The following is a 64478-nucleotide window of genomic DNA, read 5'->3' as shown; positions in this document are numbered from 1 at the left end:
TCATAATCTTTATGGACAGGATTTCTAGGCGCAGGCCGGAGGGGATCCGGTTTGGGAACCACAGGATTTCGTCTCTGCTTTTTGCAGATGACGTTGTCCTGTTGGCTTCATCGGACCGGGACCTTCAGCATGTGCTGGGGCGGTTTGAAGCCGAGTGTGACGCGGCAGGGATGAGAATCAGCACCTCCAAAACCGAGGCCATGGTTCTCCCCCGGGAAAGGGTGGCGTGCCTTCTCCGGGTCCTGCCTCAGGTGGAGGAGTTCAAGTATCTCGGGGTCTTGTTCACGAGTGAGGGAACGATGGAGCGGGAGATTGACAGACGGATCGGTGCAGCGTCTGCAGTTATGCGGTCGATGTACCGGGCCGTCGTGGTGAAGAAGGAGCTGAGTCGAAAGGCGAAGCTCTCGATTTACCGGTCAATCTACGCCCCTACCCTCACCTATGGTCATGAACTTTGGGTAGTGACCGAAAAGACGAGATCGCGGATACAAGCGGCCGAGATGAGTTTCTTTTGCAGGGTGGCTGGACGCTCCCTTAGAGATAGGGTGAGGAGTTCGGTCACCCGGGAGGAGCTCGGAGTCGAGCCGCTGCTCCTTCACATTGAGAGGAGTCAGCTGAGGTGGCTTGGGCATCTGTACCGGATCCTCCTGGACGCCTCCCTAGGGAGGTGTTCCAGTTATGTCCCTCCTCTTTAGGGAGGTGTTCCAGACATGGAGGAGACCCCGGGGAAGACCCAGGACACGCTGGAGAGACTATGTCTCTCGGCTGGCCTGGGAACGCCTCGGACTCCCCTCGGAAGAGCTGGAGGAAGTGTCTGGGGTGAAGGAAGTCTGGGCATCTCTGTTAAGACTGCTGCCCCCGCGACCTGGGAACGGATAAGCAGCGGAAAATGGATGGATGGATGGATGGATGGATGGATGGATGGATGGATGGATGGATGGATGGATGGATGGATTTTTCATCATCTTCATCAGAGCAACAGCTTGGGGGAAGAAACTGTCTCTGTGTCTGGAGGTTTTGGCGTAGTCTACAGTACATGTACATGCCAGACAGGGAATTTGCTTTTGTTTTTTTTGCTCACTGAACCGTCCTTTGCAGGGTCACGGGGGTCTGCTGGAGCCTATCCCAGCTAATTACAGGTGAGAGGCAGGTGTACAAACTGGACAGGTCACCAGTCTATTGCAGGGCCACATAGATGCACAGACAACCAGACATACTCACACTCACACCTACAGGCAATTTAGAATCATCAGTTAACCTACTACGCATGTTTCTGGACTGTGGGAGGAAGCCGGAGTACCCGGAGGGAACCCACGCAAGCACGGGGAGAACATGCAAACTCCACACAGAAAGACTCCCCCCTGGCCAGGGAGTCAAACCGGGAACCTTCTTGCTGTGAGGCAACAGTGCTAACCACCAAGCCTCCGATAGTTACAAATGGCAATGGACAAACGGCTCTAATTAACATATATACAATTCAAAAGTGAAAGGTGCAGCAGTGTGAGGTAGACATGATTGAAAGGTGCATCCTTACAGCATATGATTGTGGTTATTATTATTATTATTGCACAGTGGTTGATTACACTGAGACTATGAGTGATGAGAGTTCATCAGAGCAACAGCTTGAGGGAAGAAACTGTCTCTGAGTCTGGAGGTCTGACTGGTCATATAAGCTATTGGTAATCACTTCAAGAGAGAGATAAATTGCAGAATTTCTGTGATACAGTTTGGTCATGTCACGTTGCTCTTAATTATTGAGAAAGTTGCAATGTTGGTAGCGAACAAGCACCAACCATCTAACTTCCCGGTTGAGTCTCAACTAAGAATCGTTGCAGTTCCTCGACTGGCCACTAGAGGCTGCCCCCAAAAGTGAGTCCATCTCCCCTCACTGCCATGGTAAAATGACCAACTTTGCAGCGGCATATTAAACACATTAACAGCCTATTTGATTCCAGAAGAGTTTGCATAAGGCATTACATTTAATTATAATAGGATCGATTGGTTGGTTTCTGAAAACCAGTTTTGAAACCAGTGTTTCTTTTTATGCAGGCAAGTTGAGAAGCAGACGGGAACATGCCCACCATGTCTATCAAAGTTAGCTTTGCTCCCAGCCGGATTATCTGCAGGGTTTCCGTCAGACATTTACAGCTTAATATATCGTTTAACATGTCGATACAAAGGCGAAATCAAAAACGCCATTAGCCGCCGCTGGGTTAATACAAATGGCTCTTTTCTTCACTGTGCGGTAGCATGTTGATTACAGATGAGGACGTTATCAGTTAGCCATTGGCTGAGCCAACTGTCAATCAGTCATATTAGAATTACATGTAATGCTTTATATAAACATTTTTTTAACCAGGCTGTAAATGAGATTAATTCTGCTGCAAAGTTGTTCATTTTGATATGGGAGTCAACGGAAACAGACTTGCTTTTGGAACCAGCCCCTAGCGTTTAGTCGAGGAACTGCAACTATTCTTAGTTTCCCGTTGACTTTAATGCAGAAGTTAGATTGATGTCTGAAAAGCAGCAGCTGGACGTCACCAGGTGCCAACATTCCAGCTTCCAGGCTGAAGCCCCCAAATGGTCATTTGAGGAACTGCAATTAAAGTCACTTCTGGGTTACGTGATCAGACTAACAAATCAGATGCAGCCTAATAACCAACAAGTAATAGAAAAACTCGGTTAGATTACATTTGTACTTTTCTAAGTTGCATCTTCTATTAAGGGCTAAGAGAAAACCTGTGAACAGCCACTTTTATGTCTGTGTTGGATAATGATGAGGTCATTTGTTTTATCACCAATTCTTAATCTTTTACTCACCTCCTCTTGTATGCTCATGCTGGATGGTCGGTCTCGTCCATTCATAGAATGGTTTATTCATACTTACAAGACTAATCTTGGACTTCTCTCGTCATATTAAGCTCCCTCATTACTCGGTGCAGCGCAGTAATCTAATGAGCCTCGTTTTGAGCTCCCGCTCCCAGGACATGGGCGGATTTGGGGAAAACGGCACAAAATTATCTTAAGGACTGCTTGAAATTGGAGTTTATATTAAATGAGCTTAAATTAATTTTACGTAATTTTAATACTTTTTAGAATTGATTCACATTTTGATTTATTCTTGTACTTTCATGCATCATGTTTGTTCAGTTAAGATTGTATTTCAGACGAGTGCAATCACTTTGGCCAGAATGGTCTTCTTAAGAGATTTGTTCTCTTAATGAAACTTTCCTGGTTAATGGTATCGTTAACGCCCCGGTTAACAATAATATGCTAGATGTGACACTGTGCCTGAAGTACTGACTTTGCCATCGAAAAATACAATAAAAATGGATCAAATAAAGGTTTCAATAAAAGTCAGTTATATTATCAAATGACATCAGACATGTTTCTTCCCCTTTTTCTTGGGAATATATATATCTCATTAACCTGTGGCTGTATTTCAAGACACACCTTCAAGCACAAAGACCTGATGACAGCGGTGAGAACCAAGAGAGGAAAGAACTCTAGAAAAGAATCCTGAACCCTTATGTTGGGTCCTCCTCCTGTACAGTTTTTATTTCCTGTAGTAAAGCTGAGTTGCTTGGTCATTACATTTAGAGGTAAAAAAAGAAAAAAAGGAAGCTTTCAGGCCTCCCGACAGCATCCCAACTGGGAAGCACGAGGGTGGAAGCATCATGTTCTGCTGCTTCAGTGCAGGGGGACTGGTTCACTTCACAAGATAAATGGCATCACGAGGACAGATTACACACAGAAAAGCAACATCTCAAGACGACCAACATAAAAGTTACAGCTCGAGTGTCGACGGAGTTCCTTTTTAAAGCAGCTTTTGATGAAAAAACTCTTCATTATAAATGTTCATATATTTAAATAAACCGTTTTCCAATATTTTCTTAGTAAATCAGAAAAAAGAAAAACTAAAATGGACCATCTTGAACAACACTCGTACACCTACAGTTGTGATACTTTAATGATGCTTAATTAAATAGTTAAGGGCAGTTCTTATATTAGAAAACGGATGTAAATGTAATGTGAGAACGCATTGAGCAAACACGACATGGTGGCACAGAGCTGACTGTAGAATCATCCCATTTATTTTATGTTTTTACAGACATGTACATCCCTTCTCAGATGGCTGGCTAAAGATGAAATGGAATGTTACAGTAAGACTTGTTTTCTTGCATAAAATCCTCACTGTTGAAAATGTTGGAAAATTTTAAATGTTCATCTTGAAGATCAATAGAGCCTCCGTCTTTTTTTCTTCCTTAATTAAAGAATCAATACTATCACCACACACTGTACATTGATGCAGCCTCTTCAAGAGAATAAAACATAATAATAAAAAAAAAAAAAAAGAAGAAAACAGAGGCAACACTGCAATTTTTCTTTCACGTCTGTAGTTGTCGGGGAACCGCAGCCGGTGTGTATGACGATGAAGAGGACTAATGTTTCAGAAGCTCACATGAGAAGCACACAATGCTGCGTAGAAAGTTTGGGGTCACTGATGTGGTCCGAGGCGGCCTCGTTGTGGTTTGCTTCTCGTCACCTTCGATGGAGCTCACGTCCAAGCACTTGTGAAGCGACCGCAGCAAGAATACGGATTCTTTCTTCATTATAAAAACAAGGAGCTGCGAGTGAGGCCGGTCAGGACTCTCCATTCTGGACTTGGGAGACAGGTGGCTGCATAAAGTCTTTAAATGGCCCCAGGGCCTCCTTCAGCGCGGAGCTCACGTCGGGCGAGGAGCATGTAATGCACTCCACCAGCGTTGGGTACAGGGCAATCACCTGCGCCCACGTGTTAGCATCCACTGCAGGGGGGAAACACAACGATATCAACACGAGAGAGAAGCAGAGGTGGGAGGGAGGAGAGGGGAACGGGAGGGACAACCATATGAAGGGCAACCAGAGAAACATTTCCACTGACAAAGAGACGGGAGCAAAGCCCTCCAAACATCTGCAACAACATGATTTCACAATGCCACACTGCAAGTATAATTATGTTTAACTATTATAAGTTACCTTGTAAAATAAATTAAATAACTGTACTCTGAAATGATAATAGAAATAAGTAGATGATGTCACAGAGGCTCGAGGCCTCAAGACCTCAACCCGAAATGCCACTTTTTACGGTATTATAATTACAGCACGTAAAATGCCTTTTCTTTATTTAAAAAAATAAATAAATACCAGACTGAATCATTTCGGCAGCGTTACACAACAGCAGAAGTGATCAGCACAAACTTAACTGACCTACAGCACAAAAGCATCACCTTTGCTGTTCTCCCGTCTGGGAACCCACGTTAACATCAGTGTTTCCACTTGTCCGCTTGTATTTTCCTACTAGTTTCTAATGAAGCATCATCAGATTCAGCCTCTAATGAAGCATCATCAGATTCAGCCTCCTACAGCCAGGACTCTGAGCTCGGATGTTTGAGGTGATTGAACAGCGATTGGTTGCAGATGCAAGCCTTTCTAAAGGTTTGACTCTCTAAAAGTCCTTTCGTTCTCTTGCACAAGTGCCTCTTATAAAGTGAACTGTATGTTTATGATGACTAAGTTAAATTTAAGTTTATAGGTCAGTTGGAAGTTGGAGGCTTAAATAGTTAATTGTGTCTAAGTTGCTGTTACTGCGTTTACGCCGAGGCTTTGATCTTGCACATTATAGAAAGGCCCACTGTGAAATGATGATGATCTCTGCTGCCTCTTCCTGCAGACATGTGCTTCATGTTCCTTCAAAGCTGATAGCAGGCCTGTAGGCGGCCATTTCTTTAGCGAACTCTGTCGTAACTCGTATCTGGAACGTTCAGTGTTGAAGAAGACAAAGAGCGATGTGTGGTGCTCGTGTAGACGAGAGGTCACGTCTCAAGTCACGTCCCCTCCGGCAGTTGTGCATGTCCTACATGGTCGGTTGCTTTCTTCCTCAGAGTATGTTTCATACCCTAAAAAAAAAATCCCATTTTACAGTTTTGTGGGAGTTCACCTCCATCAGCCACCAGCTGACTGAATGCTTGCGTCATCCGGAGTGGAAGTGTTACTTAATGCTGCAAATCTTTGCATTAAAAAAAAAAAAAAAACAACGTTTTTTTTAAGCAATGATATTAATATCCTGGTATAGCTTGAAAGCAGTCGGTGCCTAATATAGTAGCTATAACGTTAACACCCCCCACCCCCAGTTGTCACAGTTGTTCGTCTTTCTGGGATTCTCTGAATCACTTACGCAGTTTCGTACTAACCGTTTTCTGGCTGCGTCTTCTTAAGCGAATCCATCAAAGTGCTGATAGCTTTTAAGACAAAGATGATCTCCGTCACTTGCTGCCTAAAATGAAAAATGCCACAGGACAGCATTAGCTACTAAACCTCTGAAGGAAAGGGATAAAATGAGGGGTGGGGCACTGAACACCCTTTCAGATCTCAGGTAAATGTTGGTGGAAGACACAGGGACAAAAAGATGATCACAGCTCAGCGTGCATGTAACTTGAAACAGAGAAAACACAAGTTCAAATGATTACTGCATAGATGAAATCAAGCTTTAAGTTCATTTGCTGTTTTCTGTACTAATGGCACAATGTCATTATGAACAACGTTGCATTAAAACACTAGACGCACTATTTGAGTGGAACTGAGGTCATCTTGCTTCTCCAGCTTCCCCCCAGGAGGCCCGATCTGTTCAAAAACACGTCTTTGGCTGAAACAACGAACAGAGGGTTGTACCTTGGCAAGGGGCAGCGGCCGCTCAACCTCTCGTCCTCTACGTAGCGTCTGAGGACATCCTGGGACCTCTTGAGGAGCACAGAGAGCGCCATTCGGGAGATGTAGCCCTCCTGCGGGGTGGACACCTTGTTGCTGAAAGAAAACTGCAGCAACGTCTCGAAACACACCTTGGAAAACTCCTCCCGCATCCGCACATCTATCTCGGCCTCTGTTGAGAGGAAGCCAGGGAAAACATGAGGTAATGTTGCAGCCAGACTCAAATACAATAAAAGGGCTGTTGTTTACGCCGCGGCAGTTATTTGTTACCTGTGAACGAGGGAGACTGGGAGTGAATGGACCCTTTGTTAAGCATGGCCATGATCTGGCCAACAAAGTCTTTGGGGATGAAATTGGCAAACGGTAAAATCTCTGTGCTGATCAGCTGGACCACCTTAAACAAAGACACGCCACAGATGTGGGAAAACTCATTAAATCTGTTCAATTATGTCCCTGAATGCTCTAAAAAGAGATATTTACCTCGACATCTATAGCTTCATTCTTCTGAAATTCCTGGATGGACAGGTTATCTGGGGGAGTGCTATAAAAGGAAAACAATAAGGATGCTGCAATACGTTGCGAAACTTGCAAAATCACATCCAAGGCGCGGAGACACTGAACCTTTTGGTGAAGAGAAAGTCTTCAAAGGCATTGGCCAGCTCTGGCCACATGGTGTCAAACTTTCCAGATGAGGCATGTTGGCGTGCGACAGGCAGTCCGATGGACAGCACCTTCAGCAGAGACGACACCGCCAGCTTCCACGTGCTCTCTGACGGACAGGCATACTTCAAACCTAACGGCATTCTTAAAGTCTTCAAAGGAAGGAGAGGGAACAGAAATAAGGTTAAATCCTAACATCCTAACTCTTCTTGAGATGTTTGAATTTTTTTTTTTTAAGAGCGTTGATTGTAGGGATGGGTATTGGGAAGGACCTCAAGATACGATACGCATCACGATACTTGAGCCACGATACGATACACATTGCGATATCCCGATTATGCGATATCCCGATTATAATATTCTACATAGTTCACCGAAAAATTTAAAAATGCATTACACATCTTAAAATCCAAGTTGTATATATGTACATCAGATGATAGTGATGGATCTTAAAATCCAAGTTGCACGTTCATCAGATTATAGTGACAATTCATGGGACAAACTGAGTCAAAACAATGTTTTATTATAACTATACAAGCTAAAGTTACAACATATTTGTATATGTTTTTCATATTATTTACATCATATGAAATTAACATTAAATTTAGTATGAGGTTGCTTTAATTATGTGGCAAATGATAATAAACACAAGAAAGATGGGTACTAAAACCAAGGACAGGCACAGTGATCAGTCAGTATAGATATAAATCCATAAATAAATAAACCTCTGTCCATTATTTTTCATTTTTTAAGGACAGGCAATTGTGTTATATAAAAAATAAATTATAAAATGAAATAAAACGTGAAATAAAACCTGAGCTCAGTGCAGGGCCCTCCCAGGGTTGGTAGAGAGTGGCAATGCCCAGGACTGTCACTTATGTAGGAGCACTGAGTGATATAATGGGAAAAAATCGGGGATAAAAAATATTAAAAAAAAGAAAAAAAAAAAAAAAAAATCGATATTCAAATTTTGAAAATCGATATTGAATCGGCTGGAAAAGTATCGCGATATATTGCCATATCGATATTTTTGCCCACCCCTAGTTGATTGCTAGTCTGACTTGTGACCCTGGCGGCATTGTGGGATCTTTTTTTGTTGCTTAACGCCAACGAGACGTTGATCTGTACGAGGCTGCTTTCAGAAAATGTCGGGTGCTAATATAATTCTGAATTTGCAGCATGTAGGATGTGAATTTTGAGGTCAAACCCATCTCGTCAGAGAAAAGTCAAGTGAAACATGCGTGAAGGCCCGTAAACATCGCCACGGATTGGTCTGCAGACCAGACTTTAAACAGTTTACCCAGACAGCTTTCTAGGATGTCCCAACGACCTCTCGGCGCTAACTGAGCGGGTCATTTTAGTTCTGGCACCTGCTGATAATACTCATCAATTCATTGTCAGTTCTGCTGGCCTGTACGCACGTAGTAAGCAAATGTGTTGTTCCAAATAGTAAGAAAATAAATCCTGGTGATCTTTCACTGTGGATCAGTCTCGCATATATGCCAGTCAAAAATGTGGACACAGATCCTCCTTCATTTTAAATGAATCAAAATCAAAATGAAACGAATATCTGTATTTTGACTTGCGCTGTGTATGGAGTCCTTTCATACATTGTTAATGTAAAAATATTGATTATGTGGCCTTAAAATGCAGACAAAGCAGTTGGTGTTGGAACTTCCAACCCTTCACTGCAACAGAAGAGCAGCTATCAAGGAAGATAGAGAGCAGCGAGAAATAAACGATAATTACATGGCAACACACAGATTTTCACATCCTGCCTACAAAGAAAATAAGTCAAAGGGGAGAACAAATTACTGCCTTTTTCCGCTCGTATGCTGTCATTGGTCGACTTCTACGCACAAACTATCAAAAAGGCCTGAAAACACCAAGGATTCAGGGCAAATGGCAGCACAAAAACAATGCTGCGCGCTTCTGCTGGGTCTCCAGACATGACTGAGACCAGGCTGGTGAACCGGTACGTCTCCACTCTAAGCTGATATAGTTGCTTTATCAAATCATGTCTTAAAATCTTATCTTTTTTTTCCTTTTTAGCTGAGCCTTTTCCCTTAAAAGCAGGATTTTTGCAACTGTTTTCATAGTACTTTGAATGCCGTTTTGCTCTAGGAGGATTTTTACTGGCAATTTGGGCACTTTATAACATTTATTTTGAAGAGTATCCATGACGACAGGAGGCTGTTTAGATGTGAAAGGAGCTTACCGAGCCTTCCAAAGATTAGCGGATGATCAGAAAAAAAAAACAACCTAAAACGCAGAAGAGTTGAAGAGGAGAGGTCAAAAATGGCCGACCATTTTCCCTCCTCGATCATAAAGGAGAGTGTGAGATCCCTGGCAGGTGGGATGGATGAGCTTAAAGCGCCGATAGAAGACACACAGGAGAATATCATGGCTTTAGAAACATAGAAGCAGGAGCAGGAGCAGGTTCTGGACTCCAGCATCTCCCTACGTGGATTTTGGAGGATGCAGGTTCTTGCATCGCTTGTGAACAAAATAAATGCTGTAATCCTGGACATGTTACTGTGAAGAAGCACCTCTGCATTCCAGATGTTCAGCTGTTCATGTTCTCCACCGAGAGACTTCAGCTGTGTTACTTACCAACGCTACGAGTGAGAGCATCAGTGCAGTTGTTGCTAGGCGACAAACGACACTAACGCATTCATGATCTCTGGAGACTTCAACCAGGCCTATTATCTGGCCATTTCTGACCTTCTGTTTGTTTTAATGTAACCTTGTACTTTCATATATATTTTTCAAGTAATTTACCTTGAAAACCCTTCAAGAAAAAAAAAAAAAAAAAAAAAAGTGTGTGGTTGAGTTTTAAAAACTCAACACTTCACTTTCCTTTACAACTACAACAACTTACATTTATATAGCGCCTTTCATGGAAGCCAAGGTTGCTTTACAATGGTTCCATTGTTCGTTCACTGCATTCATACGTGGTGATGGTCGACTACATGTGTAGCCACAGCTGCCCTGGGGCCGGCTGACGGCAACGTGGCTGCCAATCTGCGACCACCACCGGAACATTCATACAAGTCTTTACAAGGCCACATGTTGACGGTAGCGAATGAACTTTACTATCATGAGCATTGTATATGGAGGATTTTTTGTGCCAAAATTAAATAAATAAATACATCATTAATTAATTAAAATGGGAATTAAATATATGATTAATTAATTAAATGTGTCATTAATTAATTTAAATTAGAATGAAATATGTCATTAATTAATTAAAATACAATTCATTTTAAGTAAAAATATATATTTATTATTTCAGCATTTAATTAATTAATGACACATTTAATTAATGATTTCGTGTTACGTGTGAATCATGAAATGTAAAACTGCATTTAATTAATTAATGACACATTTAATTAATGATTTTGTGTTGCTGAATCATGAAATGTAAATGTAAAACTGTCAGTTTTACACACTATTTATTTATTTAATTTTGGCACAAAAAATCCTCCATAATTGTAACCGTCAAATAAATAAATAAATAAAACATTCACATCCAGGTAAAAAAAAAAAAAAAAATACCTTTATGATATTCTGCAGAACCTTTTCGTTGATGACAGCTTTGTGACACGCCGTTTTGTGGTACAGGTCAACCACCACCTCCAGGGAGCGCTCAGCAAAGGGCACATAATTTAAGGCAACCCATTCGGCCTGTACGGAAAAGAGAAACGTGCAAAACGGACGTCAGTCAAACAGGTTTGAAGAGTGTTTTCGCAACATTCGGCAGAGCCACACTGAAAGCGGGTCTTAAAGGCACACTTTGTAAAAGCAATGAAGTACCGACAAATTTTAAACTTTCAATTAGACTATGAGTTTGCTTGGAGGCGTGTGAGGCTTATGAGGATGTTAGAGCCAAACTAATTACTTTGATGAAGTGTGTCTTTAAAAATGATAAACAGAGCCACACCTGTGCATGTCAACATCACCGACATCAAAAAGTCAACTGAAAATGAGCTCCACAGGGACTGTGCACACAAAGGCATAACCACCAGTTAGTGGCAGGCAGGGGGGGAGGGGGGGGGGGGGCATGGAGCAAGTGAGAGACGCCAAAGCCCACCATGCGAACCGATGTTTTGAACTTTGCCACAGAGGGTAGATCACCACCATTCAGCACAGCTTAGCACAGCTACGTATGGGGCTTAAGGAGATGATGACACTCACCGGTGCAAACAGCTGGATCTAACATGGATATCCAGAAAAACGTTCAAAAAACAGAACCAGAAGAGAATTCAATTACACTGCTGCTTTGAAGCTGCGTCGAATCTGAAGTGGTTCGATGGATAAATCAACTTTAAACACAAACAACATTTTTAAATGTCGATATAACTCAACTGTGTTTTCTTCCGTCATGATTATATGGAGCCAAATCAAGGCCAAAGGTTTTGCTAATTTGAAAATAAAATTTTAACCTGAAAATTCTTTTTTACAGTTTAAATTTATTTTTTTTCAGTTTCAGAACTTTTTATTTCAGTTTCAAATCTTTTTTTCAGTTTCAGACTTTTGGCCCCGATCTGGGGTAGGGGGCGTGGCATCAACTGAGAGGGGCGTGGCATCATGAGTGACAGCATAACAGAGAAGGCGGGGGACGTTCCTCAGTCATGTTGCCTTCAGGAAACGTAGGTTGCATAAGTTATCAGTAGTGGAAGTGGGAAATGTCAAACTTTAAAGTGTGGCTGTTGAACTATACAGTCTGGCATAGCTTTTATACTGCGATTGTTGCCAAGTACGGTTCAAATTTTATTTTCAAATTAGCAAAACTTTTGGCCTTGATTTGGCTCCATATGATTACACCTTCCAAGAACAATAACGACGGACACCATGAATCTCCTTCATTAGTGCAGGTTAATTTGATATTTCTGCAGTTAGTATGAGCCATCATTTTTACTCGAAAAGGAAGAAGAAAAAAACATAACAAATTGTCAGGTTTCTGGTCATTTTCCACGGTTTCATAGAGGAGCAGCGGGATTTTCAATTATCCAAAAATCCATTCCACTTTTGACAAGTTTATGCGAGACAATAACTTTTTTTCATTTGCTCTGTAGATGAGGAAAAGGTGTTAACATTACAGTTTTCTAAAATAGTCTTTTCAAAAGAAAAGACCTCTTGTGGATTGGTAAAAACTTTGTAGAAATTCCCATATGGAATATTTTCAGAGGTAATGGAAACGCAGCGGAAGAAGTGGAAGACATTCAAAACAAAGACCACTCATGATGGAACCGTGTTTTCATGTCTAAACAGACTCAGATAAACAAAAATGTCCGGAGTAGGGCCCAGTCTGTAACCGCAGCGTACGACTGGCGGTCAGGATTGATGACAGGAAGTGCGGAGGGCTAATCTGTCTCTAGCTTGTCAAGATCACGTCAAGAAAACTGTCTGCATTCCTTGTGAGAAGCACCTGGATCACTTGTTGACAACCCACTTGCATGTTTACTGATGAGGAAAAAACAGAAGATACTGACATCAGAACACGTTAAGAAATGTAGCTTGTTGTGTAAATGTAGTTAACTTGTTTAGAACGAAGTCAAGTTCAGATTACGGGGTCCTGTTCAGTCGTCTTGTTTCATGGACAATACACAAGGTGGGCGTCATTGTGAGTTTTGAAGTCGTAGCTGCGTTCCCACGACAGGAGGTGACACACTTTATCAAGCAGGGACGGCTGTCACACAACCGTGATGCAGACGAGTCACTGACTTGTCTTTATTGTTACAGTAACAATCAACACTCCTTCAAATGGCTCTGCACAACGCTTCACGTGCGTCTGTTTTAAGTCTCTCTCTTCTGGTTTTTTCCTCTTAAACTGGCTTTTGTAGCCTGACGGATTCCAGAGTAAATGAATATATAATGTGTTGCAACTGTAGAACAGTGAAACATTCCGCTGGCATGTTGTCAGTGAAATGGTGAGGGTGGGAGGAAACGTGAAGGGCAACGTTTTGGGCTTCTAACAGAGGATCGGATTCACTTTCTGTCAAGGAATCAACTGAACATGTGAACAGTTTCATCCCATCCTACTTTCTCCTTTAGGAAGAAAAAAACTAACCAGACAAGAAGTGACGCTGTCATTTCCTACCTGGTTGTATTTGGCATTGGCCACGTGTTTGGTTTCCATCCTGCCGTACTGAGGCGGCTTACAGGAAAACTCCACGAACAGCAGCAGCTGCTCAAAGATGGCCGGGTACATGACCTGCAGGTTCTCCGGGCCCACACAGATGGCCTGCAGCAGGGAGGAGACGAGGAACAAACACTGCATCACCACAGGACTGCATACCGCCCAATCCAACCAACACAGTTTACTTGGACCAAAGTATTACCAAAGAAGAAAACAGACATTTTATCGATACTCACAGTTCAAACAGTTCAAGATGGTGTAGTTAAATAATCAACCTCAAACAGTCTGAGGCCCTGGGAGGTTCTAGGCTATACGAGGGCTGGGCGATATGGACCAAAAGTCATATCTCGATATTTTCTAGCTAAATGGCGATACTCCATATATATCGATATTTTTTCTGTGACATATTTGGGGTTTCCCCCAAAGCATTATAGCATAGCATCTCTGTTAGCTTCATTTTTTTCTGAGGCAAACCCTTAAAAAAACAGTCAGTTTTAATACAAAGCCTCGTGCCAAATGTCACACAGGTACATTTATTAACAGAGGTCTGCACAATATCAAAATGTATAAAACAAATGAAACAAAAATAAACTGCCTGCATATATAGAATAAAAATGCTTCTTGAATAAAATAAAACAAATATCCCTTTCCTGCATAACAATTAAATTAAAATACACTGTGCAATTAATACAATGTAGACAGTAACAGGCAGACTTTTCCACTGAGGTTGACAGTTGTGCAAATAACAAAACATTTGTGCAAATCTCAAATAAAACATTCAAGTCAATTTGTCACAAAATAAGCTAAAAAAAAAGCTTAAAGCTTAAGCTTAAAAAAATATATATATTTTTTTAATAATCGATGTAAACGATATTGTCTCGTACCATATCGCGTTTGAAAATATATCGATATATATTAAAATCTCGATATATCGCCCAGCCCTAGGCTACCGTTAAACGCTATGTCTCTACATGTCACTACAACCACTAGCATCCTGCTCATCACACGTTAAAGCCGCTTTCAAATCAGTATTTTGTTTAATTTCCCACCTTCTGCAAAACATCCAGAGCGGTGAGCACAGCCTCCTGCAGGCCGGTGAGCACCGCCTCCGTGTAGGAGGGAAGGATGAAAGGTGAGGCGTCGCTGCTGATAGGCACCGACACCGCCCCGTACAGGATGACCCCCAGCTTTTTCAGATCCTCCATGCTGAAGTTGGCTTTGATGTGCTGGTAGAGTGCCGGGAAAATCTGGATCAGCGCTGTGAGGAAGGGCTGGCTCGGGATGAAGGACAGCTTCTCGGCGGGGCCGCTAGGCGGTTTGGTGCTTTCCGTTCCCGTTCGGTACCACGTGTTCCACGCCGACCACCACAACGCCGAGTCCTCCAGGGCCGACTCCTCCCCTGGCGGCGGCGCCTGCAGCTCAGCTCCGTTGTACCTCGTCAGCCGCTCGACTAGGGAATCGGAGCGCACCAGGGGTCTCCCGGGACCAGAGGCGGAGAGGGGGTCGATGAGGACCGGGGGGACCCCCATGGCAGCAAGGGTGTCCCCTGCTTTGTCTGAGTCTTTAACAGGCGTGACAATCTGGAGGATTTCTTGGAAGCTCTTGAGGGCAGCCAGGGAGACCTCGTTGTTTTTACTGAGAGCAGCTGACTGGATGTGGTTCAGCAGCACCTCCCAGGCCTCGAAGAAATCCCCTGCAGAGACAGCAAAACCATCTCCGATTACCGCCATTCTCCAAATAAGTGCAAACTAGCATTTTGATATGGTTGGAATGTAACTTCATTTCTATATATACACTTCCATTTTTGCATTTCAGCCCTACAGCACATTGTTAAAATGAGGACAGTAAAGTTTTGAGGACAGGTCAGGAGTCCATGGAGGCCGGTCTGCTACCCGCAGCCTCTTGTTCTTCAGCCACAATTCTGTCATGTGTGCAGAATGTGTAAGGAAGTAAGTAAGTCAATTTTATTTATATAGCACCTTTCACAGACAATGGAATATCACAAGGCTGCTTCACAAAAATAAAACTTCAATAATAACACAAATAAAACACTACAATAAAAGTAGAAATACGATAAAAACAAGACAATAAAGATAAAAGCTCCTAGAATAAAACTACATAAAATCATCATGATGGTCATAAAACAACCCTCTCACTACTGATGTTTAAAAGCTTGGAAAAACAGGTGGGTTTTAAGTTTGCCGTTTGCTGTTAAAAGCGTTGATGGAGTCCAGAGAAGGTAGGGACGGCGGGAGATTGTTCTAGAGCCTCGGTGCGACAGCCTGGAAGGAGCGATCTCCTCACATCTTAAAGCAACACAATGTAACTTTCAGCTTTTGTTGAGTTTGGCGGCTCCTTTGTACAAAAGCGGTAGTGCTTTACCAGAAGTGTGGCAGGGTTCCTACCATCCACCTCAAAGTTACATAGTGCCAGTGAAGGCGATACAGACCCCTCAGACCATGACAGAGGTGTCATTAAACCTGTTGGAAGTTGATGTACCATCACAATGACTCTGTAAATATTATATTAAGGTGGAAAAGTTACATTGTGCTGCTTTAAAGCAGGTACGAGGGACCATGGCTTTGGTTACATGATCTCAGCCTCCAAGATGGAGTGGAGGGGCATAGTAGGTACTTGATATAGGAGGGGGCCGGACCACGCAGAGCTCTAAAAGTCAGGACCAGGATTTTAAAGTTAAAACGAAAAGGGACGGTTAGCCAGTGAAGTCCAAACGAGATGAACCAAAAGCATGAATAATTAGCTCCAATGTGGATTCATGTCGTCTTATTGTCCCTGACAAAGATGTGGTTTTGCAAGCCGCTTGCGTTGCTCGGAGATATCCACGTGCTCGTCTGCGTTGACGGTGAAGCGCAAGACTGTCGCCACGGGCTCCGATACCGGTCCATGCCATCCTTTTCATCTTTGGTTCAGAGCACACAGGTCTTTGTTCTTCCAAAAAGAGATGTGAAATAATAGATTTGAGTTTCCATTGTGAAAACTCTTCTTTTTAGCACAGTAAGGCTTTAAGTGGCATTTATGAACGTACTGTAGATCTGCACCCGAGTGCAGAAAGGTTTCCCGAAATAACCTTTCCCATGCTGCAAAGCAAATACTGATGAATAACTCATGAAATGCTTGTGATGCATCTTTGCTTCCCAAAGACGCAGCTTTTCACCTGTGGAAATAACGCCATTTGCTCTAAATTGCTCTCGTCTCAACCTTTTTGACATCCCCTGTTCAGAGTAGCAGCTGGTCTTCTTTCACCTCTTCACCAGCATTAAAGTTATCCAACTATTTTTTAGAATGTGTTGTGAGCCTAAAATAAAAAAAAATGGATGTATATCAATCAAAGAAAAAAGCTGAAATCTATTAGATATTAGTATATATTCAAGGAAATAAAAGTCAAAGTAAAAGCAGGAAGCACTGTTTTGTTTTGTATTGTTCATAACCTTTTCTGGTTTAGTCGTCTTGTGCCTTTACCTAATTGCTGGAGGAGATATCTCCTTGTGTTGAAAATCCGTGCCACCCCCGCTAAAGTCATCACCCACGTCTCCGCCCACTGCTTCTCCGCCGTGTCGCGTGAATGGTGGATGAGAATGTTCCCCCCACCAGATTCAATCTTCTCCTTATCTGCTGTCGTGGACGATGTCCTCACACAGTCTAACAGCTGGAACAACACCTACGTGACACAAGGAGACTCGACTCAGGCAATCATGGTGTGTTGCAGTAAAATCTTGTCAGAAATTGGTAGGTAAACCGAAGGATGAGGATAAATTCGAGCACGGCACCTTCCAGACTACGATGTGCCAGGTTGGCTGCTGCAGCAGGGTCCCGTGGGCAGCGATGGTGGAGAACAGCGTCTGCCCGGCACTTTTACGCACAGCGGGCCGCGGGTCGACGCACAGCTCGCCCAGCTTGGCGTACAGGCACAGCCAGAGGCAGTCGAAGGGAGGGGCGGGGTGGAACGGCCTGTTCAGCGTCTCTCCTTTCTCGTGAGCCTGCTTCAGCAGAGCCTCCTCCTCCCGCCCCAACTCCTGCGTGATGGTGTCGCCTCTCTGGAAGAAGTAGTCTGAAATGTTCCACTGCGGGGGAAAATTAATATGGAAGAGGAGAGTGGAGAAATAACTTGTTGAGATCCTGGTTCTATCGATCGATATGAAAGTAACCACAAGAGAGAGAGAGAGAAAACAAAACACACACACACCCCCCAAGAGAAATACTTAAATCAGAGAACCACACATCAATATCAGGCTTTGCATGTTTTGAGTATTGAAAAAAGATCTATCAAGTGTCAGAAGAAGATGAATAAAGAAATAGATGTACAATATACTGTAGGATATATACATATACATTATATATATATATATATATATATATATATATATATATATATATATATATATATATATATATATATATATATACACACACACACACACACACACACACTTTATGTACATATACATATATACATACATACACACACGCAGATATATGTATATAATAAGAGGTGCTCAATATGCGTTTGTGTGTGAATGACTGATGAGACTGTAAATGGCTTTGTAGAACCTGAACAAGGCTAAAAGTGCAGATCATTTACAATGATCAGCAAAGAAAAGGAGTAATCATTTGTGAGATCTTTCAAAATCTAGCTTGACTTCCGAAGCTGTTCTTTCATAATATTTATACATCATTCACCACTAGCAGGATTCCTGCCCGTGTGACCAGAAGCCGGCGTGTCGTCTCACCAGCAAGCCGATGGACGTGAGGCTGATGTTGAGCTCTTGGTTCTGAAGGCCGAAGCTGCCGGCTACATCCACTACAATCTGGAGGCACGTGCAAGGCATTGTGGGTAGGAAGTCCGTCACCACCAACTGCAGGCACTGAAAGGCTGTTCTGATCAATGACTCTCTGAAGGGAAACAGGACAAACGCCACCGTTGGGTACAGCTTCTTTAACTGTTAGTAGACGTAAAATACGTCTATGATGATTTACATGAGGGAATATTTCCAGGCTAGTAAAGTCCTCCTGCCATCCTACCCTTGATCGTTGCGAATGGCTCCAATAACACCCAAAACCAGGGGCCAGCCGGGCCCCAGGCCGTCGCCCTGGCTCTGCAGGATCTGCAAAACACACTCCAGCTGTTTCTGCCGAATGTCGCCGTGCAGCACGTTGGACAGCTCCTTCAGGGGGTTCAGCAACAGAAGCTGCAGCCGCTGTGACGTTAAAAGAGGAAGCAGCCGACAAGTCGGTTTTTGCTTTGCAAATGATACGACTTAAAAAACACATTGAATGCATTTATTATATCTAGAATTATTGAGCAAGATGAACCTTGCTTAGTTTTTTCAATCTTTCTGACAAGATTACAGCTGGTTGCAAAACAAAAATAAAGCTGGAAAAAGGGCAGAGAAACATGTTGGATGCAGAAGATGAAGTGGTTACATTTGAAAATTTAAAAAGAATTCGATATATATTTATTATGAATATGTTGTAGGTATTCCAGGTATTTTATTTTTAATGGCTAAACTATGAGAGAATTCTTCTTATTTTCTAAATTCAAATGGAAGCAGAATAAAAAAAAAAGAAGAGCATCAAGTGGAGAGAAAGTGAAACACAGTATTGAGCAGCATTTCTGCAAAACAAAATCTCACCCAGAAAAGGCAACAAGAAAGGTGTTAGAATAACATCGGACATTTGTGTAAGACATTATCGTTCATGTCCCTGGTCTGTCCTGCCAACTTCACACTTTCTCTGCCCTCTTTCAGATAAGTTCTCTGCGCTTCCCTCCATCGGCGTGAGCGAAGGTCACAGTGAATGTGTCATTTCTGTTTTTCACATTTTAAGCATCGCTTATGAGTAAACGTGAGTGGTGAAAAGATTTCCCCAAGGTCAACATTACATACTCTACAGCCAGTTTTAAGAACCGATATGAGGAGAATAAACCGGCCCCACTACGATGTTCAGGACACAGAAAACCCCTCGGACTGGTGAGTTCTTTAGGATAATACTTGCCTGGTTCTGGGCCAGAGGAGGGTCATGCTTGTAGGCGAGCCCAGCTTTGATGAGCGCCGTCAAAGCCTCAGCCCCCCACTCTCTCATCCGGGAGTTTGGGTGCTGGCAGACCTGAAGGACACATCGATGCAGACACATACGTGCAATGACAGATCTGATGCAGATGCAATGTTTCCCAGCAGTGATCCCAGTGCAAGGGAGACGTTAAAATCAGAACTGGGATTCCCCGTGATAGATGGTGTGATCATCCAAGTAAAGATACACATGGAGAAGCCAGGCGAAGCAAAAAAAAAAAAAACAAAAGAAACTTGACTACAGTGATTTAAAATGAGCATTTCAGCTAAAACAAATTAAAAAAAAGATACTGCAGCTGCACTTCAGAACCCAGATGACCCATGTGTATCCTTTAGTTACCAGTTAAAGCTTCACATTTTAATCACAAACTGCATTTATTTACAAGAAACAGTAGAGGTGATGCCAATTACACATTTTCTTTAAAAATGCAGCACAGAGTTTGAACAAGCCCATAAAGGAAGATATTCAGCTTGTTAACAAAGCATACATTGCACATATAATTATAGATTCCGCTTCTGTGACAAATCAGGGCTTCAATGCAGGCGATACTGAAGATTAAAATAATGATAGCAGCGCAAACACACCGGACACAGTGACATCGCAACCTCTCAAGTCCAACATGTCGGACTGAGAGGAGAAAGAGATGGGAAAGTGAGTGCTTATGGTGGAATCTGTGCTTACCTTCTGCAAAACAAACGGGTATGCAAAAGAGAGGGGAGATACATAGAGAAAATGTGAAGTGAAACTATTATATATTCTATGAGAGACATTAAAAAGGAGAATCTTTTCATGAAGATTTTCTATACGTCTCATGGATGTTAGAATGAGTTCCAATAAGCAGTGGAGAGTATCTGACCCCTAACAAAACCGCGTTATAGGAGGTTGGTATTGGCTGAGGATATTGTTTAAAACTTGCTGTAGCTGGTTAAACAGCTCAAGCTCCTAAACCAGTTAGAGGGCTTTTGGACCAAATCGGTTCGGTGCTACACTGGCCCAGATGTAAGAACGGCTACACCATGCGCGAGGAGCGTGATTACTGTAACCAACGACGACCATTCAGCCCCCATATTTAACTAACCTCTTTGAGTTTAGTGTAGTTACAACAACAAAGGGTCGGGCCAAGAAATTCTAATTGAAATAGCGGTGGAGGAAATGAACTGCGTCCCTGCTCTCTGGTCGTCAGCCGAGGTGCTGAAGTCTGAAGGTGCTAGTACGATGTCGATGGTGGTCGGTTGCATGGAGCTGATTTCGAACTCAGGACATGCATCTACAAACACTGAAATCCGTTTACTAATTTTAATTGTTGTTTTTTTGATGGATTTTGCTCTCATTTGCTTTAGTGACGTAAAAAAGTGACGCAGGGTCCTGGCTCTCTGGTGCTCTCTGGAAAAGCGAGCCCGTTCTTTGTAGAACCTGGTTGGATAGACTGTATAAACAATGGTTGAAGCATTCGATCAGATGACCCATTGGTTTCTGAAGCCCGTTTTTCTTTGTACGGGGCGCGCAGCCATGTTGCTCAGCAAGCCGATGGAAACACACCGTATGTCAATCAAAGTTAGCTTCGCTCCCAACTCCTTCAGCCGAACCCTGTTGAATTATCTGCAGAGCCGCCGTCAGACATTTAAAATTGAATAAATCGTTAAACATGTCAAATCGACGGCATAATCAAAAATGACAGTTGCGTTTAGCCGACGCTGCGTTAGTACAAACGGCTGGTTGCTTCACTAGGCGTGGTAGCATGACGGTTACGGATGTCATGAATGTGAAATCAAACGATTGAGACCAAATATATTCATTTCGGCTCTGAAGTTGGACATCATAATGGAGATTGACTGGCTTTCAGTCAGTCAAGGAACTGCAACCAATGTTAGTTCTGCATGAGACCCTGCGCCTGGTTGGAGTGGCTGTAGCACCGGCACGAGCAGCGGTTTGGTCAAAAAGCCCCATTATTGTCCTCTTATGTGCAGTCATCATGGCCTTGGCATCATTCGGATGTTAACTGCATTGTATCAGTGTTTCAGCTTTGAGCAGAACTGTTGCTGCGTGCCCTGCAGGTCTGTCAGGGTAAGCAGGGAACAGAATTGGGTCTAAATGAGCAGCAACTACACGTTATGCTGCTGCGTTTGCCACTGGCCCAGTTTTACTTACTACTACTGAAAATCTTTAAACACTGCAAAGGAACTTCAATCTTTTCCCTTTTAACTGCAGCACTAAATGTACTTTCCCATTAAAGAGTAACCAGAAATATAAATGACAGATTTAAAGTAGCAGTACTTATATTATAGTACAAAATTGTCAACATAAATTTGGCATTAACTAGATAATTATTTTGAACATTTATATTTTTCCCCCCACTGCTTTTTAATTAAAAAGTTGATGCCGTTTATTGTGAATTAGCAGCAAGCAGGCGTGATTGTAGAAGTTACCTCCAACAGGTGGCCTGTCAGGGGCCTCCACAGGATCTCAATGCGGTCCATGTTGACGAGGCCGGTTTCCAGCAGCTTAGCGACCGCGAACAGAGACGGTTCCTGAATGATGACCAGAAAAACACAGTCTGTGGGTAAATAAATACTGCAACAACTTTTACCAAAATGCTAATTTATTTAACACTGAACCAAAAAAAAAAGGCATCATCATCAATATCAGTTAAATGCAGAGACTCTTTACCTTGTTATTTCCATAAGCCATCTCCATGGCTTCCAGGGAGAGGGAGCAGAGTGCATTGATCAGATGATGTAGGGACACGTCATCCAGATACCTAAATCACAAAAACTATTTAAGTCCCTTTGACTGATATTATTGTTTTCAAACTCAAGTGTAACCCAAAATGCTTCCAAGAACAAAAGCCAAAAAAAACATTTAAGTTGAATTAGAATCAATTTAAACCCGGTCAGCCATGCTGATGCTTTTTCCAGGAGGCCGTAAACACAGACACAGAAGGAAGTGCCTCTGGACATCGTTGGACAGTCATACAGGCCATCACAGAAATGAGGCATGTGACAAAGGCAGAGCAACCCAGACTAGTATATCTCCATGATGGCGTGCAGTGGAGTAGGAACGCTGGTGATTGGTTTGGTATATTCTGCACTGGTAGAAATGACCAGTAACAAGAATGCAATGATCAGATAAATCAATTGAATGTAAGATATTTGCTTTACACAGGGGACAAGGCCTAAAAAATAAGGTCTGCTCAAACTGTCAGCTCCTTTAAATCAACGCTAAAAACATCACTGTTTACTGAAGCGTACTCTTAAATCAAATACTTACCTGCTGTACTCTACTGCCCTTACTTTTTAACAACTTGTGCTTTTTATTATTTTACCTCTTTTCTTATCATTTTATTTGTTTTTTACTGTTTAATTGTGTCTTGCTGCTTTTAATGTTGATGTAAAGCACTTTGAATTACCTTGTGTTGAATTGTGCTATACAAATAAACCTGCCTTGCCTAAAACCATTTTAGAACGGGGAAACAAGTAGAACATCTGAAGAGGAACATTTTGGGTTCATGTGGTCTTCTTAAGGTTCATTAATATCAGACTTTTAATACAGTGTGTTAATTTTAAATCAAGAAAGACTCTTACTGGGAGCTCTCAAATAACCTGGACAGGATGTTGGAGATGACAGGAAGGTCGGTCATCACGGCTGTGGTCAGGACCTGTTGATGTTCATGGCACACACACACATACACACACACACACACACACACACACACACACAAACACACACACACACACACACACACACACACACACTCAAGGCTTTGAAGAACAAACGACAACAAAGCATGCCGAACCGAAAAAAGCCAAACAAAACTCACCGTGCTCGGTCCCTCCACCGCTCGACCAGGTTTCAGGGCCCCGCCCAGCCCTGGTTTAAGTCCCAGGATCCAAACTAAATGCTGGGGGGGAATAAAAAAATAAAAATAAAAACAAAAATATGCAACGATACCAACTGGCACGCAGCAAAAAATGACACCAACACAATGTTTTTAATCCAGCTTGGATATGCAAATGATTTACAAGTAATGAGACTTGAAAAATCTAAACTGGCAATTGAATGTTTCTTAAACTGCACAAATACACACAAAGAAATAAAATAACTGCATAACATGATTCAAAACAAACTCATCCAATTACATAAAATTCTTGGCAAGTCCCACATGGCCATCAGGCACACAAACAAGCCTTTTATTTATATGTAAATGCAGGAAATGAGAATGTTCCTCTACAGACTGTGTAACGCTGTGCTCGTCGGTGACTACAGATAAATGTGTGTTACTTGGCTGTTGTCGTACCTGGAGTGTAGCCAGTACCAGCTGCCAGGAGGTGCCCAGCACGGCCCCGTGGCAGTGGGCCAGGTTCAGCAGTGTCCGCATGCACTGGATGTTCTTTGCAGTCAGCTGACAAAAAGGACAGACACGTATTTAGACTACGTTTTAGAGTATGGATTGCTCGGAATTACGCAGACTTTTAATAATTATGATTAAAGCTGTTAAAAGAACCCTGATAAAGAACCGAGCTGGTTTCAGTTAAACAAAAATGATGTAACAAAAACGGGATACATGACCACGACGTAAAAACTGGGTCCAGATAAATGTATTATTACTACTATGGGGAATACTCCGACAGCAGGGTAATTATTACATGCACAGGGTCAACATCACTGTGCTTAGGTTATTTCTGCCTGTGCGGGGAATTCAGATGCAGGAGCTTGATTACACTTCTTTTTTTTTTATTGTTAGGAGCTGGATTTAGTAGCTTTGTCCTGATCGTGTCGATCGTGTCTACAGCCTTAACAAGGAAGGGGGTCAATCCCTGGCTTTGACTTTCCTCTTGCAGCTTCTGTAGACTTCCTGGAAGACTTCTTTATAAATCGGTCGTCTCTGCTTCTGAGCATATTCTGAAAACGTGCATGCGTCCTTACCACCACGGTGCCCTGGGGCTGGGCAGTGAGCGGCTGCCCCACGGCCACCACCTGCTGATGAGATTCACTGGAGGGGCTGATGATCTGCACACTCTGGCCCTGGATGGAGTAGGCTGATGAGAGCACACACACAAACACACACTCGTTAAAAGTCTTTGGATGAAGCTCGGTAATACCCACAAACAAGCTTATGACATGCAAGAAAAGCTTTCTTAATTAATTTCAAGGCAAACATCCATCCCAAATTTAGACCCAATTTGGCAGCTTTACAACAAGATGATATGCAAATCATCAAAGTCTGAGCAGCTGCTTTCAGCAGCAGACTGTGTGTGTGTGTGTGTGTGTGTGTGTGTGTGTGTGTGTGTGTGTGTGTGTGTGTGTGTGTGTGTGTGTGTGTGTGTGTGTGTCTTCTTGGTGATTCTAATTAAAGGCCACAGTGAAAATCTAAGGATTAATGTATGGAGTAATGATTGAACAGGCTTGAAATAACTCAAATACCTTGATTAAAGGGAGAAAAATAAAATCTCCAACATCTTTGCTTCATTTAAACGCATGTGTTTACGCTACATGACATGAGTGGCAGCATCGATGTGGTGAGACGGAAAACCCCGTGGAGAAAATATGGAAAAAAAAAGTTTGTTCATTTTATCCTCATTGTTACAGCACAATGGAGATAATTCAGCATCCAGTTTTCACCTTTTTTCCTATTGCTATTGGCAGCATATCCGTCCGTACACTCACTGAATTTCAAAAAAGGATTGTTCCAATAACATGAATTTGCAGCTATTTGTTCTTTGTTTGTTTCAGTTTTTTTTTTTTTTATTTTACATCCCCAAAATCAAATTCCCCACCAAAAATACAGAGAAATGTTGTATTTTTCACAAATTAATTCAGTTAATTCTGCACAAATCGAAGCATGGATATTTCATGAGGCTTAGTTTTATGTTTTTTTCATCTCTGGAGTTCATTTATGCGAATAAATGGATGTTGCAATTTATTTTTGTGCACAAACTGAATCGAATTGACAAATGCAGATTCGGATTGTGAACCGATACATGACATGTGATAAATTTAATAAAATACTTTAGAGTTAATTTAATCAGTTGGTGTCAAAAAGAACCTCATGTCTTTCTTCATAAGATACTTAAAAATCAACAAAATACTGTACATCTCAGCATTTTCCTGCAGAGCAGAGTCTCTCCCTTTGGTTTATAAGAAAACGTTTGTGTCATTTTGATGACTACAAAAGTGGTTGTCAACGTTCCTGGTGCATTTTTAATAGTTGGGGGTATTCATTGGGTATTTTCTCCTGCATGTGGGTAAGACACAGAGCATGAAACCTGAGCAACAGCCTGCTCGTCGTTTTCTTTGCAGAGCCGTACCTTTGCTGGAGAGGTTGGCGGCGTTGCTGCTGAGAATAGTCAGGGCGTAATGTGGCGGCAGGGAGGCCTTGCAGATGGCTGTGATGAAGGCGTCACGAGGCGTCACCAGGCCGAGGCGGCCGCACAGCGAGGACATGGTCAGCTCTGCTTTCAGGATGTTCTCCGTAGCCGTCTCATCAGTGCTGAAGACGCAAGACGAGAGGAAAAAGAATACAAACCCTCAAAATTCAAATATAGAATATTGTGCTTCTAATTAGTTATTAGTCATTCTTGCTAAAGAAAAAGTTTAAAAAAAAAAACCCACCAAACTATTAACAAGTGGAAACAGAAACAAGTGTCAAACATTCAGACTGGCGCAGAACCAAAGTTGGCCAACTGCCGTTTCATGAATCTTTAGTTTTCCAAACTGCAACCAAGTGATTGGGTCAAATATTTCATCTAAAATAATTTGCTGGGAAATATTTTAGAGCATTGCGTTCCTGTTTGAAACAAGTGACATCAACATGTGACTTGACTGGCAGTTACACAGTGAAATGTGTAGTAGAGATTATCCATGAATTGATCCATCAACTATAGTTGATCTATGTCCAGATCCATGTGGAGGTCATGAGGACGGCAGGCGGAGCAGACGGGTCCAGACCTCCCTCTTCCAGGTCTTCTGAGGAAATGGGTAAACCATCTTAAATATATAATCTAGGGCTGGGCGATATATCGAGATTTTAATATATATCGATATATTTTCAAACGCGATATGGTACGAGACAATATCGTTTATATCGATTTAAAAAAAAAAAAAAAGTTTTTTTTTTTTTTGTTAAATTTTGATATACCGGTAGCTTATTTTGTGACATTTTGACTTGAATATTTTATTTGAGATTTGCACAAATGCTTTGTTATTTGCACAACTATCAACCTCAGTTGAAAAGTCTGCCTGTTATTGTCTACACTGTATTAATTGTACAGTGTATTTTAATCTAATTGTTATGCAGGAAAGGGATATATGTTTTATTTTATTCAAGAAGCATTTTTATTCTATATATGCAGGCAGTTTATTTTCATTTCATTTGTTTTATACATGTTGATATTGTGCAGACCTCTGTTAATAAAGGAACCTGTGTGACATTTGGCACGAGGCTTTGTATTAAAACTGACAGTTTTAATAAGGGGTGGCCTCAGAAAAAAATGAAGCTAACAGAGATGCTATGCTATAATGCTTTGGGGGAAACCCCAATTATGGCACGGAAAAAATATCGAGATATATATCGAGTATCGCCATTCAGCTAGAAAATATTGAGATATGACTTTTGGTCCATATCGCCCAGCCCTAATATAATCTCTCCAGGATGTCTCAGTTCTGCTCTGGGAACTTCGTCTGGGTGGACATGCCCAGGACACCTTCTCCTTGAACTGCCACCCTGTTGTGGTGGAGGTGTTTGCAAACCCGATTGATCCTAGGACCTAAGAACTCCAGGCCAATTTAACATTACAGGCTACTTGTAGGAAATGGCTCAGATGAAGAGCTGTTCAGCAGGACACATATGGTTTCGAAACCAACAAAGAGTCCAGTATCTTGAGGGAAGCCGGGTCTGGGGAAGGGGCTTGTGGGCGAGTGCTAGGCAGGCCTATCGTCTGTACCTACGGGTTCTCCCACCAGTGGGCCCAACAGCTGCAGGAGGGGTTGTATGTGTTGTGTGATAAGAGCCTGAAACTTGTTGTCCTTACATTTGCTTGGCTAGATTATTTATTTTGTTTTCACCTTGCATCCAGCAGCAGAGACAGGGCAGCCAGCAGACCACACCAGCAGGCGTTGACCATCTCCTCCCACACCAGGTGGGCGTCTGAGACAGAGAAACTATTACTGAGCTAGTGTACATTTGATTGCTTTAAAAAAAAAAAATAAATAAGCAAAAGACAGCCACATATTTTCTTACACACAGTCCATTGGTAAAAGACATGCAGTTATATTAACGGCCACTAGAGGTCGTACAAGTGGAACCACCCTGAATCAGAGCAGTGTACAGTTGGATAACTTAGATTTCACTGGATTATCAGATCAAGATTTGCTTTTTCCGGTGTTCTCACCGGGCTGCGGCTTCCACTCCTGGTCGGGGTGAGTCTCCCTGAACTCGGCAGCAGCCTCCTCCTCCAAGGCCAGCTCTCTTTCAATCATGGTGGTGATGCCCCTCACCAGGTCCAGCAGGGCACTGAAGGCCACCGACATGGCGTAGCCCTCTGGGATGGAGGGGGGCTCAACTTTATCCAGCATCTCTAAACTGGGGCGGGAAGAGGCACAGAAAACCAAGATGAAGCAAATGATCGTAAATATGTGAGCTGGAAACTCGAGCTCCACGCTGACATATGAACACTGCTTAACCCAAAAACATCTTCAGGCATTGAAAGAAGAAACTCAGCTTTAACACCCAATATTATACTTTCTGTTGCATTTAGTGTTTAACTACAATCAAGAAACCTCATTACATTACTTTTTAAGAGAATAATAACTCTTAATCAGGGGAAGGCCTGGGGCTGATGGAATGCTGTGTATTTCAAACTTGGCTTTGTTTTCTGCCTTCGGTCGGTCTTATGATCTCATGTGATTTTAGAGGAAATTCATGATTGCTGCTTGCTATTTCAACTTAGTTATAATAAGCACAAATATATTTAAAGCTCCAGCTGTGTCAGAAATGTAGCTTTTGTTTGCACATGAGAAAATACAGTGTGTGCAGTTATGACTCTTACTAGGTAGCTTTGGCGCTGCCCTGGACGCTGACGGTCATGAGTGGGATCCAGGTGCCGCGGTATTCAAACGCAGCCTGGGTGGTCAAGGTGCCGCCGGCCCCCCCGGTACCCGGGGCCCCCTGCGCTGTACCTTGAGCCCCTGAGCCTGACCCACCTGAGACGAAATGTGGGGAGGTAAAAGCCAAAACAGGTTAGATTTCACTTTGAAGCAGGTCAATTGTGATTTTTCAACCATTGCATTTATCTACTTTATGGATCTGTGGAACATTTAACATGCCTTGGAAACTGAATGAGCACATGATTCGTGATAAGGCGCACAACTAACCAGCGGGAGCGCTGACGGCTACAGCGTTGCCTGCACTGGGGACAATGAAGAGGGACTGAATGAAGGATCCCAGGGCGTTGACGATGTCTCTGAAGACCTTAGTGGAGTGCTGCTTCATGTCATACGACTGGCAGAATGACCTGAAAAAGGAAAGAAACTTTCCATAAGCAGGAGACAGACTAATGAAAGCCAAAACAGTTCAGGGCTTTAAAGTGGACACGGCGGTAAATATCACTGCAAATGTGTCTAAAGCATCTTCAAACTAAGGTGTGCTGTCATTCTGGGCCCAACAACCACCTGGTTCAGTTTCATACATCTTTATATGATGACTGTGAAAAAAAGCCCTTTGACCTGCTTACAAAACAACATTACATATACCGGTACATAATTAATGTATGCATCTTCAAATATCATCTGAATGTTATGAACTCAAATCTCATGAAAAACTAAAATGTGCAAACTGAAATGAACTAATCAAACTACAACCAGTAACCATCAATAACTGTAAAATGTTTTTTTTTAAATGAATACAGGAAATATAACACTCATATGAACTTGTATGGAGGTGGAGAATCCCTTACCGTAGTAAATGAGGCTGCACGCACAGCCTATGGACTGATTCTACAGCCACGGCTCTGAGCCACTGCGGCTTCTCGCCGTCCAGAAACTTCACCAGCAGAGACAAGAAGATCTCACACTCAGTCACCTGGAAAACAAAGACCCGTATAAAACTGGGAAAGACCTTCGACTTGGGTGGGCAGAGAATAGGGCACAATACGGGCAACCCGAGCACCGCAAATTATCATGGGGAGGGGGAGCAGGACGTTCAGCAGGCCTGGGCATTTCTGGTCTCACCAAAAAACTGAATACAAGTTTTCCCATGAACCAGGCTTTCAGAAAGTCAAGAAGACATTTGCAGAAAAAAACAAGAGTTTGATTTTGTTGCGGCTGCAGAGCAGTGGTCTGAATACATACGATAATCACGTTGGTCCCTGGATGTTTTTAACTTGTAAGCTGACCATTGATAAGCCGTCACCAAATTCACAAACAGATCAATCTGTATTGGACTGAGATGTTTGGCGAAAAGCACATCCATACCGTGGAGATCCATAATCTTCCTGCTGACTTGACTCGTGATGCTCATGCCGTTGCGCCTCTTATGGCTCTGGAGCCGCAACAAAATACACAAACTTTAGTTTTTTCTTCAAAAAAGCACACAATCCCTTTCACTGTGAAATGCCCTCTAGCTCGCTCCTTGATTTTTTGATGATGATTAAACTTTTTTTTTTTTTTTTTAGGTGAGACGGGAAGAGCCCAGCCCTGTAGGCCGCCTGTGCCGCTTCCTCACGTGCTGCTTTGTGATTCTCAGGTTGACCGCAATCCCAAATCCCCTCTAGCTTTGAAACTATTGGTGGCTCAGAGAAGATCTAGCTGCTTCTTGATGATCCTAGGCAACGTAACAGATATCACTACTGTGGACATACAGAAGCCACTAAATTAAAACAGCTGCGATGCTGATTTAATAAAATTCAGCAAAGCTCATTAAAGATCTTCATCCAGAACCAAGATGGCACTGCTTTTATGCTAATCGGACCAGATCAATTCATTGGCTCTGAATCCCTTAGACATAAATATTCCATCAGGCAACAGTTTTGCTCAGTTAACCATTACTGCAACTTGGCCCCTCACCAGTAAGCCGTAGAAATGCTTAATGAGGACCGACACCACTCGCAGCAACCTCATGCAGATGGGAAAGTACGGTTTCTCTACAGGTGCTGGGGAGGCAGCGCTGGTACTGCCCTGTCGGAACTTGATGTTGGGCGAGAAAAGCTTGATGACCAGTGGACAGACCCTTTCCTTCAACAGGAAACTGAACTCCTGGTGCTGGATGGGAAAACGAAGAGAGAGCCAAGAGACACTATTGTAAAAGAACATTTGTTTCACAGCACTGAGCTGTAAATTAATCCACTTTCAACATGGAGACCAACACCGCCGGGAGGTGCTCACCTGGAGGAATACGCCAGGGAAATCATTCAGGACAGACTCGAGCAGCTCCAGGCCGAACGTCCGCGTCATCTCCGTCATCCCCACCAGCCAGTAGGGGGCGTCTGCGTTCACCAACTGGCACAGGTCCTGCAAGACGAAGGCGAGCAGCACTCAACACAATAGCAGTTTTGTGCCCTAACAAACACGGCAGTGACGGAAGCAGTGGCTTTAGTGAACTCTGCTGGGAGAATAAAGACGACCACAGAAACGTCCAGCGTGGGTGAGACAACAGCAGGGCACTTGGGGACAACAGACAATTGAATCTCCTATTGGAACATTTTAAGTTACAAAATTGAAGTTGATATAAGTCAATTTGACTGTTTTCTCCCCTTTCTTTAAACCACAGATAACGAGATCATGAGCAATGCTGCAAAAGCAATTTAATCCAGGCCGAGGTACAAGCACTGTGTAGAAGGCTTCTGCCCCCGGGTGGACGTACCTGGAACAGCATGTATGCATCCTTGGCGCTGGGCCTCAGAGTACTAACAGACCGTCGGTTGGTGTTTCCCTGAACAGGGGGCTGCTCCACGATGCCTTGGGGTTAAATTAAATGTTTATGTAACGAACCAAGACCAAGACAACTGAAAATGCATGAAACTGTTATGTTCTTTAAATGCTCTCAATCTCATTAGCACCAAACGGAATTGTCTTCATTTAATTTCCAACATCGTCTAACCTTTGAAACGCTCATCCTCCGCCACCATCCTCTCGAACACCACAGTGACGACTTGTCTGACGGTGGCGGCTGCTGTGTTGTTGGTGATGTTGTCCTTGGTAAAATGTAGGCGGAAACACAACACAATGGCCTGCACAGCATCGGAGCAGATAATGATTAGGCATGTATACATACATGTAGCTATCATATCAAATAAAACTTAATGTACACATTACATCTGGAGCAGAATTAAGATGTTGCAGGGATAAAAAAAAAAAAACTACAAGGATATGACAAGGATGTAAAGCTGGAAATAATTCTATGTAAAGACTGTAATTATATGCTTGTGTTGGAGTTGTACCTTTGAAAGTACTTCGTCGTGAACGACTGTGTTGGTGGTTAGCAGGACCAGGACCGTCTGTAAAAGTTTCAGCTCCTCCAAACCGTTTTCCATCAGCTGCCACAACATATTGATAATGTTCCCCGCAGCTGCCTGTATCACACACAGCACTTGGAGTAAATATTCAGCTTCATTAAAAGCAGTTGTGTAAATCTGCACCAGTGTGTGCATGTCTGTGATGGTCGCACGCACACGCACGCACACACACACACACACACACACACACACACACACACACACACACACACACACACACACACACACACACACACACACACACACACACACACACACACACACACACACACACACACACACACACACACACACACACACACACACACACACACACACACACACACACACACACACACACACACACACACACACACACACACACACACACACACACACACACACACACACACACACACACACACACACACACACACACACACGACCAGCTGGTGATGCTTCGTGGTAACAAAACACAAGGTTCAAAAACACCAAATCCATCTGCCAGTTGAGGCTGATGATGACATAAAGTGACACTTCACGTCCTTTTATTGGGTCAAGTCGTCTATAATAGATCCCTTTCCACATGCTCCCCGTGACGGCACTGTTCAGTTCACTAATGACAGGAATCAGAGGATTTTCAGTTCTCTGACCACTAAGGTGTGGACTTCCTTCACTTTAGGTCTAAAATACCGCAACATTAACAATATTTCCAACTAGGTCAGGGGCGGGCAATTCCTGGTCCTCGAGGGCCGTGTCCTGCACCTTTTAGATGTTTCCCTGCTTCAACACAACTGATTCCAATTAAAGATCTTTATCAATAGGTCACCAAGGTCTAAACAAGTCTGGGAATGACACATCCATGTCTATCAGGGTTGTGTTTAAGCATGGAGAAACCTAAAAACGTCCAGGACGTGACCCTCGAGGACCAGGAATTGACCACCCCTGAACTCGGTAGTAAATGTTCACTTGAGACTGCAACGATTGCAAAGGTAGTGCAGGGGGCAGTATGGCTGGATTTTATTTTATGAAGCATGAATCCCGTTAAAGAGCAACATATGAATGATGCCAAGGGAAAAGAGGTGGGAGGGACTAGACCGGAGCTTAACGGGACACCAGGGGTCTGGATGATGCCGGTGATGACACCAATGACATTGTTAGTTGCAGCTCTAAAGAATACGCAGTACATGTGAGGAAGAACAACAAACTTCTTTTACACTTAAAACAGCATCATCCAGGTGAGTGTGCTCAATCTGTAGAAGCCAACAAAGGCCAAGAAGCTACGGCACACAAGAGCATCACTAAGGAAACAGCAAAATACAGCCATTATGAGGAAAATCATGGTATTTCTGATGCTGAATGTTAAATTCTTAAATCAAGGACAGGTATTTCAGAAATGTTATACATAACCAGAGGCAAAAAATACATAAATATAACCCAGTCTTGAGCAGGAGATACTTCTCAAAACATTTTAATGGTGCTGTTACTGGCAAGAGTTAGATATGTATGAAAAAATAGGCATTTGTGAGAAGCAGAGGATATGAACTCTAGTCCTTTTGTGACTGTTGACATTTGGTTGTGCAACAGTCGGTGGTCCACTGGTATGGACCGCTGGAAGATGATGCCTTTTTATACATTTTTGAACACGTACAGTTAAAATGACTTTGGCTTGTCAGTAGGGACCTTATCCACTCTACAATTTGTCGGATTACATTTTTAACTCTTCTCAGAGGTTAAAAATGGAAATGTATTTTGATCTGGGTTGACTGCTTTGGACCCTTACCACAGTTTTCCACATCTCCCAAACACAGAGACCTAAGGTTGTTTTCACTCAAAAACTGTCATTTAACAGTTCAAAAACGACAATGAAAGCAGGCTTCAGCCTCTAAAGTTGAAGATTTTACACATACATTTACTGTAAAGGTGTATTGAACAGTATGTGTGTTTAGTTTACTGATTAATCAGAACAGGAACTAAATGCAAATACTTCTCATTTACATGCTTCCTTTGGATGAAAACTGACATCATTAAAAATAAAAGCAGAAATGTATGTACCTTATGCATTTCTACCTCAAATGAGGAGGGAGGCCCTTCTCCTCTACTTTTGGTCAATAAACAGGAAGAATCAGGATCGGGACAAAATTAAGACTATTGCACAACCGGCGGTGACACACTGGGATAAACATACATACCCCTCACATTGGATGAAGTGTGTGTAAAATGCTGCTCTCACTACCTTTTTGTTTACACAAATCAGCTTCACTGAAGACTAAATATTGTCGGGGTGAATTTCTTTAATGATCTGTTAATGTTATCTGGTGTATGGGTGGTCAAAGGGACATTACAGAACAAACAAAGAAGTCTACTATAAATCTGGACATTATTATGAATCGTTTTAGTCTATAGCTTCTGCAATAGTCTTAATTTTGGCCCGATCCTGCTTCTTCCTGTTTATTGACCAATAGTAGAGGAGCTGGATCAAGAAGGGCAGCCCTCCTCATTTGCATAATGAGGTAGAAAAAAAGAGCAGACGAGGGAATGTAAAAACAAGGAATGCACATGTAAGGAAAAACACACACACACATATATATATATATATATATATATATATATATATATATAAATATACACACACACACACAGTACAGACCAAAGGTTTGGACACGCCTTCTCGCCTTCTCATTCAAACAAATAGGGAAGTGTGTCCAAACTTTTGGTCTGTACTGTATTTCTGGTTTTATTTTTTAATTTGGTCAGTTTTGGCCCCCCATAGCTTCCTACTGATATAAATGTTTATATGTGGCTACATAAAAGTTGCTTGGTTTATAAAAAACTTCAGCTTCAGCTTTATGCCATTTCTGCTGTGCTGAAATCGTTTTGTTAGTCATTTGATAGTTTTTTCCCTCCCCTGGCAGTGTTGAGTATTGTATCTCAGCCACCAAAAAGACGAGGCTTTGAAATCTATTTCAACCTCATTCAATAAAGAACACACCTCAGACTGTAGCCAGCATGAGGAAGCTCGAGTTCTTAATAAGAATCTTTTACGGCGTATTAACAAAGGCGGCGGTGCAGCTCCGGGGCAGCCAGCCTGGAAACGGCCGTGTTATCAGGCCTGACTTCAGCTGGGTTATTTAAAGGTTCAGAACCGCTTTATCCATTAGATAAGCTTTTAGAAAACTACATTCTTATTTAAGAAGTTATTAAAAGGTCACCCATTTCCATGGATAGATGCTTCATTGTACTGATTTCCTCGGGGTAGTTTAACTGCGTTTGCACGTTCAGCTCACATAAAACGGTTGATACATTTTCACGGTGGTTTCCTAAGTTACAAAGTGTTTCAAACGGGAGAAAAAAGCCTTACACATACATAGAGTTGTGACAAGAATTAATACAGATTAGCCGCTGTAATATTTACACAGCCTGCTTGCATGTCGACGAGCTGCACTGATTCCATCATTGATATTTATCAAACACCTTTAGGATAATGAAAAATGCATAAGCCGGCTGCGCAACCGTAAACCTACTGGAGGTGCAGCACATGCCCACACTTTAACACGGACAAAGTTAAAAGAGCAAGGGGAAAAATAGCATCTTCCTTACGTGATTGATTCAATTACCCACAGCACCACAAGTTGAGGTAATCCAATACAGGAGAAAAACTTGTTAGACGCATTTAGTTTTTTCTTTGGCTTCTTGTGTTCTCCCTTTCTGGTGTGTCCAGTGTTTGTGTGTGTAAACATCCCATCTCTGAAGACCAGTTTTCACTTTCTGGGTGCCTGTGAGACCAGTTCTACTACCGAGTAAGATGATGTCCCTCACCTCAGATACCACTTCATGGGACATGAGTCTCTGAATAGCAGCCAGACACAGCTGGGTGATTTTTGGTTCTTTGGTGCCACAGCCCATCAGAAAAGGCTGCACAACCTCTGAGCTGTTCTCCTTCAGCGCTATAGGAAAAGAGAGACACAGAAGAGGCATCAGTCTTTCTTTGCTAACACATTTTAGGAATGCAGGACATGTCATTAAACATATTCTAACAACCCATCATTTGAAGCTGTTGCATTTTTATGATCAATCCAGTCAAAATAATAATACATGACAAACTAACTAGAGAAAAAATAACATTCAAACCTGCAGAGTAAATGTCAGACTATGTAGTAGGCAACTATTAATCAAAGGCTGTGATTTGATCTTTTTGACTGTTCAATAGTGAATCGTCCTGGATCAGCAGTCAGTAAGGTGTCCTGCATCTGGGAGGTCAGCAGCTCTCGCCACGTATCCAAGCGTCTTTGCTTAATAGTGTGTGATTGTAAAAGAAAGGTTCCATATACTTATACATACATGGGAATATTCATTGTGATTATGCCAGATAAAACAAAGACGTGAATGGCATTCTATCAGAAATGCAAGTTAAAAAGTCACAAAATCACACCTTAAAAGTGATAAATATCAACACTGGCAGAATGTAGTAAAGAGGGAAGGACAGGGAAAGGGTTTGCACTGCATTTATGACAAAATAAATGCTGCAAGAGTGTTGGTGAGGTCTGGTGAAATAGAAATGCATTGTTTTGTACAACCAAATAAGACCCTATGTGACTGAAGGGAGACGCACCAAAATGCACCTCTACTGGTGCAAAGTAGTATTACAGGATGCGCCAGACTACTCCTGCTGTTTAACACAGTAGATTAATAAAAAACAATTTAGAAAAACCGAGGCACTCAAGAAGTTAGAAAAATATAAAAGGCCTTTATTAAATCATGGCTTAGAAAAAGTTAAAATGCCTAGAAAAAGTTTTCTTTAAAAGTCTTCTAAAGTTTTTCTTTAACTTTTTCTAAACCATGATTTAATAAAGGCCTTTTATATTTTTCTAACTTCTTGAGTGCCTCGGTTTTTCTAAATTCTTTTTGAATCTTTTGGATCCCCATGCCGAAGAGCACCTGAAGTATACTCTTTTTTTTTTTACACCCAGCAGCACTCCATGCGTTTGTAGTTACAGTAGATTAATACTTTGCATCTGAGCCAAAGAGCACGACTTAAATATCTTAACTGAACTGGTGACGTAAGCCTGTATGTACATTCCCCGCCTGTGCTGTCGGCTTGCTTGGGTGCTTCTCCACAGTCATTTGCTCTGCTTATGTGCTTATGACAGACTGATTACACCTTTGTTTGTCTATCAGTGCTATTTTGAAACCTTCCACAGGAAAGCAGACCCTTCCAAAGCACTATTTATGCTCTGTGACTCCTCACTACTTCACCTACCTTAGTATACCTACCCCATGACTAGATAAACAACAATAACGCAATTTGCTTGGAGAGTTTTGTACTTCGGAGGATAATGATAGCTCATCAGTGAGTAAAGCTGCCAAAAAGCCCAGTGAGAAAATGTCTCTAAAAGCTATTCTGCTTTAGAATATGGTGCTATAGACCCAATCTTCCTTTATTATCCACATCCACACTAGGACAGAAGGTAGAAAAAAATATATACCAGGTATCTATTTTTGACTTGGAGAACAATGGAAGCAGACCACATCGTCTCCTCCTGTGCCACCTTGTCACTCACCTGCCAGAATGTCTGTATTCCTGGCTGCAATGGTCTTAATCTTCACGATGCCAGACTCTGCAGCCTAGAGAAAAAGAGAGAGGGAAGACTTTGACCATACTATTCAACGTAACAAGTATGAAAACGTGCTGATGGTGCAGCACCGCGGCACTGCAGGGGGTAGATAAAACTTGAAGTAATGATGGCCACGAGGAAGAGACAGCCCGGCAGCAGGGGGACAAATTAAGGCTTTCAATTGAGAAGGGTGTGCTAGTAGATGGTGATTTCCCCAGTGAGATGTCTGGCAAGAGTGATATGATAAGAAAAGGAAAAAGTAGAAAAAGAATGTCAAGTGAGGGGGTGGCCAGGGGGAAGTGGGGGCAGGGACACAGATTAAATAAGACTTTATCTAAGAAAAAACAGATTCGAGTTTGAGGCTCTTTTTAACTTTCTGAAACAACCACAAGTTATAAGAAGCCTGTCAAGATCTTTACCTCCCAGCTTTCCTTGGCGCCGGTGCCGGTGCCGGTGCCACCCCCCCGCACAAGTTTTGCCAATTTTTGACTATAAAATAAAGTATGAAAGCTGCTGTAATGAGATTATTACAATCATGAGAAAATTCTACAAAATAAAACACATACGCGAAATGTGGATCTATTATTTTTGTTCCATTTTAACTCATTATCATAAACTATGTGCAATTTGTATTTAATTAATGGATTAAATATTTAACTTTGTGAAAATCTCAACATGTGGCATAGCATTTATTGGTAGTAGCTTCAACATCCTCAACTGAACAAGCAGCCGCTGGGCCTTCATGCATTTTTTACTAGTGTGACTGCATGGTATGACTGTATCCTGACTATTGATGACTGGAGCCAGAAAACAGCAACTTTAAATGTTTGCCACCACAAAAATCCACCTCAAAATGGGAAAATAGGTCTTTTTAATCAAAGTGTACAATTTAAGTCGAATAAAAACTGTTCCAGCAACAAATCCTATGAGCTCTTGATTGGTTTGGGGTTGCAGTCTGTGCACATAAGCTACAAAAATGTGATGAAAATCCTTTATTTAAAAAAACCCAAGGTGACACATGCACTAGCCTGCACCGATAGGGATGCACTTTTCAATAGATTTGTACTAACTTGCCGCTGAAAGAGAATAATAAATAAATCACAATTTAATAACTACACAGTACCGGTATTTAACTAGGAATGACTTGTATCTTACAATATTGAAAACCTTTTGAAAAGCATGGATTTGACCAACAACAGGAGTCGCTCTCGCATATGTCCAACAACCACCACAAAGATGTTTGTTAGCCTCGTCTCTACATGTAACTTTAAAAATGAAGAGCAGATAAATTTCAGATCCTGTGTGAGGCAAGAGAAAATATATGGTTGAATTCTAGGGAGTGACTGGTTCAGCCAGCGAACATAACCCAACCATGGCATAAATTACTCTGATAGCATGCTTTAACCACAATTATCCTGACAACGCTAAGACGAGCTTTCCAAGTTACTGTGATTCACTAACCAGCATGATTAATTGAAGAGCTGGTGAAGAAAACGCGTCTTAAATCTGCATTCAAATGACATAAATGTGAACCGATTTCTGAGCTAGTGTGATTAAATGGTCAATTTTCAGCTTAAACAGAGCAACTGGTGGCAAACAATTCAATTCAAGTAGCTGCATTTAGCTCAAGTAGTGCATTGAAAATTGATTTTTTTGCCTGAAATACACTCACCTCGACTAATGTTAAATAATAATAATGAAAATAATTGATGAATAAAATGTAGCTATCAAATAAAATGACAAAGAATCGATTTACTAACCACAGAAAAGTTATAGTGAGAGTTCAGTTCAGTGGTGACTCTCAGATGTCACGCAAAAAAGCAAAATATTTAAGTCAAACCAAAATATTACAACCGTCTGCATAGCTGCAGGCCTAATGTCAACTGTCTGGGGGTGGATTCCAATTCTTTTCAGCAGGTTACAGAGTATTTTCTCAAACTCTAGTATATCTGGCCTTATGCACCAGACTATAGTTCTTACTTTGACCTTTTCCTCATCTGTAATCATCTCACCCCTTCACTGACTCACTCTGCTATCTTTTACTTTGCTGATACAAGTGATGGACAGCAGACAGTCTGTTCTCAGTCTTCGTTAGCTTCGTAACGTCGACCTTGTTCAGACGGGTGTCTTGAATTAAGTTTGTTATTTTCTACGTCACAGACTTCCCGATCTGCTATATTTGAGTGTTCTGCCCACACGGTAAAAACGTCCACAACACGTTTACTGGTGACTGCATCGCCATGATGCGTTTACCAACTAGGGAATAATCTGGTTTCATTTCATTTTAGATCAGCACTGACAGAATGTCAAGCCTGTGTATCCTGCTCCATTTGGAGAGAAAATATAAAGGTTGCATTAAAATGTAAATGCTGGAATGAGTGGGAAATGTGCAACCAGTGCATCTTTTCTATGAAATATGAGAGCATTTTACAACGTGGAGACACAGTTGAAGCTGCTATAATTGGCGATAAAACAAAACTTTAACTCGTGAGTTTACATTTCTACTCATCATGGTTGTAAAATATTGAACTAAAACCAAAAAACATGGATGAGAGGATTCATTAGACAAAAAAATATCAATGCCACGAAGCCAAGCAGAAAGGAAATCAAACTGTTTCAGTTCTTCTTAAGAGCGCTGCTTGCAGGGGTGCCCTCGAGGTGGAAGTGATCCACATCTGCAGACCAGCTCTTGTGATGTTAAAAGCAACAGGCCAGCTCATCACAGACGGATTTCAGCAGAAACAGGCTGTGACAGTGTTGAAAACTCAGCAGTTTTCCCGAGCCGACTTGGCACATTGTGAAACGGAGCTAATTCAGACAGATTTCTGAGGTTTGTTTTGTGTCGGATTACAAAATCATCCCTGCACATTGGTCATCTCTGTGAGGCAATCAAATTGAGCTTGGCCACAGTTTAAGGGTTTTCTTTAACATCTTCATGAAGTCTACAGGTGTTCCCAAAATGTATTTGTATAGCACAGGGGTCGGCAACCTGCGGCTCTAGAGCCGCATGCGGCTCTTTAGCGCCGCCCTAGTGGCTCCCTGGAGCTTTTTCAAAAATGTTTGACCTTTTTTTGTTCTTTTTTTCTCTTTTTCTTCCTTTTTCCTTTTTAATCTCGACATTTCGACTTTTTTCTCGACATTTCGACTTTTTTCTCGACATTTCAACGTTTTTCTCGAGATTGTACTTCAACATTAATCTCGAAAAATTTGACTTTTTTCTCGAAATTTTGACTTTTTTCTCGACATTTTGACTTTTTTCTCAACATTTCGACTTTTTCCTCGACATTTCGACTTTTTTCTCGACATTTTGACTTTTTTCTCGAAGTGCATAATGAAAAAAAAAAATCTTCCCCCAGTTATAGCTAATAATAGATACATAGCACGTGTTGCCTTCATTCTAAGGCTTATACATACAAAACATTTTTTGCGGCTCCAGACATATTTGTTTTTTGTGTTTTTGGTCAAATATGGCTTTTTCAACATTTTGGGTTGCCGACCCTTGGTCAGGGATTAAAGCAAAAAAAAATCCCAGGACGGAAAGTTTTAGAGCACACGGCGCAAGAATACACACAAAAATACACACAAAAAATCTGAATTTTTGCAAAGAATGATGCATTTTGATAACATAATAACACGCATTCATCATCATGGGTAATTCTTCACGCATGAATAAATCTTGAAATGAAGATAATTATATCTTAAACTTCTACAATGGCCAGAATCCCCCTTTCCCACCGAAAAAACTAGGGATGCACCTTAGTAATTAAGGAGTTAAAACTCACTCGCCACTTACGGGACTCAGTAGCAAGCAGAAACGGCAGTAGGAGCATTTATTACATTTATTAACTGTACACCGCTATTATGAGAGGTTATTTCTCACAGTATTAGCCTAAAGGGACTTAAGTCTGATTTATGGTCCCGCGTTACACCAACGCAGACCCGGCGTAGGGTACGCGGCCGTACGCACCGTACGGCGCGCGTCGCCGCGTAACCTACGCCGAGTTCTACGTCGATTTAACGCGGAACCATAATTCAGGCTTCACAGCGCGACTCCACTGTCGGCCGGTGCGCGCGCAGCTCCTCGCCACGCCGACTCCGCGCTCATATATTTAATACATTTATAAAGCCCATATATTTATAAAGCCCCACCTGGCCGAGCCCTAACACTGAGGCCATGGTAGATTTAGGTTACACACGGACACGCGGCACTGTTGACTTTTTTTCCCTGCCGGCTCTGCTCACTGCCGCAACGTGTTGCCTCCAGTCATTTCAATGAGAAGCACACCGCAAAACACTGCATTGCATATTCAGCGCCGCACAGAAGCTCCCAAATGGAAATGATTTTTGATTTCTGAATGAATGGATAGATACGTCGCTTATTTGTTGCATATTATGTTTTTCTTTTCTGGCCTGGTCCGTTGTTTGGGGATTTTTTTTTTTTTTTCCCCGTTCCGCGGAAATTTTTTGCTGAGACCAAAATCCGCGGATCCGCAGAAGATTCTGATGCCTGTATAATTGCAACACATGGTGCTTTACATGCAGAATAAAATAACAATCAAAAACACGTCGACGCAAACCACATGCGTAGGCACGGCGTCGTTTTGACGCAGAACCATAACTCAGCCTCCTGGCTGAGTTATTAGGTGTCAGGTTACGTGCATCTAAAACCAGAGGAGAACTTTACTGTGTGCGCACAGCCAACAGCTGATTGACTGCAGTGGGCGCCGTTCGACAAGTCACCGCGGCGCTACAGACACCCCGGTGTTCATATTTTTTGTCGTATTTGCGCTGATCTCATAAAAAAATATCCCCAAAAAATCCCCAGGACGGAAATCCGTACCCAGTACGGAGAACTTTAATCCCTGCCCTTGGTATAGCACAATTCAACAAGGTGATTCAAAGTGCTTTAGGGGAAATTAAAACATAAATAAAATGCATGATTTAAAATTTAATAAAAAAAGCAATACAATTAAAAAAAAAAAAAAAGATTTACAGGATTCAAACCTGAGGGACTCTCACCCAACTGAACTTACAGGACTCAAAGACACATGCGGCCACGTTTAGCTGTGAGCGTCAGAAAGCCGAAGACCAGAGAGCTGCAGACGGCAGATATGTTATGGTGGTTTCATTGACTCTTGTGAGCACAATGCTATGAATTCATCAAAAAGAAAACCAAAGGGGGCTCTTCTTGGCCCCTTCGCAACCATGAGAAACCACCGGCTGTAGGAATGTCACAGTGGGCAGCGGTTTGAGAAATGGAAAGAGACAGGGAAGATTACTAGCTGGGGAAATAGGGCAAGGCTATTTCTCACTACTTTAGAAAACAGATACAGTGATTCTGTGTTATGTTTTATTCATTGAAATTAAACATGATTAGAGGAAGGTTTGGTCAAGGTTGAGTGCTGAAAAAATAATGGAGGACAAACAGAAATGCACCTTTTTCTTGAGGATATCCTTGAATTCAACTGGAAATCTCAGTGTAGAATGAAATACATGAAACAAGTAGTTTGAATTCAATCAGTGCTGATCAAGAATGAGTCCGTTTGTTGGACAATAACTTGCATCGGAGCTGTATCAGCCATCTGTTCGCCAGTAGATCTGCACCGCTTCAACACCTTGGGGAAGGATGCTGGCAAGAACCACGAAAACCTAGCTGATGCTAAATCAATATCCCAGCCAGATGCTCCTTAAGGCCCTGTGGCAAGGCCAGAGAGCGGACAATACACGTGGGATCAGCTGGATGCTTTTTATGGCCCAGTGTGACCGCCACGCCACCTTTTGAGACATCGAGCACTCGAGTCAAGAGACTGACCCCACAGCCACAGGAACAGAAAACAACGGGAAGCCATGGCCAAGCCATTTTCTTATTTTATTGTTGAAGTCATCCTGAGGTAAAGCAAAGTGGACTGATACGCATTTCCCTGCTGAGCTGCCAAACAAATATTTATACAGGCACCAGGAACACACATACGATGAATGACTTCATCAAATCAGCCGTTTGAGCACCTTCACACACTGAAGCAAACAGTGAGATTGTTATTGGGAGAAACATCAACTGCAGTTGAGCTGGTGAGGGTTGAATTATAGGTTTGACAAACATCAGCTGTTGTCTGTGTGCACTTTAATGAAGAGTAAAACACCAGAAGCTAAACCATGTCAGAGTGAATGGAGTATATACACATACACTACACATTACGACAGACAATCAGCTTCATATTTATGTGATGCTCCACATATTAAGATTGTGCAGCTGTTTATATGTGAATACAATACATCCAGATGTTAAAGAGACTCAGCTGTATAGCTGGGGGCAGAGCAGATGAGAAAAGAAAGGTGTCTGAGACAGACAGAAACCTCCTTCCACTGCTCTGTTCCCTCACAAGGCTCTAAAAGAGCAGCTAACTATTTCAAGGAATTACAAAAAAGTTAACCCAAACCTCAGCTATGAAATTGCTCATGGCTGTCTGGTCAACTGGTTTCTGAAACCAACTTGCAGCTTCAGATCCCAGACTGATCAACAGAGGTCTCCTATGGCAAGTTATCAAAAACAAAACAAAACTTCTTATCAAATTCATTTATATTTAAATTACATCTTTACTTCCTTGTTCAAGCGATGATCATAGTCAAGAGTTTTTAGGTTCACCAGAAGTTGATTTTAATTTCATTTGTGGAAAAGATGTCCTGTTCTCTGAAACACTTTTAAAGTCTGAGATGAGTAGAGGAAAAGGTTATTAACTTGGAAATGTCATAATTCCTTTCTATTGTTAGGTTGTGCTAAACAAATGTCTGTCTAGGAACCTGGAGCACTTTATAGCTTTGTTTTCAGTGACAGAGAGAAAAGCCCCTGCTATCTGCTGCAGTTTTGTAGGAAATATAAAGGATAGCATTCTTTCAGTTGGAAAAGAAAAGAACAACAAAAAAAAACAATTTGGCAGCATCTGATCTGAGTCTAAGTCAGGCAAGTCGGTAAATGCAGTGCAACTAGAAACACTAAATGTTGCTCTTTTAATATATTCAATGAATACTGATCATTGACACGCGAAGCAGGAAAAAAGTCTGTGAATCTCTGTTTTAACAACTTTGTAAAAGCATATCTGAAATTAAAGAGATAAGATCAGAAGAATAGAACGTAAACGTTGGGCCCCACCAATAAAAGTCTTTTCCACACAAATCAGAACCGTTTGATTTGAACCAAACACCAATCGCAACAACTTTAATATGAACTTAGAAGAGTGCTTTAAAAAAAATAGGTACAATTAAACAATAAAATATCGGAAGGACGGCAGCGATCAAAAACATTCAATTCAAATTTGAAACCTATTTTTTTTACTGTTGAAAGTGGTACTACTGGATTTTTTTTCCCTGTTCAGAGGAAGGATTGCTGATTTATCTAAACATAATAAGGGTCTGTATATTTGCAGTTGTTTCTTTAAGGTTTTGCACTTTTATTATAAAACAAAAATCGATTTGAAAGCAACAAACAATAACCCTCTTTGACATGGGAATGAATACTGGTTATAGGTGACAGTCTATCGGAAACAGATCGGAACTCCTAAAAAAGTGGATTGGCGTATCTCTGATTGGTATTTTCCCAAGTAGCATCTTGAGGGGAAAGAAACAGAAAAATCACTTAACTATATAAGAAATAACTCAAATGTAACACCAAATCACTAGCCCAAACTTTCAAAACTTGTTGAATTTCTTTGTTTGTCCAGAATAATAATTAACATATATGAGCTTTTTAAGGCTTGAAACTGATAACTTTATAGAAGCAGATGTATGTAATTGTTTTGGTTAAGACACCTATTGAAATAGATTCCACAAACCTTTTAAGTGATTTCCAACAACAAACACTCGTTTGTCCCAATTCTTTCAGGTTTTACATAACTAGTTGGTCAGTTCTGAACTCAATTTCAGCAGTGTCTGATTTTTTACAATTATTTTTGGTTTGCCTTCTTGAGACCAAAAACTTTATTAAGAAGATCAACATCTTTTCCATGCGATTCATCCAATAAGAGCTGCTGCAGAAAGGAGAAGCTCCTCCCTGAATTCGTTTGGGTTAAACCAGTGGAAACAAATTAAACCACTACAGTGGGGCGTTAGTAAATGTTTGCTTAGTTAAACATAGAACAAACTGAACAAATTCCTTCCCAGTGGGATTGGACTTATTGTTACCTGCAGGATACAGTGCAAACTAAAGGTTCAAGCCATTTGAGAAAACTATAAATAACTAATTGCAACCAAAAAACAGAAAGACAACATTAAAAACAAAACAAAACATTTACAAACTATTGATAGCACATTTTCGAGCTGCATCCCCGTATGATCATAGAACATATCAACTCCAATAGAATATACTGAGTGTTTGTGTCTGCTGTGTCAACAAAAATGTTTGACAAACCATTAGCACCAGTATAATCATTTTTTTGGGCCACTAATAAGCTCCGTCGGTCACATAACTTTTAATTTACCCTCGGCGCCAACAAGACAACAGAGAAAGGCCCAGCGGTCGGTTGAGGAAAACAAACAAACAAAAATCAGTTCTGCTGACTGAAAGATCCTCGTGTTAGTTTGTCTGGTGCACCATAAGAAAACCAGTGAACAGAATCAAATGTTAATACAAGCTTTTATTATATCATGCACAATGTTTTCCAGCCGGAAGTACACTTTTCTCAAACCACATAGGTAGGAGACAAATGCACCCTGTGGCCATCAATCCAGTCATATTTATACTCAAAGAGGAAGGTGTTTTGTATTTTATAGGAGACGATGTTGAACCTTATCTGAGAGGCCAACAGCAGGGAAAGAAACTTAAACATGTCACACTTTCAGCCATATATTTTCTGTCTATCTCTAATCCGACATGCCAACCAAGCAAAGATCTATGACAGTGGTCTTCAACCCTGGTCCTCAGGACCCCCTGTCCTGCATGTTTTAGATGCTACCCTGCTTCAGCACGCCGTCATACAAGTGACTGTGTCATTAACAGACTTGTCCAGAACTTGATGACATGCTGATGACAACCATTAATTAGAATCAGGTGTGATGATGCAACATCTAAAACATCAGGACAGGCGGTCCCGAAGACCCCTGATCTACGACAAAAACAAAACCCAGAGAAAAACAGGGGGAGGGGCATCAATCTTAAACATCCGTTCCTCTTCACCGTCCTCACCTAAAGAAGAACTCAACTAATCAGTCTGGTCATAAAAACAGGAGGTGGTTCCGCGCTGTGAGCCGAAAAGGGACACACTTTGTCCCGTATTACTGTGAGAGTGAAAAAATAGTCATAAAAGTACTATGGAAAATTACATTGAGCTGTTGAGTTCATATGTTATTTTTTCTGTTTTACTACAACAAGACTGTTTAACTCGTCCTGAACTCAGTCTCACACACACACTTACACACTCACCTCTGCCACAAGTGGACTATATTTTATTTTGCACTTTATATGCTATTTTTTAACCTTTTATTTAATGTTTATTTTAATATTAATGTGCTTTTAATGTCTGAGTGGAAGTGTGGTTTTTTTATGTTTTGATGAGCTGCTGGACAGTTGGATTTCCCTTTGGGGATGAATAAAGTTTGTTCTTTCTTTCTTTCTTTCTATCTATTGTAGCCTGTAGTCATGGCCTTTGAGGCACAAATATGTTTAAAAGTTTTCTACAGACTTTCTGTTTGCACTTGTGTTATTGCACTAAAAATGTGCACTATTACAGAATGACTGTTCTGCTTTCTTTCTATTGTTTTATATTAATTCATAACATTTTAAGTTAAGCAGGACAGGTTTCTGTTTAAAAAAGATACTTATTTTATTCAGATCATTTTGATGTTTTGTATTAAAGTGAATTGCTGGATAATACATTTGTTTTCCATGTGTTCATGGCATTCAAAAATATGCATCTAATTCAATTCAGGTTCGAGTCAAATAGTTAAGAAATCGTTTCACTCAGGGGCGTCAATTGGGTATAGCAAGGTATGGCAGCCGCCACACCTTGGCTTCAAGGGTTAAATGTAAATGTTTGTTTTTTCAAATACATTTATGGAATTACTCTGTGTCTCTTTGTATTGATTATTCTATTACTTAATACATATAGAGTAACTACAAATGCAAATCAGAACAACATGATCGATTTCACTAGTTATTATACACTGCAAAAACTCAAAATCTTAACAAGAATATTTGTCTTATTTCTAGTTAAAATGTCTAATTTTTAGTAAAAAAAAAATCTCATTACATTTAAGACAAGACTCAAAAACAACCATTTTCACCTGTTTCAAGTAGATTTTCACTTGAAATAAGTAGAAAAATCTGCCAGTGGAACAAGATTTTTTTGCTTGTAATGAGAAGATAAATCTTGTCCCACTGGCAGATTTTTCTACTTATTTCAAGTGAAAATTTACTTGAAACAGGTGAAAATGGTCAAATAACAAGTTATTTTTCTGGTGATGACTCTTGTTTTAAGTGTAATGAGATTTTATGACTAAAAATGAGACATTTTAACTAGAAATAAGACAAATATTCCTGGTAAGATTTGGAGTTTTTGCAGTGAGCGAGACTGCATTTGAAAAAGTTCCAATTTTCTTGACCACACAGATAAGCTACATAGCAGACTTCTGTGATGAGTATTTGCTGGACGTGTTGATTGATTCTCTAGTTAAGTTCTGTGACTCGTAACCTTGCCATACCTTAGCTTCGACTGAATTGACGCCACTGGTTTCACTCACAAAAAAAGGGGCTAAAAAAGAATCACCACGCCAGGAAGGGCCGATGAGGTGTCCCTTATTTATTTTTCAGGGAGTTGGCAACCCTAGGTGAGAGTAACCATCAGTGTACAATCTTATCGAGAAAAAAAACCCTCATACTTTTAACAATTTCATAAAATCCTAACATGACAATCACCCAAAATCCCAGAATGCGGCGAGCTGCGGGTCTCACCTCCTTGACAGGTGGGAACTTCTTCTTGCACTCCATGGAGAGGGAGCGCAGGTCCGTCTGCATGTTCTCCAGCAGCTTCTTCACCGCCTCGGGGCTGCTGGGCGACATCTTCCTCGGCGTCTGGGGACGGATATCTCAGGGAACTTTAAGGAATGTGATGGCACAGCCGCCCCCCGACCACCCATCCACCGCGGTGGGGTTTATAATCCGCCGCTCCTCGACGCGTGTCTCCGGGAAAAGACAAGAAGAACGCCGCCGTCCATCGACTCAGTGCGCCTGCGCGCAGCAGGACAGCAGCGACGACACCGGCATACGCTCGCCCTTTTCACAGCCTGCAGACGAGCATCGCCTTTCTTAACTTTGTCGTTTCCTAAAAGTCGCCACAGGTCGGGAGATATTTGCTTATTTAAGCCGTCTGCTACCAGCGACCGTGTCTGCGGCTCTACCTTCCTTCCCACAATGCTTCGGTGTTCACTGACACGTCACTGGGACTTCCGTAAACACTGATAGGCTCGAGGAAAATGACTGCAGCGCCCCCTACTGGAATGAATACAAACTGAACTAACTCAACAAAATAAATGTGAATTATGCTTCTTGCTTAATTGAATTGGTTCTTATTTTTTATTTAACTGCTGGTATAGACCAAACACATTAATAAAATAATTCCTTCCATTCCTTCTACTTCACCGTAAAGAACTCCTTGCGAATCTTTTTTTTTTATGAATTTGTTAATTGTAAAGATAAGAGATAAGATAAGATAATCCTTTAATAGTCCCACAGAGGGGAAATTTGCAGTTTACAGCAGCAAAGGGCATAGGGCAAAAACAAAAGGCATCAATAGAAATAGTAATAACAGTAATAATATCAGTATGATACACTATAAACTGTAAACTGGTATATACAATAATTATAATAATAAGAAAAATAAATAATAAGAATACTGGTATATAAAAAAATAACAGACAGATATTTACAGATGGGTATTTACATATTGCACGTTGCAGTGAAAGATATTGCACATTATTTTCCAGTATGTACAGTATGTAAACAGGACAATGATAAAAACAATAACGAGCAACAAAGTGAGTAGAACATTACTATATACAGTACAGGTGCTTGCTGATCAGGGAAAACAATTAAATAATAATAACAACGGTGAGTAACAAGAAAAAAAAAGGAGCACAATATATCGGAGTCTCTTGAGAAAGGAAAAATAAACGGAAAGAAGAGGTGTTTTCCATCTTCACATCCAATCCTGTTTACATTATTTTTTCCATTTTTATAGTGAACTTTTACCCACTCCCCCCACCCTCGCCCCTAGGTATGTTGAGTCACAAATGAAATGACTAAGTTAATAAAAATGAAATCCTAGGTTAATAAAGGGTAAAAAGTGAATAAGTGAACTGGTTAAATATTAATAATTAAAAAAAAAACCCTCAGAACAACAAGAGCTCCTTGCGAATATTAAAACAAATAAAAGTGGCTTGCCAGTTTCCCGGTGCCTCCATACATGCACCCATAATCACTCATTCTTACCTGCCCGGTTGGATGGACTAGAACTAGAATCAGAATCAGAATCAGAATCAGCTTTATTGGCCAGGTTCGAACAATGTCCAACAAGGAATTTGACTCCGGTAGTTTTGCTCTCTATGGTATTAAAGGTGTTAAATAAACAAATGAACAATAGACAAATGTGGAATTTCTATGTACAAAATTATAAACATTTTAAGGTGCAGCAGTTTGAGGTAGTGAGAATAAGTATGACCTATTTACAATTTCTACAGACAAGAATTATGCATTATACAAGATAAAAAATTACATTTGTACAAAGAAATAAAAAGTGAGAGGGTGCAGCAGAGTGAGGCAGCATGAATATTAAAGAGATTTATATATTGCACATGTTTGGTTACTCTGAGACTGTTATTTGTGAGAGTTCATCAGAGCAACCGCTTGCGGGAAGAAACTGTCTCTGTGTCTGGAGGTTTTGGCGTACAGAGCTCTGTAGCGCCGTCCAGAGGGGAGGAGTTGGAACAGGCAGTGTCCCGGGTGTGAGGGGTCCGCAGAGATTCGACCTGCCCGTTTCCTGGTCCTGGACCGGTACAGGTCGTCGATAGATGGGAGGTTAGTCCCAACTATCCTCTCTGCAGACCTGATTGTCCGTTGCAGTCTGTGCCTGTCTAGTTTGGTGGCTGATCCAAACCAGACAGTGATGGAAGAGCAGAGAACAGACTGGATTATTGCAGTGTAAAAGGTGATCAGCAGCTGCTGTGGCAGGTTAAACTTCCTGAGCTGCCGCAGGAAGTACAACCTCTGCTGCGCCTTCTTCCTGACGGAACTGATGTGGGTGGTCCACTTCAGGTCCCGGGAGATGGTGGACCCCAGGAACTTGAAGGAGTCTGTGGAGGAGACAGTGCTGTTGAGGATGGTGAGGGGGGGGAGTGACGGTGCATCATTTGCTCAGTTGAGCAAAAAATAGAATCTTCCAATCTCTCACTTCTTTCGCTATCTCCAATTTAGACACTATGTTAAGGAGAACTGGATACAGTTAATTTATACTCCCATCACCCATTCCTTTATTGAGACCCTTCTACTCCCCCTGGACCCCAAAAAATTGATATCCAAATTTGTAAGTTGCTTTACTAATCAAGTTTCTTCTGATTTTATCAGAGAAGCTTGGGCCAAAGATTTAAACTCTGAAATATCAGCAGAACTTTGAGAGGAAGCACAGTCTCAGATACATTGTTGTTCTATTAACTCACGCTACAGGTTAATTCAGTATAAGGTACTTCACAGATTGCATTACTCCAAAACAAAGCTAAATCATATTTTCCCATCTGTATCTTGTATGTGATAAGTGCCATGTTGCAGAGGGTTCATTAGCACATCTCTTTTGGTTCTTTTCTAAATTGCACAATTTTTGGTCAGCTATATTTGACCTGCTGTCAAAGGCTTACTCCAGAGTCCTTCAGCCCAACCAGGAACTGGCCATCTTTGGATGCTCCACCGAGACTTCTGTTTTGTCACAGGAACCACAGCTTGCTCTGCAGCTAGGGATGGTCGTGGCTAAGAAATGCATTCTATTGACCTGGAAGTCTGCCACCCCGCCCACCTTTACCCAATGGCTCACTGAAATGTTGTCAGTCATTCAGATGGAGACTGTGCTTGCATGGCTCGGACAGGACAAACAGATTTAAGAGAGTCTGGGGTCCTTTTCGGGCTCAGTGTGGGACATGATACCTAATTCTGTCTTTTCCACTCGCAAAAGACTTGTTTTGTTGTGTGTTTTGTCTGTGGGCACTTATCTGGCAGAAGAACCCTTACCAGTACGTTACCTTATCCAGATGTAAAATCGTTGTAAATGGACAGTCACACAGCAGACACACGTATGATGGGACAAATTATCATTCCAGGATCTTTTTCATATGAAAAGCTACTACTTGCTTCAGACCAGTATTGTAGTAGACCAGTATTTGAAATGTTAGACCTCTCTTCAATATGTCTTACGGTAGACAATTTATTAGGGCCTGAGCACGAGATCACACCCATCAGGTCTGTTGAAAATGTTTTATTTTATTTTAATGGTGCCTCAAATGGGCATAAAAAATGGCTCAATAGAGCCATCTTGAAAATAAAAAAAATCCAGCACCTCGTATGAGTTTTGCTTACATGCACGAAAACTGCTAGGTTTATGTAGATTGGCGACAGGCACAGAAAAGTTTCAAGGACCCATATTCTTTAAAACTGTCCTCGGATTTTCTGAGATCAGTTGCACCATCCACCCGAAGAGATCCCTGTGCTCATATTTGATCATGCTCATAGCGCCCCCTTGTTGTAAAGGAAGAATTTACCGTAATGATCAGACATTTAAAATGAGAAAATACTTTGATGAAGCCTCACAGAAATAATGGTGAGTGTACATTTTAATGGGAAAACCTAGAAAAGTGAGTCAGTATTGAACGTGACTATACACTGTTGATTAAATATATTTTAAATGACTGAGTTTTTTTTAAATATTATTAATATGTCACCATGAGAGTGTGCACACCCTAAGCTTTAACACGTCAGAATATAAAAAAATATGATGAAAATAAATAAATATAAGGTAGGAATTTTATGTATTTGCGGCAGTTAACTCAACTCCTAGTTAAAAAAGACAAAATGGTGTTGATGATGTTACTTATTCAGTTGATCTGTTAAATGGTCAGTTACCTCGTAACTACAGGATGGAAACTGACAAAATGTTTAACATTATTAAAAAAATAGAATAAAGTTGATCAAAGTTATACATTTTATTGAAGAACATATGAAGAAAAATTAGGAAATAAAAATTCTAACTTTTTGCATTCAGTGAAGAAAGCGAGGCAGCATTAGGGACATGGCAAAATTAAGTACACCGAATGAAAGAAAATGGTGTAAAATGGTGGAAATCCATGTCAAGAGACAAACTTATGTGTATAAATGTTTAGTCATTTATACCACAACGTCAGAATTTTGTTGAATAGGGGGACTTTGATGGGAACACCAAAGGTACTTTAAGGTGATATTGACCAAGAAGATGATGGCACCTGGGCCATAAGGCCCGACCAACCATGTTTAAATTTACGGTGTTGGTGTCTTTCATAACTTTTGCATTTTTATAATTTTACAGTTTTGGGAGTGCATGAAGAGTCTTTTTTGTTTGTTTTGTTTTTTAATCTGTACTCAAAAGATTGACAACTAGCCTTTGGACATGTAGGATTTGACCATACCTTTAATGATAGGATCATTTGTCAATTTAATGCTGAGTTGGCAAGTTAGTCTTTTCTTTTCCTTATTCAGTATATTAACATAGAGATATAAACTCTAGTAAACTCAATGAAAATCAGCCCACAAAACATAAATGCTTCATTCAAATTAAGGTAATTTTATTTGGTCATAAAAATGTTTTGATTATCAAAGTTATTTAAATCTAAAAGTGCCCAGCAATTAATGATCATACATTCATCCCAACATTTATAGAAATAGTGATTCATTTAAAAAAAGAAAAAAGAAAGTGATGTCAAGATGTTTTCCTTTGGAATTAAACCCTTTAACCAGCTTTCTCTGTCCATATAATCAAAGTCGCACAACAGTGTCTTTCAGGACTTTGCAATCTAATTTCTATTAAATTAATGCATTAGATGAAAGCCAAACTGAAGTATATTCAAATAATGTCAATATCAAAATACTGAATAAACAATCCCCCCAAAAAGATAAAAAATAAAATAATAAACAAATAACCCTTCCATGCAGCTTTGCAAAGTTCAATACAATGGGTGACAAATCAATAATCCCAACGATATTAATAAGAAATACAAACAACAGCTTATCTGAGTTCAGTTGTGGTCTTTAAGCTAAAAGAAAAATTAAAACCCAATTCTTCCACTCAAGAATTGGTTATTAGTATTCATATATAGACTTTTTTCTTCTCTTTTAGAAAATATAACACCCTAAGACAGCAACTCTTCACAGTACAGTAAAAACAGAGCCATTACCATTATACAACTCAAAATACTGTATAGGCATATACAGATAAAATATAACAGACGTATATTATTGAGGTTAGCCGGTTGTGCAGTGACATTTTCTTCATCTGCTGCAGACACTTATAATCAACAAAGTAACCAAAATGTCATCTCAGACTAAAATAACATTAGAAATTTCCACATTCGATGAAAATGCTTCCTTAGAAAGCAAACACGAGCAAATGTAAATGATTTGCCAATGATCAACTACAGCGGTCACATTTTCAGATATACATATCACTGCCAGTGCTATATGACATGTAAACGAGGTTGTTTCAAAAGTCTTGTTGAAGGCACCTTTCAAAGGTTCCAGCAACAAGTAGGCAGGTGAGTAAGCTCTGGAGTGTCATCATCTGGAGCAGTTTCACTCCCTTATCAGGTGAGGTATAACAGATAATTGGTCAAAGCTGAAGAGTGAACTTTGAGACCCTAACAAGACTCCAACCCTCAAGTCTTTAGCAATGAGATTCCTTTTCCTCAACAGGGAAGTAGCCATCCTTAGTGGGAGGATATTTCTGTTGAAGGTGGTCCCCGTCGGCTGCAAAGATGGCCAGCAGTGTCTCTTGTTCTCGTTTCATCTTAGGCAGGTCAGTGGAAGGAGTGGTTAAGATAGTAAGGCGCTGCGAAAGGAAAATTGGTTTTTAAGTGAAATGATGTTTGACAAAATTTGACAAGAGTGTTCCAATGAGTAAGAGACTAAATGAATAAGATCGATGTATGTAGTACAACTGGCATAAAATAAATTGGAGTTCGGAAGTGTTCTACACCTAAACCAATATTTCTTTGATCCATTAGGTTATATTATGAGGCAACGGCACCTACAACCTATTGCTATGGAAATTATCTATCGAAATTGATTCATATAGGACTCTATGTCTCAAATAAATCAGACAGGAAATGAGATAAGAGAGGAAGCTAAATCCAAAGTGGCAGATGAGATGAAACAAGCAATTTAAGCGTTATATTTTCAGGATTAATATATTCACATTTCCTGTTTATCAAGTTTATTCACAGTGCCACTCAAGCATTAACACTTTTAAGAGAGTGAGTATGGGCTTTGCTGCCTTTTTCTCTCCATAAAAGCAAATCAACTGATGTCTTTCTAAAGACAAAAATATAATGAATCCTTCAGCATTCATAAATTGGAACACTAAAAATGACATTTTTTATATCTTTCAACTCCATTAATCAATACATTTTTTGTTGCCGCTTGACAACAATGGCACAAGGCGTGAGACTTACTTCTCTCAGTGTTCCTGGGGTGCTGCAGAGTTTCACGACCATCAGCAGAGGGATACAGAGCATGGAGGACAGAGCCAGAACCCAGCCAATGCCATCCCCCCACCATGGGTACACATACACCTTGTTGTACTTCAGCGGTGAGTACTTGATCAATGCAAAGACAAAGGTTCCCTAGAGACAAATGAGGATATATTTAGGCTCTGTATTACTGTAGTGTAGCTATTGTGATTGTGAACCCAACTTTAAGAGGATTTAAAACATTGAGAAAGAAGTCTTTTTATGCGTTGAGTCATTTCAAGAGTGAATTGCATTTTTTATGCTGAACAGCAGGGGTTGCTCTTTCTACAGATGAATGGTGTGAAACTCACAAAGCATGTTGCAGGGGTGAAGAACAGCCAGCAGTACTTCAGGAGAGACCTGGGACGATAGCCAATCATATCCTCGATGTTGTCATAGAAACGATCAGCCCCTGCGACCGAAGGAGAGGATGCACAAACAGTGAAGACCCGCAAGTACATACTAGCAAATGTTTACATCACGATTTGCTGAGTTTAAACAGAAGTGATCAATAGAATAATTCACAGTTTTCATGAATAAAACATATTACTGCCGAATGAGTTTACAGTATTGAGTCAGGCTATAAAATAACATACTCTCTCTCTTTAACTATAGATTCGCTGGTTTGGAGGTAAAATTAGGCTTTATAACTGGATCTAGTAGTCTCACTCACCATAAACCCAAGCAACACCAATCGATTCAAAAAAAGCCACGAAAATCAAACACATCCCACTGCATGCGTAGTAGTCGAAGATCTGGAAAACGTACATGCCTCCCTGCAGGAACAAACAGGTGTGAGTTCACAAAAATGAAGGCAAAAAGGAACACACAAAGACTTTGAAGATGACATTTTTTTATTGGTTTCTCTTTCTGAGCGACTCTTGTGTTAACGGACTAGATATGTAACGATGAGATACTGCTGCTAATGAGTACACAAATCTACTCTTAGTAATATTCTCAGGGAACTTTCACTTCAAATGTTGTTATGTTAATGTCACTTTACCAAAAAGCTTATCAGCAGACTGCCTAAAGTATAAAAGATGATCAAAATGTCATAATTTACTGCGTCCTGATTCAATATGCACTTGAGGAGTGTACGTTTTGCTTCTTTTGGATGTTTAGACAAACCTCCGTCAGCAGGATGAGCCCGATGAGGAAGGACACCACAGACGTTGCGAGGAGGAAAAGCTCCCTGCCGTTTTTACGGCGGAAGACAGAAGGATACATGTCCATCATGGCGGTCACCATGCTCTCCACGCCCACAAACTAACCAGGAAAGAGGCAAGATGTGTAACATGTGTGTACACATTTGTGTCCGTTCAGACCTTATCAATAAAGTTCAGAAAAAAAGGACAAACTGTACTTATATGATCAACATCAGTAACAAAAGGTTGTTTTATATCAGTATGACTGCTATTCTAATAATCCATTTGTGTATATCACCTGACTGTCTAGTCCCAGAAAGACAATCATGATGAAGAAGCAGCAGGCCCATAAAGGGGAAAAAGGCATCATGGAAACTGCACGAGGATACGCTATGAAGGCCAAACCAGGACCTGAGTCACACATAAATCACATCTGGAGTTAGGATTTGTAGTTCAAACTTAGTCATACATTTAAAGTGTTAAACCACAGCAGCTCCTTAAAACTGAATATACTGTAATTCTTACATTTAGCCGAGATCTGTCTTTTCAAAAGTATGATTGAATACATTTCTTGAGTGTTGTGATCACAACAGTAACATTTGTGCTGCTGATGTGCTTTTATCTTACTGAGCTCAAACAAACAAGTGGATAATACAGGAATGAATTGGGGGGAGACACAGACCGGATTGAGCCACCTCTGATATGGGCACGTTTTGCTCGTAGGACATGAAACCCAGGATGGAAAAGATGGCGAAGCCTGCAATAACACTGGTGGCACTGTTCAGAAAACACAGCCATAAACAATCCCTGGAAACAACACAGACAAGAGACATGATGATAATTCATAATTCAATTCTATTCAATTGTATTTATATAGCATCTATTACAACAGAATTGTCTCTAGGTTCTTTCCAGAGACCCAGAACATGAGCCCTGGGCAATTATTACATAAACATAGCATAAACACTGGGAGGTAAAAAGTTCCCTAGTGGGAGAAAAACCTTAAGCCAAACAGTGTCAAGGAAAAACTACCCTTTAGGAGGGAAGAAACCTTGAACAGGACCTGGATCATAAGGGGGGACACTCGTGGCGAAAGTCAGCTGGGCAGAGCAGGTGAAGAGATGAACAAACAGAGAGAATGAAGAACCGAGAGAGGAGAGACACAAACACACTGGTCAACTGGTGCACTACAGGTATGACTGTAAAAGCAGATGTAGACAGCCGACACTGAGGTGATCGGGGGGCAGGACTGCAGGGCAGCATGTCAACAGATCTCTACCAGACATCCACACAAGACAGGTGGAAGCAGGCAGTGGGATGATCAGAGGGGGGGACTGCAGGGCAGCATGCTGCTTCTGAGGCTCTGGCCTGCAAACATGCACAGAAGAGAAAAGGAGGGGCCGGACCAGCATAACAAACTACAGGAACAATGGAGAACAATTATGCTGATGAGATACTTATAATTAATAACTGAGAAAGCAAAGAGGAGGAGGGGTGACGGCACCCCTTAGTGGATGATGTTGGTGCCCCCCTTCAGTGTAGGTCTAGAGCAGCATATCTAGGATGAAGCTCTGTTTAAGACCAGCTGCTCTCGTCTTGTTGTGTAGCTGCAGCTATGACTACTGGCCCTAACAGTCGTCTTAATCTGAATAACACACTTCATAGTTTACACTAACTAGACTTTACTAAACACAAACGTTTCTTACATTTTGGCTGCATGTATTATAACTCAGCCTATATGTCTGACCCCACTTTATTAAATAATTATTGACCCAGGCTCTGGATTTTAGCAAAAGTTCTTGAAAGGATGGTTAAAGACCGGGTTAAGGTCTACCTGAGCTTGAACAATATTTTATCTCCTTTTCAGTCAATTTTAAGGAAGCAGCATGGTACAGCAACTGCTGCCATGAAGGTGATGAATGATATTGTGGAAGCCATGGATGCCAAAAAATACTGAGCTGCGCTTGTCTACCATTGGAATGTCAGACCATGGTGTTGACTGGTTCTCTAACTACATTCCCAGCCGCAAGCAGTGTGTGCAGTCCGATGGTCTTAACTCCAGGTACAGTAATCTAGTCTAGAAGATACAAATGCGTGAATTAGTTTTTCCCCATCACTGTGGGAGAGGATGTTCCTCACCTGTAGCAGTTGTTGTTGTATTTGTTGTAGCTTCCAAGAGCGGTGAGGCTACCCAAACAGATGGCATAAGAGAAGAAGATCTGAGATCCAGCATCCACCCATACCTTACAAATAGGGGAAAATAAAAATAATGAAAATCAAAGTGATAAAAGCATACACAACACTTGCTTTTTTGGATCATGGTTTATCATTTATCAGCTGTAAAGTTGTCAGTACAGAAGACAGAAAGGCACGATTTAACTTTTTAGATTTTCATGAATGCTCTGGGATGGTTGTAGGTTTTAATTAGCTGACCATGTTGTGTAACAGTTGGAATATTTAAATCCAGGATATATTCCTGCAGCCGTGTCACATGATGCAGCATACCCAGGAATGCTGTGTCCTCACCTGCATGTAGATGTCTTCAGGCTTGGACATTTAGCGGATGACACCACCCACGACTCTATATCAAACCATTCAAAAGTTATGGCAGAAAGTAGGAACTATCAGATATCGACCAATCAGAAGAAGGGGCGGGGCTAATTCATGCCAATGAAGGTCAAGTACTCAAAACCGAGTCAGATGACACCACCCACAAGTCTTTATGTCAAACCATTCAAAAGTTATGGCAGAAAGTAGGAACTATCAAATATGGACCAATCAGATGAAGGGGGGGCGCGCTTTATGGCGTCTATCGTCGCCACAGTAATGCTTTTGAATGAGAAAAGTAATGTGCATCGTCGCAGGATTGAGAAGCACATTTTGATGTATAACACACCTGGGTGCACGTTACGGTTCGGGCGAAGAAGCAGCCGAAGAAATGGCGTAAATTGCGCCAAAATTACACGATTAATTCAAAATGGCCGACTTCCTATTCGGTTTCGGCCATGGCACCTAGAGACTTTTCTTTAAGTTGCGACATGATACAGGTGGGTACCGATTTTCGTGCATGTACGTCAAACCGTATGGTGGGGCTTGAGGCACGAAGTTTTCTAGGGGGCGCTGTTGAGCCATTAGGCCACGCCCATTAATGCAAACCATTAAATATCAAATTTTTCGCCAGGCCTGGCTTGCGTGCAAAATTTGGTGACTTTTGGGGCACGTTTAGGGGGGCAAAAAGGCCCTAATTTTGTCGGAAAAATAAAAAAAAGAAAAAGAAAAACGAGAACGAGAACATCTCCTACAGATACAATAGGGCCTTCGCACTGTAAGTGCTCGGGCCCTAATAATAGCTTGCACTTATATAACGATTTTCAAGGAACCCAAGGTCGCGTTACAGGAAAAAAAAACAAAAACAGGAAAAGAACAAACAAAACAAAAACACAACCGGGACAAAAAGACAGGGGAGGGAACCACTTAATGGGGAAAGGCCAGGGTGAAAGGTGAGTTTTGAGTTTTGCTTTGAAACTGTCCATAAAAGGGAAGTCACGGATTACAGCAGGGAGAGAGTTCCTGAGGGTAGGGGCAGCAACACTGAAGGCTCTGTCCCCAAAGGTCTTCAGGCTGGTCCGGGGGATGGAAAGCAGACCAGCGTCTGAAGACCGCCGGTTCTGGGAGGGAGTGTGGTGTGAAGGAGGTCAGACAGTTTGTACCGTATGCGGAACTTGACGGGTAGCCAGTGGAGGTGGATGAGGGTGGGGGTGATGTGCTGCCAGGGCTTGGTGTGGGTGAGAACCCTGGCAGCTGAGTTCTGCATGTACTGGAGCCTGTCCAGGGTTTTACTTGGAACTCCGGACAGGACTCCATTACAATAGTCCAGTCGGGAGGTGATGAAAAGGTGGATGAGTGTTTCGGCCACAGAGTCAGAGAGTGAGGGACGGAGCAAAAATATCCTTGCAAAAAGGATATGAAAAATATTCTTCACCAGAATTCTTAAAAATAGTAACATTTTCTAAAATAGTCTTCTAATTTTTTCAAGCGAGGCTTTTTTTTACTTTATAAGAAATTAGTTTTTACAGCGTGTTCATACCAGCCCCCGGGTCTCGCACTCAGAAGGCGCGCCGATTTTTTCCAGTGGCCAGTCGCGGTACTGCAACCAAAAATCCCATGGGGCCCAGAAAGCTTTTTTCCCATAGACCGCAATAGTAAAAGAGAAGCCTCTAAAACTGTTCACAGGACACCTCCAGCTGTAATCACCGGCAATGACTAATCTTTGTATTCTATATTTTTAAGTCATGGACTTTATATTCGTCATAAATGTTTTATAACGGCCAGAAAAGTCAAAGAAAAGTCTCTTTCTGGGCGTGACGTCACAGCTGACGTCACAGCCGTGTCCGTGCATTCCACAGATGTATTATATTAATATATATCATATAATTATATTATATTAATACATTAATAATATATGTAATACTATACATGTAATAATATACATTAATTCATATATTATATTAATACATATTATATTAATATTCGCGTCATTGCCCCGGGGCATGATGGGAGGCCCCAGAGCATCATGGGAGGTGACTCAACTGCGCATGCTCTATGGGCCCGTGTATGCGGAAGTAAACCCGGAAGTCAGAGATTTTTTCGGCGTATGCGCTGGCTGAGCAAAATGCATTGAAATGAATGGGCGGCCATTTTTGATGTCCCATCCAGTTAATATTATAGATCCATGGTTCATACTGGTAATATTGGTTCATTGAAAGTTTTACTTTCCAAGAAACTCATTCCAACTCCATCTATGGTTTAACAGGTCCTTTAACCATACTGGTTGATTAAATTCCGATAAACATTGTCTGTAATACTGTACTAATACTAATACCTGGTGATTTAACCAGCTATGTGCAGACCGCCCATATTCATTAAACGTTGGTGCTCAATTTGTGAAATTCTTTTTGACTAATTATCCATATAAATGAGCCAGATCATAAAAATCCCAATCCCACTGTGGATACATGCCCACATTATTCTGGATGTGTATGATCTATCTGCCTGGTGAGATGTCCTGAGGCAGTCCTGTAACATTGTGTGACCATTTTGTATTTTGTTCATCATTAATAGGTTGAAAACATGCAAAGTCATGGATTTACAGTATGTTTATGTTATGTTACGTTGCCCAAATAAGATAACATACTTGTGGGTCAGACAGCCTTCCCACGTCTGGATAAAGGTAGAAGCGGATTCCCACTGAGGCTCCTGGCAGGGTAATCCCTCTGATCAGCAGGACAACCATCATCACATACGGGAAGGTTGCTGTGAAGTAAACCACCTGTGTGGAAAGACATTGCATCTTCATCAGATACACAGTTTTATAACAATTCCTTCTGACAAACTTCTTCATTGACATTAATGTGTTTTTGTTCCAATGGGACTTCTGTACTTGGTAGACACTGCTTGTGATAATTAAAACTCCAGATTTTCTACTCTGGTTTGATATAAAATCTATATTAAATGCAAAACTTTGTTTATTAAGTTTTAGGGGTGTAACGATACACTAATCTCACGATACGGTACGATAACGATACGATACGATATTATAGCAGAATTTTTTTAACAACCTTGAATGAGCAACATATGACTGGAAAAAATTGTCTTCTATTTGAAAGACACAAAATACAAAACAATACTGTGCGTTTGCCTTATTGTTACAGTTTGTAATGCTTTATAACTGTTTAAGTTTTAAAGAGAAAGCCAGGCCAACCATTTTCCACAAACTGAACTAAAAGTAAATGTCAGGTTTGCATTATGCATCTTCAGTTTCATACTGAATAGTTTCTCTCATGTATGATTTGACTTTTTTCTTTTCCAGAAATTTAACAACTAAAATTAAATAAATAAATAAAAGTAAATAAATACATACAATTTTACATCATAAAAAATATTGATTCATGCTCACCTTATAAGTGTAAGAGGAGATTTATTTTTGTTAAGAAGGTTATTTTGGTAATTCAGGGTTCATTATTTTATAAATATATTCTTAATATTCTGATGTAAATCAGGGACTATAATGACACTAGTCAGTTTTTCTGTAGTGCTTAGTCTGTTTTAGATTGGGCGGAGTGATACGCCACAGTACGGCACTAAGTGCCGTGTTGATGTTCTAAAATCCTACACTGTTGAGCGGACATTAAAGTACACTCGAACTCAGCAAAAGTTGTCCCCGTGTTTATCCTACTCATGACCCGAAAAAGGTTTAATTTAATAAGGTAAGGCTTAACTCTACACCAGACTTAAAAGTTCAGAGCTCAAAACCCTGCAGGAGTCCCGTGATCAGGACTGCAAAACGGTACTAGTTTCTTCTGAGCGGAGTAAGATTTTCGTCCGCGGGTAGAGGCGCGGTCGGCACCAATACACTGCGCGTTACTACTCAACTACTACTCAACACAATATAGGCTATTAATATTAATAATCCAATATTGCGATACAGTTTGTCACCTCCACGACACGTATGTTTTTGTATCGTGAAATTTCGTGGCACGATATATTGTTACACCCCTATTAAGTTTATACAAATGATGTTAATCTTTATGATTTTTTTCCAAATAAATGGCTTCTGTAGCGAAAAATTACTCTCTTGCTGCAGGAGGGATGGTTTCACCTTTCCAGTGGATTTGACTCCTTTCCAGATGCAGAAGTAGCAGAGGACCCATGCAATTGCCAGACAAATAACAAGATCCCAGTTCAGAGAGCCAATCTGGTGGATACCTGAAGAAATTCTCAGCACTTTGCGCCTAGAGTACACACACATTCATACACACACACACACACACACACACACACACTGGTCTGGTCTGGTCTCTGAAATCATTAAATGTCACATTCATTGTACTGGCTTTCACAAACATCCTGGAATTGAAATTCAAATCACTTGGATATTTGGAGAATTTTCTGGCAGGTGCTGTCTTTTACAGTACGTATAGAACATGACCAAAGAAAAAGGCACTTACTCCCAGAACTCAATAACAGAAGAGGTGGCGTTCTCATGGTGATTGATGGAGCTATTTCCCCTCTGAAATACCATACAGGAATCTTGAATGAAGAACAGACAAAAGGACATTCAACCTCTTTAAGAAATCTAAGGTTTCCCTGAGGTTTCCAAGTTACACTCGGGAAAAGAGAAGCAATGCGACCTCTAAAACAGAAAAGTTTGGCAGTGCAAAAACATGGACATAGAACAGTGAATGCATTAGCCACAGGGCTGTTTAGTGGTTTCACATTCAGTTCACCATGACGACAAGGTGACGTTCAGTTTTGATATAAACTACTAGCATTCTGAGGTTTGGCTATACATATGTGACTATACTCCTGGGAGGAGTTCAGTGAGGCCATGGAAGAAGACTTTCGATCGGCCTCGAGGAAATTCTGGCAGACCGGTCGGTGCCTCAGAAGGGGGAAGCAGTACTCTGCCAGCACCGTTTACGGTGGGGGTGGGGAGTTGTTGACCTCGACTGGGGACATCGTCGGACGGTGGAAGGAATACTTCAAGGATCTTCAAGGTCCGACTGACATGCCCTCCATTGAGGAAGCAGGGAGTGTGGACCAGGGGACGTGCTCATCCATCACCCAAGCCGAGGTCACTGAGGTGGTTCGTAAGCTCCTCAGTGGCAGGGCATCGGGGTGGATGACATTCGTCCTGAGTACCTCAAGTATCTGGATGTCGTAGGGTTGTCTTGGTTGACACACCTCTGCAACATTGCATGGAGGAAGGGGATAGTACCGCTGGAGTGGCAAACCGGGGTGGTGGTCCCTCTTTTTA

At 41.3% G+C, this 64478-nt stretch overlaps 2 protein-coding genes across 3 annotated transcripts in view; both read right to left on the bottom strand.

The window, feature by feature from the left end:
* Nucleotides 1–3913: 3913 nt before the first annotated feature.
* On the bottom strand, nucleotides 3914–49144 carry mon2 (MON2 homolog, regulator of endosome-to-Golgi trafficking). 2 transcript variants are annotated; one of them, XM_061721127.1, is made up of 35 exons: nucleotides 48676–49144; nucleotides 37683–37746; nucleotides 35941–36068; nucleotides 32068–32199; nucleotides 31728–31857; nucleotides 31491–31585; nucleotides 31013–31138; nucleotides 30695–30889; nucleotides 29587–29711; nucleotides 29006–29145; nucleotides 28681–28834; nucleotides 28024–28214; nucleotides 27698–27779; nucleotides 25942–26123; nucleotides 24560–24672; nucleotides 23931–24035; nucleotides 23454–23534; nucleotides 23218–23291; nucleotides 22304–22394; nucleotides 22063–22164; nucleotides 19562–19672; nucleotides 18590–18765; nucleotides 18298–18460; nucleotides 17338–17631; nucleotides 17030–17228; nucleotides 14599–15242; nucleotides 13511–13654; nucleotides 11605–11622; nucleotides 10966–11094; nucleotides 7369–7559; nucleotides 7228–7288; nucleotides 7018–7141; nucleotides 6712–6919; nucleotides 6234–6316; nucleotides 3914–4808 (listed from the first exon to the last, which is right to left on the bottom strand). In XM_061721127.1, the coding sequence occupies exons 1-35, from the start codon at nucleotides 48781–48783 to the stop codon at nucleotides 4645–4647; spliced, it is 5127 nt and encodes a 1708-aa protein (XP_061577111.1). In that variant the 5' UTR covers nucleotides 48784–49144; the 3' UTR covers nucleotides 3914–4644. The 2 variants fall into 2 exon arrangements, with proteins under 2 accessions (XP_061577111.1, XP_061577112.1); XM_061721128.1 differs by lacking the exon at nucleotides 11605–11622 and having other exon boundaries at nucleotides 3916–4808.
* A 4086-nt stretch (nucleotides 49145–53230) lies between these two features.
* Nucleotides 53231–64478, bottom strand: part of LOC133443846 (sodium- and chloride-dependent GABA transporter 2-like) — a 21075-nt gene continuing 9827 nt past the window's right edge. Inside the window, exons 5-15 of the mRNA XM_061721130.1 lie at nucleotides 63670–63751; nucleotides 63321–63453; nucleotides 61857–61991; nucleotides 58802–58905; nucleotides 57345–57469; nucleotides 56961–57073; nucleotides 56646–56783; nucleotides 56191–56293; nucleotides 55829–55929; nucleotides 55461–55631; nucleotides 53231–54838 (exon numbers count right to left, since the gene is read on the bottom strand). Coding sequence (XP_061577114.1) covers nucleotides 54674–54838; nucleotides 55461–55631; nucleotides 55829–55929; nucleotides 56191–56293; nucleotides 56646–56783; nucleotides 56961–57073; nucleotides 57345–57469; nucleotides 58802–58905; nucleotides 61857–61991; nucleotides 63321–63453; nucleotides 63670–63751 — 1370 coding nt within the window. The 3' untranslated portion in view covers nucleotides 53231–54673. The remainder of the gene's footprint in view (nucleotides 54839–55460; nucleotides 55632–55828; nucleotides 55930–56190; nucleotides 56294–56645; nucleotides 56784–56960; nucleotides 57074–57344; nucleotides 57470–58801; nucleotides 58906–61856; nucleotides 61992–63320; nucleotides 63454–63669; nucleotides 63752–64478) is intronic.

The sequence above is a fragment of the Cololabis saira genome, chromosome 5 (genome assembly GCF_033807715.1).
Source record: "Cololabis saira isolate AMF1-May2022 chromosome 5, fColSai1.1, whole genome shotgun sequence".
Classification (NCBI taxonomy): domain Eukaryota; kingdom Metazoa; phylum Chordata; class Actinopteri; order Beloniformes; family Belonidae; genus Cololabis; species Cololabis saira.
The sequence above is the reverse complement of the archived record's forward strand: the minus strand, read 5'-3'. Positions and strand labels throughout refer to the sequence as shown.

What these genes read in the sequence shown, in the direction of transcription:
- mon2 (XM_061721127.1), bottom strand. Translation starts at nt 48,783, where the DNA reads ATGTCGCCCAGCAGCCCCGAGGCGGTGAAGAAGCTGCTGGAGAACATG. An exon ending in CCCATGAAGTGGTATCTGAG is followed by an intron (nt 32,200 to 35,940) that starts GTGAGGGACATC and finishes TGTGTGATACAG; the next exon opens with GCAGCTGCGGGGAACATTAT. An exon ending in GACTTTCTCTTCACCAAAAG is followed by an intron (nt 7,289 to 7,368) that starts GTTCAGTGTCTC and finishes TTCCTTTTATAG; the next exon opens with CACTCCCCCAGATAACCTGT.